We start from the raw sequence: 60,948 nt of genomic DNA on the forward strand, positions 1-60,948 counted from the left end.
ATACTACCTGTGTGGTTTTTCTCTCATCTAAATCCTGATTGATGCAACACACTTCATCAAATTGGGGAATTTTTCCTTGCTTCCTAGTTTTATGAGAATTTTACTTAGAATAGGTGTTGATTTTGCCAACTGCTTTTTTTTTTTTTTCATTTATTGAAAGCAATCATATGGCTTTTCTCCTTTTTTGGTGAATTATATTGTTTGATTTTAGAACGTTAAGCCAATCTTGCATTCATGAGATACTACTTCATGATGATATATTAATTCTTTTACACACTGCTGAATAAATTTGCTAATATTTGCTTAGGAATTTTGTCTACATTTACGAAATGTCTTTCAGACACCTATGAAAGTGATCAGTGTTATTAGCTTTAAAAATTAAAAGAGACTTGAGCAAAAGTAATAAAATATTAAAATTTGATAAGCCTGGATGGTGGGTAAATAGTAATTTGTTATTTTATTCTCTATACTTTCTGCTTTCTTTTCATTCTTTTAATTAAACTATCCTTGGTTGCAGTTTAGAAAACAGATTCAGAGGACAGATTGAGGACATAAAAACTGGGTTCTGTATGCTATTAGGATTACAGAGGTAGGATAGCTTTGTGTAACCTCTTCACATAGCCTAACACAGCTGTGCTGTGCTGTGCTAAGTCGCTTCAGTCGTTTCCAACTTCCAACTCTTTGCAACCCAGACCCAAGCCCACAGGCTTCTCTGTCCATCAGATTCTCCAGGCAAGAGTACTGGAGTGGGTTGCCATTCCCTTCTCCAGGGGATCTTCCTGACCCAGGGATCAAACCTGCATCTCTAAAATTTCCTGCTTTGGCAAGCAGGCTCTTTACCACTACCACCAGCTGGGTACTCAGTAAAAATTTATTGAGGGGTTTCCCAGGTGGCCTGAGTGACAAAAACCCGACAGCCATTGTAAGAGACAAAAGAGACTCAGGTTCGATCCCTGGATTGGGAAGATGCCCTAGACGCGGGCATGGCAACCCATTCCAGTATTCTTGCCTGGAGAATCCCATGGACAGAGGAGCCTGGTGAGCTATAGTTCATAGGGTCACAAAGAGTTGGACATGTGAAGCAACTTAACACACATACACACACACACTCACACACGTTTATTGAATGAACTTAGATTTGTTTAAATCACACTTCAATACAACATAATGGATACTGTGATCCAGATCCACCCTCAGGATCTTGTCAGTCATCCCCCCAGTTTCTGGGGGTAGTTGCTCATAAATCCTAATTCCTCCCAAGGAATTGCCCTCTTTGAAAGGAAAGAGTCTTGCCAAAAGTCACAGTACCTCTCCAGATACAGCCTCTATCACTGATCAATGCAAGGATATAAATTTCTCATTCCCTTCCTTAATTTGGAATAATTCTGAAAGGTCATCCCAGGCTCAGAGCATTCTTCGGGATTGGCAGAGGCTTCTGATGAGCTAATTTCACAACTCAACCTCTCTTTCTGGCCAATCCTGCTTCCATCACTCCATTACAAGCTTGGTATTGACAGTAACTTCTCCCCAGCCCACCCTAACTAACCTCTTGAATGTTAATCTCACTCTTCCTCAGGGAACTCCACTCAGGATACACATTATCCTATTTTACTTTTCTTTTCATAGCAGTTATCAACATGTGCAATAACCTTATTTATTTAATACTTTAATATTTGCTTATTGCTTGCTGTAAGAATGTAAGAGCTAAAGGGCAGATTTTTTGTTTTCCATACACGGTGCACTAGGGCCTAGGTTTGATCCCTGGGTCAGGAAGATATATCAAGCACCTAGGGCAGGGCCCGCAGAACATCAGTAGGCCCTAAACACTGGTTGTTGGACTGAATTAAATGAGACACACCTTGCATTGCATTCAATATCACAGGAACCCAAGTCTATGCCCCAACCAGTAATACTGAAGAAGCTGAATGGTTCTATGAAGACCCACAAGACCTTCTACAACTAACACTCAAAACAGATGTCCTTTTCATTATAAGACACTGGAATGCAAACGTAGGAAGTCAAGAAATACCTGGAGTAACAGGCAAACTTGGCCTTGGAGTACAAAATGAAGCAGGGCAAAGGCTAATAAAGTTTTGCCAAGAGAATGCACTGGTCATAGCAAACACCCTCTTCCAATAACACAAGAGACAACTCTACACATGGACATCGCCAGATTGTCAATACTGAAATCAGATTGATCATATTTTTGCAGCCAAAGATGAAGCAGCTCTATATAGCCAGCAAAAACAAGACCAGGAGCTGACTGTGGCTCAGATTATGAATTCCTTATTGCCAACTTCAGACTTAAATTGAAGAAAGTAGGGAAAAGCATTAGACCATTCAGGTATGACCAAAATCAAATCCCCTATGATTATACAGTGGAAGTGCGAAATAGATTCAAGGGATTAGACCTGATAGAGTGCCTGAAGAACTATGGACAGAGGTTCGCGACATTGTACAGGAGGCAGTGATTAAGACCATCCCCAAGAAAAAGAAATCCAAAAAGGCAAAATGGTTGTCTGAGGAGGCCTTACAAATAGCTGAGAAAAGAAGAGAAGAGAAAGGCAAAGGAGAAAAGGAAAGATATACCCATTTGAAAGCAGACTTCAAAAGAAAAGCAAAGAGCGATAAGAAAGCCTTCTTCAGCAATCAATGCAAAGAAATAGAGGAATACAATAAAATGGGAAAGACTAGAGATCCCTTCAAGAAAATGAGAGATACTAAGGGAACATTTCATGCAAAGATGGGGACAATAAAGGACAGAAATGGTATGGACCTAACAGAAGCAGAAGATATTAAGAAGAGGTGGAAAGAACACATAGAACTGTACAAAAAAGATCTTCATGACTCAGATAATCAGGATGGTGTGATCACTCACCTAGAGCCAGACATCCTGGAATGTGAAGTCAAGGGGGCCTTAGGAAGCATCACTATGAACAAAGCTAGTGGAGGTGATAGAATTCCAGCTGAGCTGTTTCAAATCCTAAAAGATGATGCTGTTAAAGTGCTTCACTCAATATGCCAGCAATGTTGGAAAATTCAGCGTGGCCATAGGACGGGAAAAGATCAGTTTTCATTCCAATCCCAAAGAAATGCAATGCCAAAGAATGTTCAAACTACCGCACAATTGCATTCATCTCATACACTAGCAACGTAATGCTCAAAATTCTCCAAGCCAGGCTTCAACAGTACATGACCCGTGAACTTCCAGATGTTCAAGCTTGTTTTAGAAAAGGCAAAGGAACCAGATTTCAAATTGCCAACATCTGCTGGATCATCAAAAAAGCAAGAGAGTTGCATAAAAACATCTACTTCTGCTTCATTGACTATGCTAAAGCCTTCGACTGTGTGGATCACCACAAACTGTAGAAAATTCTTAAAAAGCCGGAATACCAGACCACCGTACCTGCCTCCTGAGAAATCTGTATGCAGGTCAAGAAGCAACAGTCAGAACCAGACATGGAACAACAGTTTGGTTCCAAATTGGGAAGGTAGTAGTCAAGGCTGTATATCATCACATTGCTTATTTAACTTCTATGCAGAGGACATAATGTGAAATGCTGGGCTGGATGAAGCACAAGCTGGAATCAGGATTGCTGGGAGAAATATCAATATATGCATCTCAGATATGCAGATGACATCACCCTTATGGCAGAAAGTGAAGAGGAACTAAAGAGCTTCTTAATGAAAGTGAAAGAGGAGAGTGAAAAAGTTGGCTTAAAACTCAGCATTCAGAAAACTAAGATCAAGGTATCCTGTCCCATCACTTCCTGGCAAATAGATGGGGAAACAATGGAAACAGCCAGAGACTTTGTTTTTCAGGGCTCCAAAATCACTGCAGATGGTGACTGCAGCCATGAAATTAAAAGAAGCTTGCTCCTTGGAAGAAAAGCTATGACCAATCTAGACAGCATATTAAAAAGCAGAGACATTACTTTGCCAACAAAGGTCTGTCTAGTCAAAGCTATGGTATTTCCAGTAGTCATGTATGGATGTGAGAGTTGGACTATAATGAAAGCTGAGTGCTGAAAAATTGATGCTTTTGAACTGTGGTGTTGGAGAAGACTCTTGAGAGCCCCTTGGACTGCAAGGAGAGCCAACCAGTCCATCCTAAAGGAAATCAGTCCTAAATATTCATTCGAAGGACTGATGCTGAAACTGAAACTCCAATACTTTGGCCACCTGATGCGAAGAATTGAGTCATTGGAAAAGACCCTGATGCTGGGAAAGATTGAAGGCAGGAGGAGAAGGGGACAACAGAGGATGAGATGGTTGGATGGCATCACAGACTCGATGGACATGAGTTTGAGCAATTTTCTGAATTTGGTGATGGACAGAGAAGCCTGGTTTGTTGCTGCCCATCGGGTCGCAAAAGGTCGGACACGACTGAGCGACTGAATTGAACTGACCTTACTGCTGCTGCTGCTGCTAAGTCGCTTCAGTCTTGTCCGACTCTGTGCGACCCCATAGATGGCAGCCCACCAGGCTCCCCCGTCCCTGGGATTCTCCAGACAAGAACACTGGAGTGGGTTGCCATTTCCTTCTCCAATGCATGAAAGTGAAAAGTGAAAGTGAAGTCGCTCAGTCGTGTCCGACTCCTAGCGACCCCATGGACTGCATCCATCCATGGGATTTTCCAGGCAAGAGTATTGGAGTGGGGTGCCATTGCCTTCTCCCATGGAGGAGCCTGGCGGGCTACAATCCCTGGGGTCGCAAAGAGTCAAAGAGTCAGTCTAAATTGTTAGACTGAGCGACTAAGAATTCAACACCTGCGTGGCGTGAGGCCAAAAGACTGGACAGAATAAACGCTGGACTGTGGTACAACCCCTGCTCACCGTCCAGAAGGCTTGGAAGCTAGGAACTGACCCTACAGTATCAAAACACTCCCTCAACAGCCAGTAAAAAGCATTTAGGGGCGGAGGCTCCGAGTCCCCGCCCCTCCCGGCCCGCCCCTAGGCCCGAAAAGGAGGCGGGGCTCCGCAGACGCCGCGGCGGGCGAAATGCTGCAGCCGGCGGTACGCCTGGTGTGGCTGAGTCAGGTTCCCTACGCCGAGTTGCTGGCGTTGCAGCAGCGTTGGCTGCGGCGGCTGCAGGCCGAGCCAGGGACCGAGGCGGGTGCCCTCCTGCTCTGCGAGCCCGCAGGGCCTGTGTATACCACCGGGCTGCGCGGCGGTCTGACATCCGAGGAGACTGCGCGACTGCGGGCCCTGGGTGCCGAGGTGCTCCCCCTTGGCCGGGGCGGCCTAGCCACCTTCCACGGCCCGGGCCAGCTGCTGTGCCACCCGATACTCGACTTACGACCCCTCGGCCTGCGCCTGCGCACCCACGTGGCCGCGCTGGAGGCGTGCGCCGTGCGCCTGTGCGAGCTCCAGGGCCTACCGGGCGCCCGCGCGCGGCCCCCACCCTACACTGGAGTTTGGTTCGGCGAGCGCAAGATCTGCGCGATCGGTGAGCGCCTTGGGGCGGGGCCTGGCGGGGCCGGACCAATGGTGGTGAGGGCAGAGCTCCGGGCGGGTGTCACTGGCGCGGGTTTTGAATCATCTGCCCACTGCCTTTATCTAAGGCTCTTCTCACTGATATCTTCAGAACCAGGTCACTTCGGAGGTCACGTGGTTCAACACACTCATATTTAGAAATGGAGAGACAACGAGAAGTGAGTTGCCAGGTTACTTCACAATATCTGGACAATAAGGGTGAAATTTTTTTTTCATAATTTTTTTAAACAGCGGAATCTTTGTTAAAGGACGTTTCTGTAATGTCCATAGTAAGTGCAGCCAGTGTGGAGTCACAGGCGTCTCCTCTCATTTTGTCCCGCTCCCCGATCTGTGTCCAACCTCTTGGGTGCTCTAGAAACAGAATTGGAAAATCGGTGGTCTAGTCCAGTTTCTTCATCTCACTGAGGACCGTCATGAAGCCTGGGGAGGGAGGATGTCTATTCTAAGAGCCGTTGGTTTGCCTTGCAGGTGTCCGCTGTGGAAGGCACGTTACGTCCCACGGCCTGGCGCTGAACTGTTCTACGGACCTCACGTGGTTTGAGCACATTGTGCCCTGTGGGCTGGTTGGGACAGGCGTCACTTCTCTGAGTGAGGAGCTCCAGAGGCATGTCACTGTGGATGAAGTAATACCACGTTTCCTTGAGGCCTTTAAAGAGACCTACAAGTGCACGTTGACCTCAGAGGACAGCTCCAGCTGAAGGGCGTTTATATTATCTCACGCTGGAGGTCTTGTCTTGAAAAGCACCACCAGACTTGGGAGTCACTGAAACCTAGATTCTAGAACTGGCCCTGTCATTCACACATCAGGAGACTGTGGGCAGATCATGAGCTCTGGGCCCTTGGTTCCATATGTATACGGTTTATTTATATCTTCCCAACCTACCTCAGATATGAAAACATTGTGAAAAGCACAAAGATAAGGCATTAGCACTACTGTCGACACCCATTTCTTAGCTCAGAAAAACTCAGGTATCATAGCGTGTCATTTCTCAAATATTTCCTCAATACTGTATTTAATTGGGAAATCTGGGCTCCAGTTCCTTTGATTGTTGTAAGAATCATTTTTCAGGATCATCCAGGTGAAGGTGATGTGATGTGGATTTTTTTTCATTCTCAGGAGACCTGGGAGCTTTCTGCAATGACAGGGAAGTGGAAAGACTTCTTTAAAGAGTAATATGGGATTCTGTCTTCCTGGGTTGGATTCCTCAAGCCTGATGGCTTTTTTAGTTAGGTAACCTGAGCTAGGCCAAAGGCTACGGGAAAGAGAATAATAATTTCTGACCCTGTACAAATGCCAAAAATAGAAGGGTTTTTTTTTTTAATATGAGATCTCTATAAAGGTTGTATGTTAATTATCTATAACATGTCACCCCAAAGCTTAATGACTTAAAAGAATAAACATTTATTATCTCATATACTGTGGTTTGGAAATTTGGGAGAAGCTTAGCTGAGTGGTTCTGGGTCAAGGTCTCTTCTGAGATGCAATCGAGATGTCAGCTGTCGGAGGACTTCCCTGGTTCTCCAGTGGTTAAGACTCTGTGCTGCCAATGCGGGGGCCACAGGTTCAAACCCTGGCTGGGGACCTAAGATCCCATATGCTGCATGGTGCAGCCAAAAGATTTTTAAAAAAAAAAGATGTTAGCCGGGGCAGCTCTCATCTGAAGACTTGACTAAGGCTGTGGAATCAGCTTCCAAGATGACTGACTCATATGCTTGGTTGGTACTGGTTATTAACAGGAGGGCTTAATTCCTCTTCACTCCATGTTGCTCAGTCGCTCAGTAGTATTTGACTCTTTGTGACCCGCCATGGACTGCAGCACACCAGGCTTCCCTGTCCATCACCAACTCCCAGAGCTTGCTCAAACTCACATCCATAGAGTCGATGATGCCATCCAACCATCTTGTCCTCTATTGCCCCCTTCTCCTGCCTTCAGTCTTTCCCAGCATCAGGATCTTTTCCAAGGAGTCAGCTCTTTGCATCAGATGGCCAAAGTATTGGAGCTTTAGTTTTAGCATCAGTCCTTCCAATAAATATTTCAGATTGATTTCCTTTAGGATTGATTGGTTTCATCTCTTTGCAACCCAAGGGACTCTCAAGATTCTCCTCCAACACTACAGTTCAAAAGCATCAATTCTTTGGCACTCAGCTTTCTTCATGGTCCAGCTCTCACATCCATACATGCTACTGGGAAAACCATAGCTTTGACCAGACGGACCTTTGTTGGTAGTGTCTCTGCTTTTTAATAAGCTGTCTAGGTTGGTCATAGCTTTTCTTCCAAGGAACAAGCTTCTTTTAATTTCATGGCTACAGTCCCTCTGCAATGATTTTGGAGTCCTAAAAAATAAAGTCTCTCACTGTTTCCATTGTTTCACCATCTGTTTGCCATGAAGTGATAAAACCAGATGCCATGATCTTCATTTTTTTAATGTTGAGCTTTAAGACTCTTTAGTTCCTCTTCACTTTCTGCCATGGGTGGGGGGTGGGGGTGTCATATGCATATCTCAAGTTTTTTATATTTCTCCTGGCTATCTTGATTCCATTTTGTGCTTCATCCAGCCTGGCATTTCGCATAATGTCCTCTGCATAGAAGTTAAATAAGCAGGGTGACTATATACAGCTTTGATGTACTCCTTTCCGAATTTGGAACCAGTTTGTTGTTCCATGTCTGGTTCTAACTGTTGCTTCTTGACCTACATACAGGTTTCTTAGGAGGCAGGTAAGGTGGTCTGGTATTCCCGGCTCTTTAAGAATTTTCCACAGTTTGTGGTGATCCACACAGTCAAAGGCTTTAGCAGAGTCAGTGAAGCAGATGTAGATATTTTTCTGGAATTTTCTTGCTTTTTCTGTGATCCAACAGATGTTGGCAATTTGAAATCTGGTTCCTCTGCCTTTTCTAAATCCAGCTTGAATATCTGGAAGTTCACAGTTCACATACTGCTGAAGCCTGGCTTGGAGAATTTTGTGCATTACTTTGTTAGTGTGTGAGATGAATGCAATTGTGTGATAGTTTGAACATTCTTTGGCATTGGCTTTCTTTGGGATTGGAATGAAAACTGACCTTTTCCAGTCCTATGGCCACTGCTGAGTTTTCCAAATTTGCTGGCATATTGAGTGAAGCACTTTAACAGCATCATCTTTTAGGATTTGAAACAGCTCAGCTGGAATTTCATTGCCTCCACTATCTTTGTTCTTAGTGATACTTCCTAAGGCCCACTTGACTTTGCACTCCAAGGTGTCTGGCTCTAGGTGAGTGATCACACCATCGTCGTTAACTGGGTCATTAAGATCTCTTTTGTATAGTTTTTCTGTGTATTTTTGCCACCTTTTCTTAATATCTTCTGCTTCTGTTAGGTCCGTACCATTTCTGTCCTTTATTGTGCCCATCTTTGCATGAAATGTTCCCTTGGTATCTAATTTTCTTGAAGAGATCTCTAGTCTTTCCCATTCTATTGTTTTCCTATATTTCTTTGCATTGGTCACTGAGGAAGGCTTTCTTATCTCTCCTTGATAATCTTTGAAACTCTGCATTTAGATGGGTATATCTTTCCTTTTCTCCTTTGCCTTTCTCTTCTTTTCTCAGCTATTTCTAAGCCCCCCTCAGACAACCATTTTGCCTTTTTGCATTTCTTTTTCACGGGGATGGTTGCACTTTATAGGGCTGCTTGCATATTCTCATTGCCTGGCAACTGGCTTTCCCCAGAGCAAGCGATGCCAGAAAGAGACAAGGTAGAAGCCACAGTGTCTTCTGTGACCCAGCACTGGAAGTCACACAGGCATTTCTGCAGTCTCCTAAGATGTGAGCCCTATTTATTCAGTATAGAAGGGACTACGCAAGGGTGATAAGAGGTGCAGGTCATTAAGGGCCGTCTTGGAGACTGGCTACCACAGGCAGTTAGGGTAGAAGGAGCCTTGAATAAGAAGTCAGGCAACCTCAGTTCCAGTCCTGGCTCTGTAAAACAGTAACCAACAACATTCTAGATGGCAGCTGCTTCCTGAGGGACTGCAGAGAACAGAGCTCCCTGCTGTTGATTGGCGTGTACTGGAGGTAAGCCACCAAAGTGTTCATTTGTGCCACAACTAGTGAAGCCCTCACCCTTTAGAGCCCGTACTCCACAAGAGAAGCCACCACCGTGAGAATCCTGCTCGCTGCAACTAGAGAAAGCCCTCACACAGCAATGAAGACCCAGAGCAATCATAAATAAATGAATAAATAGTTAAGATGGTAAATTTTAAAAATCCAAGATTGGAGTTGTGGCTGGCTCCTGAACAAAACCAGAACTTGTAGTCCTTAGGAACCCACATGGTCTCTTCTGTTCTCTGCCGTGCTTCCTGGTGTGTTTGCTTCATTCTGTCTTACTCCAGTCCAGCTTTCTCTGTTTCCCAGGCCATGTGGTAGAAGATGGCTTCTGCTGCTGTTACCCATGTATGTTGGAGTAAAGTCAAGGAAAATCCCCAGGTTTCTGGATGCGAGGTATTGCTGGAACAGAGAACACTGGATGATGACCAAGTTTGGAGAGGATGATAATGAGTTTGCTGCTGCTGTTGCTGCTGCTGCTAAGTCGCTTCAGTCATGTCCGACTCTGTGCGACCCCATAGACGGCAGCCCGCCAGGCTACCCCTTTCCTGGGATTCTCCAGGCAAGAATACTGGAGTGGCTTGCCGTTTCCTTCTCCAATGCATGAAAGTGAAAAGTCAAAGTGAAGTCGCTCAGTCGTGTCCGACTCTTAGCAACCTCATGGACGGCAGCCTACCAGGCTCCTCCATCCATGGGATTTTCCAAGCAAGAGTACTGGAGTGGGGTGCCATTGTCTTCTCTGGATAATGAGTTTAGTTTTTGATGAGTCAAGGTTGAGATACTTGTGGAAGATGCATGTGGAGAGGCCCAGTTGGGTCTGTGGATCTGGAGCACAGCTGTCTTGAGTGACAGTTTATGTCTGGAAGCCCAAAGAGAGAAGCTGAGGGCAGAGGGCTGATAAGTGTGAGGTGCAGGCCAAGGAGACCGAGAAGCAGTCTAGGCAGAGATGTAGCACAGGACCCAGAATGAGACAATATGCTGATCTCATTCACTCTTCTGGCTGCATAGCAAGATGGGGAGGTTTATTTCACAGATGACAAAACTGGCTTGGGAGGCGGAGTGACTTCTATGAGGTCATGCACTTAGGGGCAGAGTCAGTCCCTGGCTCCTAAGCTGGGTCTTTCCGCTCTTGCACAGCTGTCTCTGAAGGGAGAGCAGGGAGAGCCAAGGAGGTCGCTGAGCCTGTGGAACTGGGTCAGGCCACTGCTGCGGGTTCCCGACTCCTTCCTTCCTGGTCAGAGCCCACCTCCGGTTTCCCACCGGGGCCCTTCCTCAAGGAAGGAAGCTAGGCATACGAAGGAGGGTAGTTAACACCCTGGCTTTCCCACCTCCAAAAAGTCTCTTCTTGTTTATGCAGAGTCTTTTCCTCCTAAATAAACAAACTGTCCAGGGTCTGGTAAATGAGTGCTAAGTGCGAGGACGTGACCGACTGCAGTGACTTTCCCAGCATCTTATTCCTCAGCAAGGCTGGCAGGAAACCAGACAGGACCTGCTCTGGCAGTATGACCAGGTGCGCCTCGCTTCATGGCAAGAGCCTCTTTCTGAAAACCTTTATGGAAATCAGATGTTTGCAATCAAAATGTGATTTTTTTTTTCACTAAATTGTAATTTACATATTATCACACCATGTTACAATAACTATACAGTTTTAAAAAACAAGAAAAATTTCACTCCCACCTAAAAAACATCCTTTCCATTTGTGTGTGTTTCCAGTACTTGATCATAAGCCGACATCTTTTATTATTCTAACCCATTATTCTGTCTTATAATTCTATTATTATAAAGTATTACATGGAAAAAATTTTGTATACTCTTTTAAACCAAACATAATATTACAAACATTTTCCCACATTGCCAGATAGTCTTTAAATTTTTAATGTCTTAATCTTATTTTTATTTCTTTTAAAACAAATCTTCTAAAAAATATATCGGTAATACATGCACATGGAATTAAGTTTAAAAGGTACAAGCAGGCTTTCCTGGTGGTTCAGTGGTTAAGGCTCCAAACTCTCAATGTAGGGGGCACGGATTTGATCCCTGGTCAGGGAACTGAGATTCCCACGTGCTGCATGGGCAGCCAGATAAATAAAAGGTACAAAATGCTACTACTGAATTGTAAGTCTTACTGCTATCCCTTTTTCTCTGTAAACCCAGGCCCTTTCCTAGAGGCTTAAATGAAGGTAAATGTCTCATTTATATTCTTCACGTGTATTTTATACATATCTAGGCATACATGCATTTTCATGTGGTAGCATACTATACACACATCCCTGTACTTTGGAGATTGCATCAGGTCAGTATATAAAGATCATCCTCATTTTAAAAATGACTATGGAGTATTCCATGACTATGGAATATTCTGAATACTATGGAGTATTCAGTGAATTTATCATGACTTATTTATCTGCTGCTGCTAAGTCACTTCAGTTGTGTCCGACTCTGTGCGACCTCATAGATGGCAGCCTACCAGGCTCTGCTGTCCCTAGGATTCTCCAGGCAAGAACACTGGAGTGGGTTGCCATTTCCTTCTTCAATGCATGAAAGTGAAAAGTAAAAGTGAAGTCGCTCAGTCGTGTCTGACTCTTCGAGACTGCATGGACTGAAGCCTACCAGGCTCCTCCGTCCATGGGATTTCTCCAGGCAAGAGTATTGGAGTGGGGTGCCATTATCTAATCCCCCATAATGATGTTTAGATTATCACTAATTCTTTGTTTTACAACTAAAGCTACAGTGAGAATCTAGGACTTCCTTGGTGGTCCAGTGGCTAAGACTCTGAGCTCCCAATGCAGGGGGCCTGGGTTTGATCCCTAGTTAGGGAACTAGCTCCCACATGCCACTGCATTGTGTAATGCGTGTGGTGAGCACAGAGTTTGCATTTCTGGAAGTGATTTTCTGAGTCAAAGGATATGTGCATTTTTATTAGATGTTGTCATATTGCCTTCCATAAAACTTGCTAATTTATGTTTCCATCAGCAATGTACAATGCCTGTTGTATTGGAATTTTAACAGTTTTAGCATCTTAGAGTTTTTCATCATTAAAGTTTTTTAGCATAAACTCTTTCTAATGTACAGCAGTGAATCCCATGTACCCGTCATTCAGGTAAAACAATTAACTCATGACCAGTCTTAGCTTATCTAAACCTGGGCCCATTTCCCGCCTCCTCCCTGGATTATTGTGAAGCAAGTCACAGATACTGTATTATTTCATGAATAAATATTTCAGTATGTATTCTCAAAATATAAGGACTCAAAATGTAACCACAATATACTAACACATGAAAAATACATCTTCAGTATCAACAAATATTCAGTTAATACTCAGATCTCTCTCTCTTCACCTTTCCCTCTCCCTATAGGTGATTTGTTCAAACCAGAATTGAAACAAAGTCTACACACTGAATTTGGTTAAGGCTCATAAATGTCTCTGAAGTCTTTTTTCACCTATAGGTTCCTCCTCCCTCTTTTGAAGATCTTTTCCTCCTGTATTTCCTGAAGATTAAAACGTAGATCCTGATATTTGGTCTGATTCAGATTTGATTTTTTTTTTTTCTTTTTTTAGCAAGCCTCCTTCATAGGTGATGGTGTGTTTTTACATCAAGTGGCACACAGTATCTGTTTTGGGGTTTAATTTTTTTTTCCCTTTTTCTTGTGTCAGACCCTAGATCTATTATTTCATTGAAAGTGAAAGTGAAATTCACTCAGTTGTGTCTGACACTTTGAGACCCCAAGGACTATACAGTCCATGGAATTCTCCAGGCCAGAATACTGAAGTGGGTAGTCTTTCCCTCCTCCAGGAGATCTTCCCAACCCCTGATACTATCATTCCTTCTTCATTTACCAGTAGGAATATGTCTATAGAACTGACAGCTTGAAAAGAACTCAATATGACCTGTAGCATTAGTGTTATCAATATTAGCATTTTATTAGCTTATTGTTTTGTCCATTTTCATTAAAATGGGTACTTAAACTCTGTATAAAAGAGTAGCTTTTACAGCTGCCTTGAAGTTTAAACTGAGTTTAAATTTGAATCATATTTAGATTATTAGCACTGAGTACTTCCTTTAAAAAAGGGGGTTCATACATCATTCAAGTCCAAGAGACACTAGCATAAGGCTACAGTGTTACATTTTTTCAATTTACCTAAACTGTGAGCTTTTTAAAGCCAGAGATCTTTTCTTTGTTTTGTTTTGTCTTTGTATCCTAGCATGTGAAAGGAAACAGTGGTTCAATGACTTGTAATTATGAGGAATTCCCTGTAGACTCCCCTTCAGTCCTTCTGTTGACAGACGTCAGTGTCTATTCTATGAAGTGGTCATCCCAGCCCCAGATGTAGAGCATTCTTTATAGTTCCGATTGTTAGAAAGTTTCCTCATCCCAAACTGAAACCTGCCCCCAAGCGTCATAATTCTGTCCTCCTGCAAGTCCTCTTCTGAGAGCCCTTCCCTGGCCACACCCTGCACCCCCGTCACTTGTTTCCAAGTCTGAGCCTGTCCAGAGTGGGAGCTTCCCAGGCAGGGACTATGGCTGTATCACCCATGGCCCCTCAGGACCAGCCCAAGGCCTCACATGCTGATGCCCAGTAATGCCTGTTGAGTCAGTAGATGAGCTCTGTCCTAAGAGCAGTCTCATCTTCTCCTTACACGTTCCTGATTTTTCTGCTCTTCATAAAATGTGGCCTCCAGACTCTACCCCACTTCAACAGGCTCCACTTGGCTAACATGCCCTTAACCTGTGTTGCTTGAAGATAACACGCCTGGTGTGGTCTGGCCAGTGCGTGGTGTGTTACTGGGGACACAGAGTTATATCAGACTTGGTTCCTGTCTTCAAGCAGTATCACTGGGGACTGGGGACTTGGAGACACATCAGACTTGACTCCTGTCTTCAAGGAGCTCACAGCTTTGTGGAAGAGACACACCAGTAAAGAATGTTCACAGCAACCAATTATAAGGACCATGAGAGAAGTTTGCATGGGTACTGTGGAACACAGAAGTGAGTAATCTTAACAGGGAACAGGGGAAGAAAAGGCTCAAGTGACTCCTAGCTTGTAAGTAAGAGAAAAATCTAGCTCTAACTCAATGAAAAACAGTATCTTAGATCTGGTAACTAAAAGGTCTGGGGATAGACATTAGCACAGATTCATCTCATCCCTGGAGTAGGAAATAGCAACCCACTCCAGTATTCTTGCCTGGGAAATCCCATGGACGGGGGAAGGAGCCAGTCAGGATTTCTTCACCTCTTTCTTCTCTTTCTTCACCTTCTCTTTCACCCATTGCCCAGAGGAGACTGGAAAGGAATGGGAGGATCCCATCCATCTGACTGTTGCCACCGCCTCTGCTTGCTCCTCCCACTTGCCCCGCCAAATGCTCACACACTTTTTCACCTAACAAGGGCCTTACCTCCTTGCTCTTGAGTTTCCATCTGGGTTGGTGAATAAAGAGGCACCATAGGGTGGGAAGAGACTGAATGGGGGGAAAAGAGGAGGGGTTCCTACATGACGTCACAGTCCCAGCCTGGCTACCCTCCTTAGGTTCCAGTAAATACACCCCACCCTGGCCCTCCAAACCTAGCAATGCTTTCCCTCCTCACTGTTGCTACCGGACCTGCTTCTATTCCCTGTCAATTTCCTAAATCCACCTTCATGCTCTCTTCAGAGTATCTAGTTGCAAGGTGCCATCTGACTTCTGCCAGGATACTGACTTAAATACAGCCCTGATTTGCAGTCAGAGGCTGGGCAGGGAACATGCTATGCCCTGTGAGATGGGTGCTGGCAAGGAGTTCCTGTTATTCAGCTCAATTTCACCCCTCTAGCTCAACCCACATGGGCACAGGGCTATACTAAGCATAACTTTATAGTCATTACTTAATCATCACAGCAAATAACAAACCCACAAGTTTGTATTGCTGACTGTGTTCTGAGAAGAAGAAAGTGGCTCAGATGAAGAGTCGCCGAAGTTCATACAGTTAGCTAGAGGCAGGTCCATGATTTGAACTTGGACTCCAAAGACTGTACAATAAACAGCACTCCTATTGTAGGGGAAAGAATCTCTTTCTACTGGCTTTATTCACAGAATATAGTGTATACATGGAACAGCAGGCAGACCATCTTGTTACCACAAAATGGGATCCTGCCTGAACATGGAGCATCGGTGAGAAAAGCAGAGCCCAAAGATGCAAAAAGATAGATTCCTGAAAACATCATCTGAGCTTCTGGATCTAGCTATGGCTGAAGCTACATATGTCAGGATATTGAAATTTTGTGCCACGTGCTCAGTCATGTCCAACTCTTTGCGGTCCCATGGACTGCAGCCTGCCAGTCTCCTCTGTATGTGGGATTTTTCAGGCAAGAATGCTGGAGTGGGTTGCCATTTCCTCCACCAGTGGCTCTTCCTGACTGAGGGATTAAATCAATGCCCCAGTGTCCCCTGATTCTGCATTGGCAGGCAGAGTCTTTACCACTTATGAGGTGATAAATTCCCTTTCCTACTTAAGTCAGTTCGCACTGAGTTTTCTGTCTGTTACAGCTAAAGTTCCTAATTGATACACCTACCTCCTCTATAAACTCTAGTCCTCGCTGAACCCACATTCTTCTGTATTCACATAGCCCTTATTGTTTAAACCATTCAAAAGTCCATATTCATACAACCATGAGCACACGTGCCCTTTTAATTAAAAAAAAATTTTTTTGCCCATGTTGCATGACTTGCAGGATCTTAGTTCCTTGACCAGGGATTGATCCTATGCCCTTGGCAATGAGAGCAAGGATTCCTAACCATTGGACTGCCGGGAAATTCCCAATAGTTATTCTTTATGAAATACTTGCTTCACAGGTACCAAGTGAAGTGCTTTAAATATAATATCTTACTGTAATTCACACAACAATAAGATGCAGTTGTTTTTATACCTATTCTACAGATAGGGAAACTAAGACTCAGAGGGGTTAAGTGCTCCCAGATGATATTAATAATTGGCAGGGCTAGGATTCAAACCCAGCTCCACTGGACCCCAGAAGCTGTGTTCTTCACCACTGTTCTACCTTGCCGGCCAGGACCCAGCTTGTGTGAGGGTGAAGTGGAGAGACGAGGCCACTGAGATGTTCAGTCTCCTGACACTGCACCTTGCTCCACCTCCTCCAGAGCTCTTTTCACTGCTTTTTGCTGCCTGCAGAGGCAGGAGAATGATTAAGCTCAGAAGGAGAAGACAGGGACTTCCCTGGTGGTCTAGTGGCTAAGACTCCATGGTCCCAAAGCAGGGGGCCCAGGTTTGATCCCTGGTCAGGGAACCAGATCCAACACCCTGCAACTAAAGATCCCGCTTGCTGAATCTAAGACCTGGTGCAGCCAAATATATATATATATATATTGAAAAAAAGAAAAGAATGAGAAGACAAGTATTCTGCAGGTTAGACTGACAGGTCAAAATGAGACAAGATTGCGGAAGCACAGACACAGGCTCCTGATGAGTAATGGAATAAAATAACTTGATGTGACGATTAAACTTCCTCTGTGATTCATGCTGTATTTTCCTTGGTAACCTAGGCTTCTGAGACTGTTGACGACGGATATCATTCATGCTCATCCTCCCTCCCAATGCTTGTCCCCCACCTCCTAGATAGACACTGAGTTATATCCTGGGTATTCCATGGTGAAAAAGATACCTCGTCTGTGTTCTTATAGTGCTTACCATCCAGCAGGAAAGACAGACCCCAAATCAGTACACGGAAGTGAAAAAAGTGAAGTCGCTCAGTTGCGTCCGACTCTTTGTGACCCCATGGACTGCAGTACCCCAGGCTCTTCTGTCCATGGGATTCTCAGCAAGAATACTAGAGTGGGTTGCCATTTCCTTCTCCAGGAGATCTTCCCGACCCAGGGGTTGAACCCAGGTCTCCAGCACTGCAGGCAGATTATTTACTATCTATGCCACCAGGGAAGTCAAATCAGTACATAGATAAATAGAAAACTGGGTTGACTCTTATGAAGGAAACAAACAGGGGACTGCATGGATGATGGTTCTGTTGACCAAGAGATAGAAGACTCAAGGGAGCCAAGGAAGAAGTCACGACTTCCAGTCCCAAAACGTTATCCAAACAGAGACTTTAAGTAGGTAGTTACATATAGAGTCTAGCATTCAGAGGAGAGAGTTCTGGCCAAGAGGCTGAAAGAGCATCAACTTCTCTCAGGTTCTATCCCTTCCTGGAAGCTTTCCCTGATAACATAATTCTGAGTGATCTTTCTCTTCATTACTTTTATTCATTCATTTATCAACAAGTTCTCAGTAAGGTCTACTCTGTGTAGACTCTGTGTTAGCTTAGTGCCCTTAAGGAGCTTATATTCTAAGTGTGGAGTCAACAAATAAAGTAGGCAATTAAAAGTACTGTGTTCAAGGGAAGTGCAGGGGGCTGTAGGAGAATGGCCTTCTGCATCAGCCAGGTCTGACAGGAAGCAGGTGGCCTTCTCCCGTCAATAATTTGAGGAGGTCCTATTCAAATAGGTGGGCAGGGAGTAGGGAAACCACAGGTGTTGTGAAGTACCCTGGATCTCACCCAAGGCCTGAAGGGGAGCAGGAAGGAGGTGGTAACAGAAATTCAGAGAAGAAAAGAGGACTAAGATAGGACTGACTGACAGGAGCTGTGACCTTCACTTGAGGGATGCAGCAAGAACAGTAGACATATATATCCCATCACTTCATGCCAAATAGATAGAAAAAAAGTGGAAACAGTGATAGACTTTATTTTCTGGGGCTCCAAAGTCACTGTAGTCAGTGACTGTAGCCATAAAATTAAGACGCTTGCTCCTTGAAAGAAAAGCTATGACAAACCTAGACAGCATGTTAAATTAAAGAAGAGACACCACTTTGCCAACAGAGGTCTGTATAGTCAAAGCTGTAGTTTTTCCAGTAGTCATGTATGGATGTGAGAGCTGGACAATAAAGAAGGCTGAGTGCCAATGAACTGATGCATTTCAAATTATGGTGTTGGAGAAGACTCTTGAGAGTCTCTTGAACTGTCAGGAGATCAAACCAGTCAATCCTAAAGGAAATCAACCCTGAATATTCATTGGAAGGACCAATGCTAAAGCTGAAGGTCCAGTATTTTGGCCGCCTGATTCAAAGACCTGACTCACTGAAAAAGACCCTGATGCTGGGAAAGATTGAGGACAGAAGGAGAGGAGGATGACAGAGGATAAGATGGTTGGATGGCATCACCAAGTCTATAGATGTGAGTTTTAGCAGATTCCAGGAGACAGTGAAGGACAGGGGAGCCTGGTGTGCTGCAATCCATGGGGTTGCAAAGCACTGGACATGACTTAGTGACTGAACAACCACAACATATATATAAATATATATATGTGTGTGTGCGTGTGTGTATATATATATATATATATGAATTTTTTATTTAAAAAATTTTTATTTTTGACCACATTCAGGATCTGTTACCCAACCAAGGATCAAACCTGTGCCCCCTGCAGTGAAAGCATGGAATCTTAACCACTGGACCATCAGGAAAATCCCTATTTTTTAAAGTTAAGTGTTGATAGATTAGATGATGTTAGATGTTATTGGAAAGCAAGGCAGGGAAAGGCTTTGGGGAGGGCAGGAAAAGGAAGGGATTAGAATTTGTAAATAGATGGTCAGGGAAGGCCTCACTAAGAAGTGGCATTTAAACAAAGACTTGAAGGAGGTGTATCTCGAGATGAGCCTTCAGTTGGCCCACTCCACTCCCTCACCCTCCCTGTTTCAAGGTCCAGGCCTTGTCCCCAACCTCTCTGAATTAGAGAGTTCCCTGAAGGTCCTTCTCAGGTTTGTCCAGAATAGGAGTTCTGTTTCATTCTTGCTTTTCTTAACTAATAATAATGGAAGCTGCCATTTATTAAGTATGGGCATCATACTCTTATCATGTTACACATCCGGTCATCTAAGCCTCATAGTGAGACTGAAAGTCACAGATGGGGAGATAAGGCAGTCTAGCCTACTTTCCATTGACTCTTTGGCCAGCTGCCTTCCCTGACAGGGTTCCTGCCCCATCTTCACTCCAAAGGAAGTGGAAGATAGACCTAAAGGTTTTGAAGAACTGAAAAAAGGAACAAAGCATGTACTTAATGTCTCCATTGGGCACAAGGACTAAAGTGTCCTTAGAAGGCAGTATTTGTTAAAATGTGAGAACATCCTAACAATCAGAGCTTCAGATCCCTTGGAGGCAATGAGCTCCTAGTCACTAGAGGTGTGAAAGAGAAGCTGATCAATCTGTTGTCAAAAATTAAGTCTAGCCCATTCCCCAGCCACAAGTTTCACACGCCCCGAAGGCTGAGGGCCTGTGCGTGACTCTCCTCTGCCCTGTGAAGGGTGTGTGCCGCCTGCAGCTAAGAGCCTTGGAGCCACTGCCCTCATTTTCTCTTGTTGTCTTGAATGTAGTCCAAGGGAGGTACCCTGCAACCAGCATGTTGAGTGCCAGCAAAGACCAGGAAATGGAATTGGAGGCACCATGTGCTATATACGAAGGAGATGAAAAGTTTCCAGGAATTAAGTCCAGTTTCATTTCATTATAGGATAGTAGAAAATGGTGACCCCAAAGCCTTTTTTATAGAAGTTTCCTGGACAAAACAAATCCTCAAACACCTCCAATCATGTCTATGAACGCATCTTTTAACACCATATCATCAGGTATAAGGCAGAACTTATCAGCCAAGTTACAGGAAGCAGTGAAAGTTAATCTCAAGATGGCCATGTTGCTTGAATACACCAAGGATAATAAACAGCAGTTTATGGAGAATCACCATCCCCATTAATTCTACCACATCCAAAAGCAATAACATGTTGGCTGAAAATCCTAACACATCCCATCAAATGAGAAAAAAAAGATAAAGAAAACAACTGTCAAAAGCCCAGAGGGAACCACATCCAATCTCTTGGGATAAACTATAATGGAAAAGAATATAAAAAAGAATGTACCTATGTGAATAACTGACTCACTTTGCTATACAGCTGCAATTAGTACAGCATTGTAAGTCAAGTATATCTCAATTTTAAAAAAACAGTGACTAAAAAACAGAAGACCAGAAACATAAATTAACAGATAAAACACACCATAAAGGAGAACTTCCTCAAGGATGGAATTGGATTGATATAGGAAGAAAAGTTATGACCAACCTAGACAGCATATTAAAAAGCAGAGACATTACTTTACCAACAAAGGTCTGTCTAGTCAAAGGTATGGTTTTCCCAGTAGTCATGTATGGATGTGAGAGTTGGACTATAAAGAAAGCTGAGCGCTGAAGAATTGATGTTTTTGAACCGTGGTGCTGGAGAAGACTCTTGAGAGTCCCTTGCACAGCAAGGAGATTCAACCAGTCCATCCTAAGGGAAATCAGTCCTGAATATTCATTGGAAGAGATGCTGAAGCTGAAACTCCCAATACTTTGGCCACCTGAGGGGAAGAACTGACTCCTTGGAAAAGACCCTTATGCTAGGAAAGATTGAAGGCGGGAGGAGAAGGGGACGATAGAGGATGAGATGGACATGAGTTTGAGTAAACTCTGGGAGTTTGTGATGGACAGGGAGGCCGGGTGTGCTGCAGTTCATGGAGTTGCAAAGAGCTGAACACGACTGAGTGACTGAAATGAACTGAACTGAGTCAAACAAAACTGGCTCTACAGATGATGAATGGCACTTGGAATTTGAGACATGGGAAGAGTATCCTTTAAAAACTAAACTGCGTTCAAAATCTTTTATTATTCTTTTTTAGGACTGAAGTGGCTTTTTATAAAACAGATTTTGTTGGTCCATTTGTTACATTAAAAATATTTTAAGCTGAAAGTCATGAGGATATCTGGTTGTATTAAATTATTTTCACAAACTTGCCTTAGTAAAAGGTAAAAGTGTTACTGATTGATATACTTTATGAAGCCATTTGAGCTTTTTAAATGACAAATATAGGGAATCATAATCATTGTTAACTTATGTGATCTTAGTCTAGTGGATGTAATTTTTTCTAGAGAAATATAACGCTGTTTCCAAACTCTCATTCCAGTGGAACAGAATAATGAGTGAACAATTAGCCCACAGCATGATGCATATTAATAGGCTCCTCATCTTACGGGGGAGCCTGGTGGGCTGCCGTCTATGGGGTCGCACAGAGTTGGACACAACTGAAGTGACTTAGCAGCAGCAGCATCTTAATAAAGTCTTCATCACTTCTTTCTCTTAATTACTGAAGCATAAATTGCTTCAGAGAAACTTAAATACTAGTATTTGTACTTTATACATAATATTCTTTGTAGTTCCTTTTTCTTTTCAAGGGCAAACTGCTTCTTTATAATAAATGAGAAACTGTTTATATTGATACTTTTCTCTTGGTTTGGGTCACAATGTTCAATTATGAGAGCTTTCCATGGAATTTTGAACAGGAGAATATAAAAACAAATCTGCCAAATGCATCAGAAAGTATTTGAATAGAAGTGCTGGTTCCTATTTAAAATATTTCTCTTTGCTGCAGATAGATGGGAGTAAAAGATGCCTTATATCTAATTTTTGTATTATTAGAGACCATGGTTTTAAGAAATTCCTATTTATCTGTTGTATGTTTTTAGTTGTTTGGTAACTGAGGTCTTCTAAATTTTTTAACACAAAACCACATTTGCAGTCTTGCTTCTTTTCAAGTATCCAAATGTATTCTCAGGGATTTCCCTGGTGGTCCAGTGGTTCAGAATCCACCATCAAGGCAGGGGAAGTGGGTCTGATCCCCGGTCTGGGAAGATTCCCACATACCTCCAAGCAACAAAGCCCATTCACATATCTACAGGGCCCACACAAGGCAACTACTGAAGCCCAGGCGCCTAGAGTCCATGCTCTGCAACAAGAGTTCAGTTCAGTTCAGCTCAGTTCAGTCGCTCAGTCGTGTCCGACTCTTTGCAACCTCGTGAACTGCAGCACGCCAGGCCTCCCTGTCCATCACCAACTCCCAGAGTCCACCCAAACCCACATCCGTTGAGTCGGTGATGCCATCCAACCATCTCATCCTCTGTCGTGCCCTTCTCCTCCTGCCCTCAATCTTTCCCAGCATCAGGGTCTTTTCAAATGAGTCAGCTCTTCGCATCAGGTGGCTAAAATATTGGAGTTTCAGCTTCAACATCATTCCTTCCAGTGTAGCCACCACAATGAGAAGCCCTCACACCGCAACTAGAGAAAGCCTGTGCACATCAACAAGACCCAGTGCAGCCAAAATAAATAAACAAATACATTAAAAGTTTTAAAGAACCAAAAGAAAAAAACAAGTGTATTTCTTAGTACCTTTGTCAGAGAAGGCAATGGCACCCCACTCCAGTACTCTTGCCTGGAGAATCCCATGGACAGAGGAGCCTGGTAGGCTGCAGTTCATGGGGTCGCTAAGAGTCGAACACAACTGAGTGCCTTCACTTTCACTTTTCACTTCCATGCGTTGGAGAAGGAAATGGCAACCCACTCCAGTATTCTTGCCTGGAGAATCCCAGGGCAGGGGAGCCTGGTGGGCTGCTGTCTATGGGGTTGCACAGAGTCCGACATGACTGAAGTGACTTAGCAGCAGCAATAGCAGTACCTTTGTAATAAAAGACACAGAAGTCTCTCAAATGCTGAACTGTAGTATATACTTACTTTAAAAAAAAAATCATTCATAGGGGAAACTATTGGTGTAGTTTTACCAGGAAGTTTTTAATATATACGTGTGATTCACAGGGATTCTGTATGCGCTCCCCAGCTAAAAAAAACACATAGGACTACTGCGGTGGTATCTGGGAGAGTTGCTTGTTGGTTCATCAAGTCACAGCTGTGCAGCTTGGGTCTGAGTTTTTAAAGAATAGCTGTTATTAAAAAGTTTCCTTAGCAAAAGAGCAATTGAGCTGTGTCCATGAATTTTACTGGGCTAATGTTGGCATCAGTTAAATCGTTTGAATTATGAAGTATAATTACAATAAAGATCAGCTTCATGTTTGAAAACTGAGTCACATTTCTTAAATTAGTATGATAGAAACATTAAAATTCAGGACCATTGGGATATTTTGATTTGTTTGCTGTGTTTTTTTTTTTCTTTTTAAAGAAATTGAAACTAATACATTTGCTAGTGGAAGAAAATGGTTTGTTTTGCTTTGAAGATTCTGAAATTGTTCAGGCTTATTATGGTTCATAGATTACAAAAAATAATGCTAGTGAAATGCAAATCTACTATTTTTACTCATTTTTTTTTACATGAAATGTACAAGTTTCAGCAGGGTGGTGATGGTGGCAGTGGTGCCTCTTTACTATCTTATGTAAAACAGTTGAACAATCTCATCAATAGTGCCATCATCTATTTAACACTCCCAGTACATTTTCTAAGTTTGTTTAATTAAAATTGTATGAAATGACACAATTAACAAGCAATAAAATCTCTATTACATACACACAGATACATACAACACAACTTAACACATACACACAGATACAAAGAAATGTAGGGAATTCTTCAATTCAGTTCAGTTCAGTCACTCAGTCATGTCTGACTCTTTACAACCCCATCGACTATAGCACGCCAGGCTTCCCTGTCCATCACCAGCTCCCAGAGCTTCCTCAGACTCATGTCCATCATATCAGTAATGCCATCCAACCATCTTATTCTCTGTCATTCCCCTCCTCCTCCTCCTGCTTTCAATCTTTCCCAGTGTCAGGGTCTTTTCCAATCAGGGGGCCAAAGTATTAGAGTTTCAGCTTCAGCATCAGTCCTTCCAATGAATATTTTGGGGGAATTCTTGGGTAAGAGATTTGACTAGATAACTCTGAGTCCTTTCAACTTAGGTTCTATTACTAAATGATTCTAGAACTCTAACATGGTATGATTCTAAGGCTGTGACTCCAGAATTTTATTAGGACAAGAAACAGTCCCTATTTTCAAAGAACTCACAACCTAGTAGATGAGGAAGACAAATAGTTACTTTTGATAACTGTAATAAATAGTCCTATAGATTAGATGCAAGGCCTTGGCAGGATGTGGGAAGGAAGGCTTACTGAGGCAGGGCTTGTTTCCTCAAGGCTGGTCTCAAGAACCATTTACATCACAATCTTTCCGGAAGCTTTCTTTAAAAAAAAAAGAACAACAACTAACTTCTGGGCTCTATTCCAGATCTCCTGAATCAGAAACTCTGAAGTGGAACCCAAAAGTCTACTTCACTTAAAATAAGGGCTGAGGGGATTCTTAAGTAGACTGAAATCTGAGACTGCCTGCTAAGGGATTTCTCTGAGAGATGATATACAGTCTGAGAAAAAGAAGTAGCTGGGTCAAAATATGAAACTACAGAAGTCACACAGAAGTAGTGTTTTGATGAAGATTTTGTACAATTTTGTACAACATTCCCTCCATGGGATAGGCCTTTTTTGAATGATAGCACTTCTTAGGTAAAATCTGAGGTTCTGTGATTGAGGGTATATGCTTCAGATGTCCCAGGACAGAGTTTTCTTTGCACAGGAGTCAGAGCTGACCTCAGTTTGTTAATAACTATTCCAAGGCGGTAGGCTGGCAAAGAGGTCCCTGATGCGGACTTCCCACAGAGTCCCTGAGAGTCTACTCCCTGCCACCGTCTGCTCCATTGCCAGGCCTCCTGGCCCTCATTTCCCAATTGTCCCTGGCATCTTCTTTTCTTTGGAACCTGCAGTGTCTGCAGTAAGGAAGCAACAGCTTGAGTGAGGGCCTGATGGCCAGAAAGCACACAGTGTGCGGGATAGGGAGCATTGAGATGTGTCTGGACACCAGTTGTCTGCGTAAGTGAGGGACTGCTGAGACTTGGAGGAGACAGTGGTTAAGGGGAGAGAGTGGCCTAGCGGATTTTGAGTCTGAGCTCTGCCAGCAACTTCCTTGGTGAGCCGGGACAGTCCCCTTTCGCAAACTGGGCCCCTTACCCAAACTGTATCCTGTCTGGAAAAGAGGGTTTGTGTTAAAATCAGATGATTCTCCAGTGGCCATCTGGGTTTAGCATTTTGGATTCTAAGATCTCGGATCCTAACCATCGTCCTGTGAAGAACGCATGCAAGAATTGTACCCATTTTACTGCGAGGAAGCCGCGGCTCAGTGAGGAGCAGTGACTTGTCCACCACCACACAATCACGGAGGAGTAAAGGTCGGATTCCACCAGCACCCGGCTCTCTGCCTCCTCAGACCCGGCAAGCCGTGGTGAAGCAAGAAAACAGTCGGTCTCTGGTCCAGGAAGCAGGCGCTGCAGGGGACGGAAGGGTCGGAACCCATAGAGCTGTGGGGCCAAGCAGCTGGGCGGAGGTGCCCAAAGCCAGCTCGGGGAGGAGAAGTGGGTGGGTTAGGGGCCGGGCGGGGCCGGGGGTGGGGACGCCCGGGGGGAGGGAAAAGAGCTTAGAGCGCGGGTCGGAGCGCAAAGCAGAGGGGGAGCAGGCAGTGCTGGGCGCCGACTGCGAGCCGAGGGGCTGGCGGAGCGCCTTGGGGCGCAGTGAGGGCACCCGCGAGCCCAGGGCGAAGAGTCCAACAGACTGCGCTCTGGGAGCCTTACAGATGGGCAGGTAAGACGCACTCGGAAGGCCGAGCTGGAGCCGGGGATAGAAATGAGCGATCCGACCGTCTTCCTGGAGGCCGGCGACCCGACCTTGGGGGCAGCTCGGTACAGACCCCACCTCTCCAGGAACCCAGCCACAGGGATCCCGGGGCGCACGTGGCGAGGCTGGGCCCCTGGCACTCCTTGGCCGGAAATCTGGGGGTTTGGATCGGCACTCACAGGCCCCGGGAGGGCGGCACCAAAGCTCCTTCTACATCCACAGATGTGCGAGGGAGCACCTGCGGCTCAGCCGCGAGCGCACACGCGCGTCTTCTCGCTGGGCGGGAGCCGCTTGCTCTGCGAGTGGACTTGCCAGTTCGCCACTGCGTTGTGTTTCTCGTCCTAGGCGCACCAGTCCCGGGAAAAGCCTTGGGGCCCCCTTAGCCATATTCCAGCGCTAATAACATAGATCTAGGCTGGGGGTCAGGAGACTTGCGTTCTAGTTTACAGCTTGTGTAAAGCTGTGCCAATCGCCCACCTACCTGCTCTGTGCCTTGTGCCTTCTCCTCTTGGGTTACCACCTGTAAGATGAGCCTCCCGGTCCTGCTGCCCATGTACTCCGCATGGCCTGTGGGGAAGGGGGACTGGACCCGAGAGTCTCTGCTGTAGAAAGTACAGGAGTTCAGTCCCTTTTGTGAGGGCTCGTGGAGCAGTATCTCCTCCTATCCCCTCTTCCCACTTATCAACAGTTTGCCTATGAGGAAGCAGGTCCAGAGAGGAGATGGCTTGCCCAGGGTCACAGACAGAAGTAGAACTCAATTCTCCTCACTCCTATCTCAGGGCTGACTCCACTTCAACAAGTTGCTGTTGTTCAGTCACTATGCCCAACTCTTTTGCAACCTCCTGGACTGGAGCCTGCCAGGCTCCTCTGTCTGTGGGATTTTCCAGGCAAGAATACTGGAGTGAAGAATACCCCATATCCTTCTCCAGGGGGATCTTCCCTAACCAGGGATTGAACCTGTGTCTCCTGCAGTACCAGGCAGACTCTTCACCACTGAGTCACCAGGGAAGCCCCTTCAGCCACAAGAGTGCATTGAAGATGTGTTAGCTGCTCCTTATCTTCTGGTATCCAACCAGTTGTTGGCTCTAAGTGGGGGAGAGCCATACTGGAGGCAAGGAAACTGCTTTCAGATTTTCTTGATTCCTTGAGATGATAGCAAACAAACTTCTTCATTCCTTTCTCAGTCCACGCTTTGCAAAGCACGTTTCTACCTATAAATTGAATAGGTGAATGCTCCAAATTACGACTAAGAGGGTAGCAAGACAAGAAAGCCCATCTTACTGATGGGGAGAATGAGGTCCAAAGTGAAGAAATGACTTAACCAAGACACACGGCTAGACACACCTACAAAACAGGACAGGTCTCTTGACTCCAGTTCCATTGTGTTCTCTATCACCAGCAGGACTACAGAATAGTACCCCTAAATGGAGAGAGATTACAGGGCTGATCAGAAAGGATGAGAAACAAGAAAGATACTCTTTATTTCTGAAAGAGGTAAGTGTATCTGAGAATCAAGAATAAAGAACCTCCTGGCTTCCTCTGAGGCTAAGAGAAGGAAGGGAGGGGAGAGGAGACATAGAGTTGGCTGTTCTTGGTAAAACTGGGAGGCAGGGTAGGGGAGGTAGATAGGCAAACAGAAAAGAAAACAAAGTGACCGGCTGCCCAGTAATTCTCTCTAATGTTTATAGGATATTTTGCAATTTCTTTTTTTCTTGTTTTCTAACTATTTATTTATTTGACTGTACCAGGTCTTAGTTGCAGCAAGTGGGAACTCTTAGTTTCAACATGTGGGATCTTGTTCCCCTATCAGGTATCCATCTGGGGCCATCTGCATTGAAAGTGTTTAGTCTTAGCCACTGGACCACCAGGGAAGTCCCTTGCAATTTCTAAAACACTTTTCCCCCATGGTCTCTCTCCAAATTGCGATGTGAGGCAAGTTGGGGGGGTGGATAATTATCCCCATCTCATAGATGAGATCCAGAGGAAATAAATGCAGTGCTCAAGGTCACACAGCCAAGCAGACAGCCGAGATTGGAACCATGAAAGGCGCACTTGAAAGGCAAGATTAGAGGCTGGGAGACTGGGATTTGGACTGTGTGTGTGCAGCAGGTGGGTGTGTGTAGCCACACCCTGGGTAGGTACACAGGGAAGAGGGTTGCAAAGCCACTGCTGGTGTTCCAGGCCAAGAATGTTTGCCCTTTGGATTGAATGGGGTTCAGGTGCAGGGAAATCTGTGCTTCTAAAGGCGGCTTAGAATGCCTTCTCTCCGACCTCACTTCGTCACCTGACCAAGATGGTGTCTTTTCTTTGAGCTTTCCCTTCCCATGACCAAAAGGAATCTATTTCGGCCTGCCCTTGAACTTGCTTTGTAAGTGCTTTCATGAATGTGTATTTGTGTGTGCAGGAGGGACTAGTCTAATAAGAAGAGGTATTTATCCATGTGTTCTTGAGTGCCTACTATAAAGAAACGTATGAGGCACAGGTCCCTCCCCTCACCCCTCCCAGCTCACAGTTTAGCATATACATCTATATCTATTTATATTTCTACAGATATACACCCCCAATATCAGTATAGTATAGTGCTCTAATAGGATTTTATGCAAAGCCCTTCAGGAACAGACAAGAGGAAGAGACTTAACTGGCTAGGGAGTGGAGAAGAGGATGTCTCAGGAGAGGGTCTACCCAGGTGACCTTGGAGTGGGTCTTGAAGGATGTGTGGGAGTTTGCCAGGCAGATAAAAAGAGGATGGGCATTTCTGCCTTAGCAAACAGCATGAGCAAAAGCAAGAGGGGGCAAAATGCAAGGAATGTTTGGAGAATGGCCTATAGCTCAGTATCATGGGGCATGGGCAATGGGGAGAGCTGCAGTGAGATGAGGCTGGAGTCAGGGTCATATCTAAAGGAGCTTGAATGATAATCAGCAGAGGTTAGACTATCTTATAGAGAACAGAGAACTTACAGTGAAAAGATTCGGAGATAACTGTTTTTCATCCCAGTTCCCAGGCTATGAGACCTTGAACAAGTGACTTCCTCTTGGTGGTGGCGGGGGGGGGGAGGGGAAAGTGTATGGTTTTTCCCACTGGTTGAATGAGGGGTTACACCAATGACATGATTGTTAAGATCCCTTCCAGCTCAGATTCTATTTCTTTGTCTCCTTCTAACTGTATGTTAAGCTTCCTTTCACACCAGCCCGTGGTGGTGATAAGACCACCAGGCAGGCCAGAGGCAAAATTCGCAGTCCCAGGAGTTATCGTTAAATTCCCTACCTGCTTTATGTGACCGCTTTCCCGTGCCTTTCTACCACACTTCCAAGCACTTCAGACACTCTTTCTTGAAGAATAGCTGAAACAGAGCAGTAGGGAAACCAAAAGAACCAATAGTGGAGTTTTGCTTTTCCCCAGAGAAACCTGAAAGAAAACCTCACTAAGACACCCAGTTCATCCTTCAGGTCACAGCTTTATGCTTCCACTCCCAAGAAACAGGTCAGGCAAACTGAAGTCAAGAACACGTTGGGTGAATCTGTTAATGTGCAGGGAAGAGTAGCACCAGGGTGTGGAGGAAGAGGGTGCACTTGGTTTGTATGGGGGCAGAAGTACATCTGGAGCAGAAAGGACCGTGGGAGACAAGACTGTAAAGGAAGGTGAAGTGTTGGTCACTCAGTCGTGTCTGACTCTTTGTGACCTCATGGGCTGTAGCCCTCCAGGCTCCTCTGTCCATGGAATTCTCCAGGCAAGAATACTGGAGTGGGTAGTTATTCCCTTCTCCAGGGGATCTTTCCGACCCAGAGATTGAACCTTGGTCTCTTCCACTGCAGACAGATTCTTTACCATCTGAGCCACCAGGGAAGGTTAACTCCTCCCAAAGTCACCAACTTCTGCCTTTATTGGATCCTCAGTTATGACTGCTGAGGGGGACTTCTCTTGTGGTCCAAGAGAAACCAAGAGCTTGGTCCATAGAGAACCAAGCTGTCCCTTTAAGAGCTCTCTGCCTCTCCTGAAGCCACAGGATGCCCTTGCACACAGGCCCTCCCTCCCACCTCAACCCAGCTTCTAAAGACATGCATCTATGGCTCTTTTGCGCCCTCCATCAGAACCACAAATATCCAACCAGTTTGTCCAGAGAGGAGCTGGAAGAAAGTCTGAGGAATGAATGGTTTTGTGAACCTTTACTTTCCTCATTGAACCCTACCTCAGAGCCCACCCTGTCCTCCATGCTTTCCCCCTAACCCCACTTTCTAACACAGAGTCTGTCTCTCCCAGGCTAGATCTCACTGGCAGGTGAGCTATAAAGAGGAAAAATGAACAAGTCAACAGATTTGGCCTTCAGTTTATCTGGGCTGGAATATTAAATGTAACAGTCCTGGGACTCTGAAGAGTCTTAACCTTGGAGGAAAAAGTCTGCAGTCTTCTCTATCTTGTCATCTGTGGGACTCTAGAGAGCCCCCCAAATCCTCTCCCACCAGCCTACCCAGTCTCCCAAATCTCACAGTGTGGTTTTGTGGTATCTTCATGGGATGTTAGATCGGGACCTTACAGGATCACACAGTAAAACCCCTTCATTTTACAGATACACACAGGAGCTGGGGCCCAGAAAAGGGAAGTCACATACCCAAAGTCACACAAGTAGCAACTGAATCAAGACAGCTCTTTGGTTTTCATTTCTTTCACTGTAAAATGAGGGAGGTTAGACTAGATGGACTCCGAAGCCCCTGCCAGCCTCTGCTCTGCACAAATAAAACCACCACATCTGTGGCGTGTCACATCTCCCGCATTTTCTTCTTTAATTTTCACAACAAAGCTATGCTACAGCGTTGATGTCATGCCTGTGTTTATACCCAGTCTATCCAAATAGGCAGATTGGTAACATGGTTTTTTCCTATGTAAAACAGCAACCCAATTCTGGCTGCCATTCTGCCACTCACCTCATTTCCTTGGATCTCAGGTCCTTTCAGCCTTTTAGAGACTCGTAATGAGATGTCAGTACTCGGGGAAAGGGAATATTTTAATTTTACTTATTTATTAGACTGCATCAGGTCTTCGTGTGGCACTAGGGGTCTCCATGGAGCACAATTGCATGGAGCAGTTTCTCTTTCATTGCGGCACATGGACTCTCTAGTTGAGGCACACAGGCTCAGTTGTCGCATCAAGTGGGCTTAGTTGCTCTGAGGCATGTGGGATCTTAGTTCCCCAACCAGGGATAGAACCCACATCCCTTGCATTGCAGGGTGGATTCTTAAACACTGGACCAGTGTTTCTTAAACCCAAAAGGGGATGTTTTAGACTGTACTGTTAGCTGATCCCTGAGCAGCAGCTCATGTGTTGAACTGAGGTTTCTCATGAAGTCACCCAGTTGAGACATTGTGAACCTGGTGTTGGGGGACAGCAATCAGGGGTCCCTTGGTCATGGCACAGTTCCCTTAACTACAACCCTAGGCTGGCCTGATCCCGCTGCTGCAGGAAGAGGAGGGGAAGTGGGAGGGAGTGATCACCCACAGTAAAGTTATTGCACAATTCTTGGGGCTTGGCCTTAGGCGATCCACCGTGGTTCTGAGGGGTTTTTTCCTGCGTGTCTGGTTCCTTCCTTTTCTGTCCCCCAGCCGCCCCCGCCCCCAGGTCTGGGCCTTCCCAGCTTCCAAAGTCCATGTGTTGCAGGAAAGGGGACCCCTTCCAGGGCCGCCTGAAACTGGACTCTTGTCTAACACTCGGAAATGAATTGTCCGAGGAGATACATCTGCTGACAAAGCAAGAGATTTTACTGGGAAAGGGCACCCAGGTGGAGAGCAGAAGGGTAAGGGAACCCAGGAGAACAGCTCTGTCACGTGGCTTGCAGTCTCGGCTTATGGTGATGGGATTAGTTTCCGGGTTGTCTTTAGCCAATCATTCTGACTCAGAGTCCTTCCAGGTGGTGCACACCTTGTTCAGCCAATGTGGATACCAGAGAGAAGGATTCTGGGAGGTGGTCAGACATGTGGTGTCTCCTTTGGACCTTTCCCGAACTCTTCCTGTTGGTGGAGGCTTATTAGTTCCATGTTCGTTACCAGGATCTCCTATCCTAAAACAACTCATGCAAATAGTTACTATGGCGCCTGGCCGGGGTGGGCGGTTCCAGTCAGTGTGCTTCCCCTAAAACATGCTGAGACCTCAGATGTGTCCAGGGACATCCTGAAGAGGCTGCAGAGCCGAGGAGCCTTGGGGCACCCACAGGGAGATTCCTGGAGCTGACGAGGAGCCAGTGAATTTGCCCGCTGTTCCATGAGCCTTCCCGGGGGAGGTGGCCCTCCACCTGCCCTGTCCATTCAAGCCCCCTCACAAGGATATCGAAGGGAAGTGGTGACACTATCTGCCCTGGGAAGGAAACCTGGGCCACTGGAAACAGAGAGACTGCATTTTCATCGTGCATACTGCTTCCGTTTTTCATTGTGTATATGTATTTACTTCACAAAAGCAACAAGTAGATTTTCATTTTAATGAAAGCCGTGGTCTTTTTTTTTAAATTAAAATGTGTTTTAAAACTCCTCTTCACCATAATAAATGTATATGCTCAAGCAAGCCTGAAGAGGGGGCAGAGCAGAGATAATAATCTTCTTCTTTCTAATTAACGGGATATTTAATGTAGTTAAAAAAAAAAGCAATGTAAATGTTATCATCTCAGCCATCTCAGTAGTGTTCATTGTTATGAAACAGACCTCTAGATCTTTTTCATCTTGCAAAACTGAAACTCTACCCATTGAACCACAATTCCTGGTGATAATCTTTTTTGATAGATGAGGAAACTGAAGCGCAAACAGGGCAAGAAACTTATTTTACTCAAAGTGAGTTCTTCTAGCATTTATGCTATCTGTCTGTTGTCTGCCTGTAAAACTATCTGAGGCCCCTTCTTCCTGCAACCATTACACTAGTCATCCCCTCCCTCAAGTGCCCCTCACATCTTCCATCTATCCCTGCCCCCACCTTGTCATCCCCTCCAGCTCAGCTCACGTCTCAGCATCTTAAACCTAGACTATTTCACCTGTCACATGCCTCCATTCTTGCTCCTTTCACTCCGCACGCCACATGGCAGCCAGAGAGTCCTTTCCAAGTACAGATCTGATCATTTAACCCCACCTTTAAAATGTCATTCTGTGGTTCTTCTCCACCTACATGATAAAGTTCCAACTCTGCAGTCTGGTACTCCAGGCCCTCCCTGATCTGGTTTGGACCAGCATCTCCACCCCACATCTTATCCTTCCAGACATATTATACTCTTTTTGCTACTTTTCATTCTTCAAAACATGCTTTCTTGTTATGCCTCTATCCATCTGTTTCCTCCCCTTGCCTCCTCTACTTCCAAAAGATTCCTCAAGGTCCAGGTCAAATTCTTCCATTGCTGTGAACACTTTCCAAGCACCGATCAGAATTCATCCCTTCTTGCTTTAGGCCCCAGTACCTCCTAGGTTGTCTCCTACATTAAGAACTGGCGATGTGCCCTGTGTGTAGGGACTGGTCTCCTGGAACTCCCAGGATGAGCCTCCCAAGAGTGAGCCCCATTAGTGATGACTGGCCAGATGATTCATTGAGCCATTCGTTTCATTGTGCTGCTCCTGCTTCCCATTAGCCCATATGAGGAAACATGAAGGCACAAATTTCTTGCCTGGTACGTGGGATAGTACAGGAGAACTTATGCCTCCCGGATCTTAACTCTTCCCCTCCTCCATCCAGACAAGGTTGTCCAAGTTCTAGATGGCAGAGGGCCCCAAATGCCTTGCACCAAATGTGAGCCAGTCCTGGGTTATTGCTGTATTACTTAGATTCTTCCCCCCAACATCTACATTCATAGCATTATTCATGAATATTTTTTATGAACATAACTAACTGTCAGCTTTTCTGGGGAAAAGACCTTATGGTTAACAGTCAAGTGTGTTAACTTTGGTTGACAGCACTACCTTAGAAAAAAGAGTCGGAACCAATGTTCAGTGAACACTGAGTGCTTGGCCCGTGAAAAATCCAAAGTGGCCATTTTTACTGGAGACCACCAAGCGAAGGAGAGCTAAGGTAGTCCTCTCACCGTGGGAGAGAGCATAGCCTTGCCAACCAGGAGCATGTGGCTGCTGATAACCCTTATCAGTAACAAGAGGACAGCCTCACATTGCCTCATATGTAAGTGCTGGGGCAAAGGGAAGGCTGTGATGATAAAGCTTGTGGATTGTGGTGGGAGTGCACAAATGCTTCCTGAAGGAAGTGAGTGTGGAGCCTAGTTTAAAAGGAATGACATGTGTTTTTTCAGAGACTAGGATGCAAGGTTGTCTTTGGCAGTTTTTCTAAGCCATAGACTAAGGATATCTGAGCCACGTACACACACAGTGATGTTGTTTTGGAAGGCAGAGTAGAGGAGGTGGCCAGGGTCTTTTTTCTCTGCGGTAGGTAAAACCCCAAACCAGACTGAGTGCTCCTTTCACTCCACTCCCCTCAGGCCCAGTGCCTGCAATGGTTTCAGCCCCTCCCTGCTTCCCCAGCCACCTGTTTTCTGACAGAATTTCCTCTTAATAGCTATGAATACCTAGAGTGGGACCTAGGATGCTTTAGCGGTCAAAAGACCCAGTGTCTGCTTTTCGAGGCAGGGGGAAATCTAAGCCATCCCCAGACATCTTCTACATGGTGTCTGTGAAGCATAGAAAAGAACTGAGCTGTGGTAGAGCTCTGAGGCCTGCCTTCTCACTGTGCTACGTGGTCCTGCCCATAGCTGGCATGGAGGCTGCAGGAGCTCTGAGCTAGTCATCAAAGAGCAGGGCTCTGTCTCGGCTCTACCACCAATATTCTCTGTGATCATGGACAAGCCACCTGGTCTCTCTGGGCCTCAGATTCCCTGTGTGTAAAATGGAAAGAATTATAGCATTAAATAATTCCTAAGGTCCTTCTAGCATAAAGCTCAGTGACTTACAGAGTCCCCAGAAGAGGATAGATCAGCATGGTTATAGTGCTTAAGGAAGACTTCCTTCCACAGGCATTTATTGAGCACCTACTGAGTGCCGTCATGAGTGCTTATATATAGCAGTGAATAAAACAGACATAGCAGGATTTCCCTGGTGGTCCAGTGGCTAAGAGCCCATGCTCCCAATGCAAGCGGTGTGGGTTCAATCTAGGGAACTAGATCCCACAAGCTGAAAGAATGAGTTCACATGCCACAGCTAAAGATCCCACATGCCACAATAAAGGCCCAGCAGAATCAAATAAATAATATTTTTTTAAACAACAACAAAAAACCAAAACAGACATAGTCCCTAACTTCCTCGGGCTTGCAGTCTAGTGGAGAAGGTAGGTAAACAAGTAGTTAGAATAAACTGTGAGGCTGGGATTTTAGCTGGGGTCTGAAGAAATGGTAGGGTCATTCAAGCTTTAAGTAACAGAAACCATCTTTTCTCTTTTCTGTCACTGCCAGGACGTCCTCCAATTCTTCCCTCACCTTCCCTGTTGCTATGGAGACCACCAATGGGGCTGAGACCTGGCATGAGAGCCTGCACGCTGTGCTGAAGGCTTTAAATGCCACTCTTCACAGCAACTTGCTCTGCCGGCCGGGGCCAGACAACCTGACTGAGGAGAAGCGGGCCAGCCTGCCTGGCCGCAATGATAACTCCTACATGTACATCCTCTTCGTCATGTTCCTCTTTGCTGCCACTGTGGGCAGTCTCATCCTCGGATACACCCGCTCTCGCAAAGTGGACAAGCGCAGCGACCCCTATCACGTGTACATCAAGAACCGTGTGTCTATGCTCTGATGCTAAGAGGCCGGGAATAGCAGAAGATCAAGACACCTGAGGATTATCTTCTGGGGCCTCCAGGACTCAGCTAGGGGCCATATCCAGCCTCTGTGTCCTTATCTGTAAGACTAACAAGAAACAGTGCTAAGGGAGGTCATTGTCAGGGTGGGAAGAGAAGATCTGATGGACCTGGGCCTTGTGGATAAGGATTTTTTCCAGCAAAGATAGACTTTCTAGCCTGTGGGAGCCCTCTGAACAAATACATAGACACAGCAACATATAATAAAAAGTGAGTGGCCTAGTTGCCAGAGTGTTGGGGGCTAGGAGTTCAAGGAAGGAGAAGAGGAAGTCATAGCAAAGGGAAATGAGATAGGAAAATACCCTGAGGACACAGTTTTTTGATGTGTTATGGTGATGATTATCCCATATCACAGATAGGAAATCTAAATTATAAGCTTTATCACAGTTGTTCACATTTTATGTTTTTCAGCCCATTCAACATTTGTGATGTTACCACCCCATGAGGGAAGCAGAGCAAATGCTCTTCTGCCCATTTGGGCCAGAGTGGTGCCATGACTGGAACCCAAGATCTCTGGTCTCTTTGCCTAATGCTTTGCAAAACTCTGTGCTACCTAAGAGTGGATCTAGGCCTAAAATTTACATAATTCTAGGGAGTCCTCCTTAAGAAGAGTAATTTTCAAATATCTTATTTTTGCAAATATTCCGAAAACATATCAGCATATTAATACATTGTTAGGTCCCCTCCTAAGACCTTAAGAAGGAGCCATGTGAGTACAGAACCCTAAATGTCAAGCCTCATTAGGTCCATGGTTCCTGTGCCCTTCCAGCCATGTCCCCCTGCCCTTCCCAGTCCCATCGCCAGTCCTGGGAACTTCACTACCTCTAAGGCAGCTTCTAACATTCTGATTGAATTCTGTGAGAAATCTTCTGATACCAAGTTGAAATCTTGCTTCTAGAAAGTTATTATTACACCTAGAAGATATCATATTAAAAGAAGCAGGTACCTGATTCAGTGGAAAGAGAACCAGCTCTGATTCTACTACCAGTGTGGTGTATGATCTGGCTAGACACTTTTCTGACTCTTGTTCTTCAGAACCTTGAAATAGAAGGAAAATTGAAATAGTTGAAAGTCTCTAAGTGCTCGATCAGATCTGACATTCTAGGTTTCATGTACATTGATTTGAACCATATAAAACTGCTGTGCTTGTAGATTAAAAAAACAGCTGAATATCAGTAGTCTCCCATGGTTCAGCTGAATTCCTCAAATGTGGCAAGCTACAAATCCCAGACTAGAACCTTCCACTCTTCTGTTTCATTTCTGTTTTTAAGGGATCTCCATGGGGTCTCCAGAAAGCCCTGTCAAAACATACATATTTGTGTACAGCAAACACTTTGAAAGAATATTTTGATAGCACTTACCACTGAAGAGGAGGATTATGGGTGATTTTCCCTTTCTACTTTAAAATTTTATGTAATATTTGATTTATTTGACCATAAGTATGTTTCTTATATGATACGGTCAGGGGTGGGGGAGGGAGCTACTTCCGCTTCGAAAAATAAATGCCTGTGTGTTCCTTGAATGGAGGATCACAGAACAACTTTGCTCCCCTGAGCAGTTAGTTATGTTGATTCCATGCAAATTCATGTGCTCAAGCCTTTCCTCATATCTTCTCGAGGGAGAAGCTGGAGACCTGATTAAGAATATGTGATGTAAGAGTGTACAATGGACTTGGAAGTCTGCAACTGGATGGGACTTTGGCGACCACCCAGTCCAAACGCCCAAATAACATACAGAATCCCGTGAAGTATGAGAATGAATGTCAAGTGACGGGTGCTATCAGGATTTGGGGAGATGAGACTGAGGAGATGTAGAGGAGCCACAGAAAGGTAGGGTTTGAACTGGGCTTTGAAACAGGACAGATCCCAGTGGACAGAGTGAATGAAGGGAATGAAACAAGGAAGCTTGGAGGCAGAAATGTGGCGAGACCACCCCCCTGAAGAGAGCAAGGTCAGGTGGATGTTGGATGGAGCAAGAAGCAGCCCAGAGTGGCTGCATTGGGAGTTCAGTGTCCCCATCGATATACACCTGGAGAAGAAATGGCAACCCACTCTGGTACTCTTGGCTGGAAAATCCTGTGGACAGAGGAGCTTGGCAGGCTGGGTCCATCAGATCACAAAGAGTTGGACACAACGGAGCACACACACATGCCCCTTCACACAGTCCTTATAACTCACAGGGCTTAATAATAAAGTAATACAAATGCTTTGGAACACGAGTTCCAGAAATCCAATGTGCATTAGCGTACTCACAATAGAGGATTTACTGAGGAATATGAGGTAGTCACCAGTCCAAAAGAGGAGCTATAGACACTAGGGCAATTCCAGGGATCCGGGGCCTGGAACTACTTAATTGTATGGATTTACAAAGTCGGGGCTCAATAAACTTCATTGTGCACACCCACAGTTGGGTTAAATAGAAATCTAGGCTTTTGAGGTATAATTTAAACATTCTAATATTTTATGATGTAGGTACATCCCGGCCCACCCCTCAGCTCTAGCTAACTAGCTATCCCACTACCTCCTTCAGCCCACGTGCTCTTTTTGGCTGCACTGGTTCTGCCCCCTGCTGGCCAGATCGCAGCACGTCACCTCGAGCCTTCAAAACAAAACTTTGATAATCACATCAGTTCAGTTCAGTTCAGTCGCTCAGTCGTGTCCGACTCTGCGACCCCATGAATCGCAGCACGCCAGGCCTCCCTGTCCATCACCATCCCCCGGAGTTCACTCAGACTCATGTCCATCGAGTCCGTGATGCCATCCAGCCATCTCATCCTCTGTCATCCCCTTCTCCTCCTGCCCCCAATCCCTCCCAGCATCAGAGTCTTTTCCAATGAGTCAACTCTTTGCAAGAGGTGGCCAAAGTACTGGAGCTTCAGCTTTAGCATCATTCCTTCCAAAGAAATCCCAGGGTTGATCTCCTTCAGAATGGACTGGTTGGATCTCCTTGCAGTCCAAGGGACTCTCAAGAGTCTTCTCCAACACCACAGTTCAAAAGCATCAATTTTTCGGCACTCAGCCTTCTTCACAGTCCAACTCTCACATCCATACATGACCACAGGAAAAACCATAGCCTTGACTAGACGGACCTTAGTCGGCAAAGTAATGTCTCTGCTTTTAAATATACTATCTAGGTTGGTCATAACTTTCCTTCCAAGGAGTAAGCGTCTTTTAATTTCATGGCTGCAGTCACCATCTGCAGTGATTTTGGAGCCCCAAAAAATAAAGTCTGACACTGTTTCTACTGTTTCCCCATCTATTTCCCATGTAGTGATGGGACCAGATGCCATGATCTTCGTTTTCTGAATGTTGAGCTTTAAGGCAACTTTTTCGCTCTCCTCTTTCACTTTCATCAAGAGGCTTTTTAGTTCCTCTTCACTTTCTGCTATGAGGGTGGTATCATCTGCATATCTGAGGTTATTGATATTTCTCCCGGTAATCTTGATTCCAGCTTGTGTTTCTTCCAGTCCAGTGTTTTTCATGATGTACTCTGCATAGAAGTTAAATAAGCAGGGTGACAATATACAGCCTTGACGTGCTTCTTTTCCTATTTGGAACCAGTCTGATGGTCCATATCCAGTTCTAACTGTTGCTTCCTGACCTGCATACAGATTTCTCAAGAGGCAGGTTAGGTGGTCTGGTACTCCCATCTCTTTCAGAATTTTCCACAGTTTATTGTGATCCATGCTGGCGACAGAATGAAACCAACATTGCAGAATGGTTTGAATCTTTATATTTTAACACTTGCTTCTTACAGCTGCTTTATTTTATATCCCTTGCACAACAACCTACAGGGCAAGCTGCCAAGCACTATGATTCAGAGACTATACAGTGCGCAGGCGCAGGGCGAGATAATCTTTACCTTGACTTATTTACTGCAGCTAAGACTTTGTTTTGGGGAACTTCTTTATCAACTTAGAATCCGTTTTGTCCCTGGGTCTGTTCCTTTTGAGGAATCAGAGAAACATCCTTGTGTGCAAGAAATGTTCTTTTCCCACGGGAACAAACAGGATTCTTAGCTGAACATCTCATTTGCAAGAGTGTTCAGCCCTGGTTGAGAGTCTCGTTTGCAAGCACTTCTCAACCTTCCTTATACCTACTTCCCTACAGATCCACACAGTCAAAGGCTTTGGCATAGTCAATAAAGCAGAAATAGATGTTTTTCTGGAACTCTCTTGCTTTTTCCATGATCCAGCGGATGTTAGCAATTTGATCTCTGGTTCCTCTGCCTTTTCTAAAGCCAGCTTGAACATCAGGGAGTTCACGGTTCATGTATTGCTGAAGCCTGGCTTGGAGAATTTTGAGCATTACTTTACTAGCGTGTGAGATGAGTGCAATTGTGCGGTAGTTTGAGCATTCTTCGGCATTGCCTTTCTTTGGAATTGGAATGAAAAGTGACCTTTTCCAGTCCTGTGGCCACTGCTGAGTTTTCCAAATTTGCTGGCCTATTGAGTGCAGCACTTTCACAGCATCGTCTTTCAGGATTTGAAACTACTCATCTGGAATTCCATCACCTCCACTAGCTTTGTTCGTAGTGACGCTTAATCACATAGTGGCTACTATGTGTCATCGACTCATCTAGGCACACTTGAAATACATATGCAAACGAAGATCAAAGAAATCCCTGCCCTAATACTTAAGAGAATGTAGGATACTGACTGTGGCCTAAACATTTTAAGGACATTAACTCATTTAGCTGTTAAAACCTTCATGATAACCCTTTGTGGGGCTTCCCAGGTGGCACAGTGGTGAAGAGTCTGCCTGCCAATGCAGGAGATGCAAGAAATGCGGGTTCAATCCCTGGGTCAGGAAGATCCCCTGGAGGAGGGGAAATGGCAACCCATTCCAGTATTCTTGCCAGGAGAATCTCATGTTCAGAGGAGCCTGGTGGGCTACAGTCTATGGGATCACAAAGATTTGGTCACGATTTAGCAACTGAGCATGCACAACATCCCTATGTAGTAGGTATTACAGCTACTTCAATAGAGCCCATTTGTTCAGTCAGCCCCTCAGCCCACTTTCAGCACCATAGCACACCCAGCCCAGAGCATGGGTCTGAACAGTCCCCAGAGATGGATGGGAAAATGATTTTGGAAGATGATGGCAGAGTATTAACACCAGTAGACTGAAGTTGGGTTCCCTAGAAGCAGAGTCTGAGATAGGCATTTACTGAGGGAGCATTTCTGGGGGGAAACAGGCAATGGAAAGAGTGAAGTAGAAAAGAAAGGAAACAAGACAAACGAGGAATGTGTCAGGTCACATCTAGCCTGGGGGCCTGACCTGCTGGGAACTGGAGCATAAACCACACGGCAGAATCACACCCACTTGAGGGTCAGACACGACTGAAGCGACTTAGCAGCAGCAGCAGCAGAGGCAAGAGGGGGCGGGGTTTTATGCCTCATATCCGTCAGTCATTGGTTGTGGGCCACCCTGATGGGGCGGGAGATGAGAGGAGGGTTACAAGGAGGTTCCATCATCTGAGAGCAGGTCTATGGAGAAGAGTGGCATCTGTGAGCAGTTGCAGCCTAGAGCAGTTGGCTTGGGTGGAGATTTGCAACAGCCTAGTTCCTCAGGAAGGTTCAAAGCTTAATTTTCATCACAGGATCAGTCTCATCTTTTGTGACTGTTTCTACTGCATGTCACTCATCACTGACTGCTGGATGCTAGAGGGGGCCCATAAACTCCCACAGATGCTTACATCTGTCTGAGACCAAAACTCTGGAGAAGGGGCAGGTCTGAGCTGATGACAGCCAACACTCATGGCAGCTGGAGAAGGGGGCTGCATGGGGGCTCCATCAGCATCCACAGCAGCTGCGTTGGTGGGGAAATGGGAGCAGAAGAAGACCGTCACATCTTGGGATCTTCTGGCTTAACAGCCAAGAAGCATGCACTGAATAAAAACAAAAACAAGATAACACCAAAAAGAACCAAGTAGGAAACAATACAGTTAAGTATCAGAAAATGTAGGAAACGATATTAAATGTGATGATCAAGAAGAGGGAGAGAGACATATTCATAAAGTTTCCTGGAAACGGGATTTAATTAGAAGCTCTAGTGTGTATGGTCCAAGGCAGCATTCCAAGTAGGTGGATGGCTGTCCTCTATGCGGCCATTTAGGGACTTGGGATGGTGAATGCCGTTCTCAGCATGTAGCTTCCAAGTTTACTCTGTAGAAGCACTTACAGTTAGTGGGGAGAGAGAAAGAACAGAATTCAAGGGCCAGAGATTTACTCTTAAGCCAGCAAGGCAAAAGCTGCCTGTGTCCCATCTGCTCACATCTCTTGACAAGGGTTTGGTAGCATAGGCACAACTGGCTGCAAGGGGAGCTGGCAAATGAAGTTCCTATCTGGGCAGTCACGTCTCAGTCAAGCCTCAATTACTAGGGGAGAAAGAATGGATTTTGTAGACAGCTGGTGTTCTTCACTCCATCCTCCTCACTTTCCCCAGGACAGATCATGATCAAAAAAAGTATAGTCCTGGACTTCCCCGATAGTTGAGGAGTTGAGACTATGCTTCCACGGCAAGGGGCAGGGGTTCAATTCGTGGCCCAGGAAATTCCACATGCCAAGTAGAAGGAAAAGAGAAAGAAAAGAAAGAAAACGTTCAGTCCTGCCAAGAAGGAAGAAGTGTTGTTTACTCTGATTCTATCATGTTTTCTGAGGGGTGCAGGTGGGAGCCTTGTAGGTCTAACTAAGCACGTCCTGGGAGTGTGACTTGCACTGGTGAGTCTGGTCTCTTCTGGCATTGGAGTGGTAATATCCACGATATTTGTTTAGGCAAAGAGGAAATAGACAAAGGCTTTCAGCCAGCTTTGTGTAGGATAAAGAATCCTCTTTCAGGTGCCGCTAAGAAACCAAGAACATGATCTGCCTGGATGAAACCAGAGAACCTATCTGAGATTAAACTGTGACAGAGAATCAGGTCTGGGAGCAGGAGAGAAAGAAATTTAGTGAACAGGAAAGAAAATGGGAAGAAACACTAATATTTGATGAGCAGCCTATCTCTGCCAGGCACTGTGCTGGGAAACTCTTGAGGTGATTATTTTTTTAACCTCATTTTATAGACAAAGTAACAGAAGTTCAGAGGTGAAATAGCTTAACATTCACTTAATTATTATGGAGTGCTGTCTAGATTTTAACACAGACCTGTCTAAATTCAAAGCCCATGTTTTCCCCCCTATAGCTGGTCCCTTTGAAAGTCACATTAGATCTTTTCTTGAGACTCATGGTGATGATTTAGCTGCTTAGTCGTGTCTGACTCTTGCGACCCCGTGGACTGTAGCCTTCCAGGCTCCTCTGCCCATAGGATTTTTAGAATAAACATTCCTAATCTCCCAGCAGATTCTGTGGCTGGCCTCTCGGCTCCCCTTCCTGGCTCTAATAGAGAGCAGCCAGGATCCTGTCCTCACCTAACTCCTTCTACACCCAGGCAAGACGATTCAAAGAACAAAGAGGGAATTGTCATAGTTCTTCGGGGGAATAGTAAGCCAACGGGGACAGCTTTTGGGTGAGAGTCCTTAAGTCCCTACTGTGCTAACTCAACACTGGGACAAGAGAAGAGACCAGCCACAGAAACTGCTTGGAGATTAGAAACGTTAAATCTCAAGAAAAGGTCTAACGTGAATCGTTGGTGACTCTCCCTCAGTTAGAGAGAGGATGAGATTATTTAAATACATTTCAAAAGATCTCTCTTGGACAGCTACAGGCTTACCTCTGCTCTTGGTTTATCATTCATTCATTCAAGAAATATATTAAGTACCAAGATGTTAGGCAATGTGTTTGGCAAAAGAATACAGCAAATGTGAAAGGCACAGACTCTGTGGGCAAGGATTAGCTTACTCACTTCAGGTTTTTTACCTATAAAACTCTTCTGTTTCTATGAAGCTCTACTTCGAACTCCCTTCCTCTGCACAGATCAAGGCTTCTTTCATTCATGTTATGGCCCTGCTTACAATTCTTTGATAATTTTTACCACATTATACTCTCTACGCATGTCTTTTCCCCACCTAGAAACACTGCAAAGGTGCAAGCAGGGACCATGTCTAATGCATCTCTCTGCCCTCATCAACTAGGCTGAGGCTTGGCACAAAGTGTCTGCTCCATAAACACTGGTGAAAAGAATCAGCATGATTATGAGTATTGTGCTACATAATCTCGCCCATGTGTATGTGTACGTTGCATCCAACCTTTCAAGACATCTCCATCTCCATTCTTTCATTTGGTTTAGAGAGTTTGGTCTGGTGGATTCCGTGGATGCGAGAACACTTTGTAAAATATGAATGGTAAGGATTGTTATGAACCATATTGAATATGACCAGCCCTGAGGCCAGGATACTTTAGGTAACATACTTAAGGTCATGCAGCAGGAGTCTGTGCTAGAATCTGTGTCTCGTGACATCTGTTTCTGGACTTCTCCTCCCTGCATCAGGGACCATTGACAAAAGAAAGGAACAGACACAGTACTCAGGAACCCCCTAAACTGCAAACTCCCAGGAGTGGAGATAGTGGTGCTCTGCCCAGATCTTTGGGGCCAATACACCCATCATCCAGCTGCTGAGAACATGGGCTACTGACAGCTCACAGCTGCAGCCCTCGCTGTGCATTTTCCTAGGCACAGGGTCATAGCTTTCATCCAAGGCTATGACCCCTTCTGGGGAGCAACTCATGGCCAGTGACACTGATGCAAGGATACAAAGATCTGGTTCCATCGTATCAACTTGGGACAGCTCTGAGGAGCCATCTCAGCTTCAGAACTCCCAGGAGGATCAGCTGAGGTTTCAGTTGCAACCACAATGTGGGTTAGCTTCTCCCTTTGCCCACTCTGCCTTCCTCACTTCCTTATTGATGTGTCTCCCAAGAGCGCTCTCCAAAAGACCTGCAAGCCACTCTCCACCTTAGTCTATTTCCCAGGGAATCGATCTCTCCCTCAAGAACTCTTCCCTGGCACTGAGCCTGTTCCAAAGTAGTTGTCAGTAATAATAGAGAACTGGGGTGATAGAATATAGATAGAGACAGTTAGTGGTTCTGCTGCTGCTAAGTCGCTTCAGTCGTGTCCGACTCTGTGCAACCCCATAGACTGCAGCCCACCAGGCTACACCGTCCCTGGGATTCTCCAGGCAAGAACACTGGAGTGGGTTGCCATTTCCTTCTCCAATGCATGAAAGTGAAAAGTGAAAGGGAAGTCGCTCAGTCATGTCCAACTCTTCGCAACCCCGTGGACTGCAGCCTACCAGGCTCCTCCGTCCATGGGATTTTCCAGGCAAGAGTACTGGAGTGGGGGTGCCATTGCCTTCTCCAGTTAGTGGTTCTAGCAAATCCAAATTGAAGACAAGGCAGTTTAAGAAACTGGCAGTGTAGGAAAAGGCAAGTTATGGTCACTGAGTAAGAACTGGCCACTAGAGGGCCCAGCACTACACTTCTATAGCTCTGCGGCTACCATAGAGCAAAATTCTAATTTTGCCCTTGACTTGGCAGACACCACCTAACTGTCTACACTAGGGGGGAAACTGCTCGTCCAATGCCTCCTTCTCTTTTATCTATGCTATGCACATCAGTGTCCTAGCCTGTTCCAATACCCTGTCACCATCTATACCATTACATATAAATATGTTCCCATAAATCAAAGCTTCCAAAACCTGTGTTTTTCCCACCCACTGCTCTCATTGTTCCCACGGGGTTCCAAAGATCAGAAATGTGAAATTCCAAACAGTTGACTGCTGCAGTTCTTACCCAGAAATGGAGAGAATCAGCAGCATAACCTGTCTAGTCCTGTCATACCTCCTTCCCCACCCTGCTTCCCCAGTTTATGGTAAAGACACATAGGATTGCAGGTGAATTATAGTGGCCAAGGGAGAAAGGGGTCATGGGAGTCTACACAGAACATGAAAAAGTTTGAGAACCTCGTGTATGAATTAATGATTACTTAATTAAATCAATGATTTTTTTTTCCTGTGTGGACTTAGTGAAAAGATTTATAGAAAATTTTTCTCCATATCCTTTATGGAAGGACAGTTAGTCCTTTGTAGGCTGGGAAGCTTTCTTTGAGGAATTGGGAGGGAGGGTCTGGACCATTTAGAGGTCTCTGTTTCCAATATATACATCCTTTTTTTAAAAAAATGTATTCTTTTTTTAATTGAATAAAAATGATTTAAAGTCTGTAGCTGCTTTTTATGATTTCTAAAAGTTCCACACACAGAATTTCATGTAATCCCATAAAAACTTTTTCCCCCTTACTCCTATATTACCCTTCCCCCTTCCTTCTCCCCACTGGTAGCCACTAGTTTGTTCTCTAAATCTGCGAGTCTGCTTCTTTTTTGCTTTATTCACTGGTTTCCGACATACACATTCTTAAAAGGACAGAGCTGGGTTGTTTGGGTGGAGGAAAGCTCTGAAGATTAAAGAGGAGCAGACTTGGAGTCTACATAGGCAGAAGGATGGAGGGGAGATGTGGACCTGAACTTGGCTCTCTCCCAGTGTCTCTGGCAGCAGTGACTATAAGCACACCTGAGGAATGAACACCAAGCCATGGCTTTGGGAGCGTGCAAGAGTTCTTGGGGACTTGCTTTAGAACAGAATGATCAGATGCTTTGAGCGACTGGCTGAGATACATCTGACTTGGAAAAATGAGCTGCAACTTCAATGGACCAAAGATATTTCCCCAGGTTTTCTAGACTGGGTAAGCTCTGAAGGTGTTTGTTTTGTTTTGTTTAGTTTTTAAATCCCCATAAAAGTTCTGATACTGAATGTCCCACCAACCTGATAGGTGAGGCTGAAGATAAATTTGATTTGAATTAGAAAAAATAAAATTTAATTTGATTCAGAAAAAAGTAACTACATCTAATGTCTTTGCACTTGCTACTGAACATGTTAAATGGGTTCCAATAGTTGGAGCTCTGATGTGTGCTGGTCGCACAGTCATGTCCAACTCTTTGTGACCCCATGGACTGTAGCCCACCAGGTTCCTCTGTCCATGGGATTCTCCAGGTAAGAGTACTGGAGTGGGTTGCCATTTCCTTCTGCAGGGGATCTTCCCAACCCAAGGATCAAACCCTGATCTCCCACATATCATGGAGCGCTGATATCACGATAGTAACTCTAGCCTGGGTAGGTTAATAAAAGAATAGGAATAAAGTTTTGAGAGACTATCATGTGCTAGGCAATGCACTATTGCACAGCAGTCCCCAACCTTTTGGCACCAGGGACTGGTTTCATGGAAGACAATTTTTTAACAGACCAAGGTGGCGGGGATGGTTTCAGGATGATTCAACTGCATTACATTTATTATGCACTTTATTTCTATTATTATTATATCACCTCCACCTCAGCTTATCAGGCATTAGATCCTAGATATTACATCAGATCCCTGATATTACATTTAACCCTCACATTCTACCGATGAGGTAGGCCGAGACCAAGAAAACTTAACTGGGTCAACCCCAGGTCACGTGCTTAGTAAATGACAGAATCAGGTTTGCTGGACTCCACTTCTATCTAGCTTCTATAGTCACACATTCCCCGTCATCTAGCCAAGCACTCACAGACATCTAGTCCATTGCTCACTAATTCGTTTAGTCAGATATTCACTTAGACAGTGAGTGGTATCAATATAGTTATTCTGTTATTTGAATAGTAAGATAGATCGAGTAGTAGCTTGAAGAACAAAAGAATCTTAGAATTATAGAATGTTTGCCCTGATATCTGTATATTACAAGTACTAATACACATATATTAGACTGATGTAAAGATGAGAGATATAATCTCTGTCTCATACACATATATACACGCACACAGAAAAAGCTACAAAATTTGCTACATTATTTTATGAGATCCCGTGCAAAATGAAAATGCAAAACCCCGTGTTTAAAAATTATTAAGAATTTCAAAGGACTTCCTGGTGGTCCAGTGGTTAAGAGTCTGCCTTGCAATGCAGGGGAGGCAGCTTTGATCCCTGGTCGGGGAACTGGGATCCCACATGCCGAGAAGCAGCTGAATCTACATGCTGCAACTCCTGAAACCCATGTGATCTGGAGCTTGTGCGCTGCAACTGCTGAGCCCACGTGGCACCACCAGAAAGCCTGAACCACAGCAAAAGCTCTCACATAATTTAATGAAGATCCCACATGCCACAACTAAGACCTGATGTAGCCAAATAAATGGATGAATGAATGAAGAAAGAATTTCAAGATGATGATAGCAGATTATACTAAACATGAAGTGAAGTGAAGTCGCCCAGTCATGTCTGACTCTTTGCTACCCCGTGGACTGTAGCCCGCCAGGCTCCTCTGTCCATGAGGTTCTCCAGGCAAGAATACTGGAGTGGGTTCCCATTTCCATCTCCAGGGGATCTTTCCAACCCAGGGATCAAACCCGGGTCTCTTGCATTGCAGGCAGAAGCTTTATCCTCTGAGCCACCAGGGAAGCCCCTAATACCAAGCATGGGGCCCCTCTAAGGACCCTGATGGCATGTCAGTGCCTGGCACAGAGTACATGTGCAATAATGGTAGTCCTTTTTACTCTCTAGATTATTGATTGTAACCCTCTCCCTTTGCATCTGAGGAAACTAAAGTCCGAAGAAGATGAAAAATGCAAGTTAACAGTGGAGCCAGGACCACAACCCAGACCTCCTCTCTTCCCAGTCAGTAGTCTTCCCTCTGCATTTCCCAAGTGTTCTCTGTACAGAAATAATAGCTATTCCATGAATAAAAGTTTCCATCAATAAGCAAGTTTGAAAAACACTGGGTTAAGGGTAAGGACACATCTTTTTAAGAGCTCTTCAAGACTTTTCTATGAATGAAATGAATCTCCATGACAAAGATATAAAGTGGAACATCCCCCCACTGCCCATCCCACTGTATGAGTATGGAATCCTTTCTCAGGAGCGTGTTAAATATCTCTTAGAACGCTTTCTTATACATTGCTGCAGGGCAGTGGAAGTTTCCATGGATTTTGATCTTGGGGGTGTGGTTGTTCTTATTCTAAATTAGAAGTAAACATATTCCTTCCATTAGGCCTTTCTGTCCACATCTCTGCCTCAGCTGACTTGTGAGCCTGGGGATATAAAAATAATGAAAACCAGACTCTAGAAAGAACATATTCATTTAGAGTCACCTAATTGCATCCAAAAAGCAGATCCATTCTGCCTCTCTCCCAGGAGTAGGAATATAGAGAAAAAACATACACCATGACCCCTGAATTCTTTCCATTCTTGGTAATTTGCTCACAGCTTCCACATCACAAAAGTATCAGTTATAGTCCCTTATGAAAGCACACGGGAGGCCAGGAATGCATGATTCTCATGTTAGCTCTTCCTCTATTAGCTGCTGGACCTAGACTCATTCATACATCTGCAGATTGAAGGACAGGGAAGCCTGGAGTGCTATAGTTCATGGGGTCACAGAGTCGGACACGACTTGGCTACTGAACAACAACAATCCTCTTATTCTTATTGAAAACACTCTTACATCAAATTAACCTCTAAAGGGCTACCATACACTTATATTTTGTCTGTAGCACTCCTCCCCCTGGGCCCTTGAGTATGTCTTTGGGGCACAGTTGGAGAACCAGCAGACTAAATGATATCCACAGTCCCTTTCAGTTCAGATAATCTGTAATTCAAGTTTGTATGTAGTTTTGCAAGCTATTGCCTCCACCTGTTAATAAAGGACCCTAGCTCCTTGAGAAATGCATCTTGTAATTTCTTAGAGGCCTGAATTTCTTAGATTCTCACTCACTGGGTTGTGAGATGCCAGGTGATGCTAACTAACCCTTCCTGAGTCCCCAGTCTACAGAATCCATTATATGAATTGTGCAGAGGAGAGAAGAACACTTTTCTCCCACCATTGTGCTATATGAGCTCTCAGTATGTTCTCTTTATGCCTTTTGCAGAGGCTTCCCTGGTGGCTCAGCTGGTAAAGAGTCTGCTTGCAATACAGGAGACTCAGGTTTGATCCCTGGGTTGGGAAGATCCCCTGGAGAAGGGAATGGGTTGCCTGGAAAATCCCACAGACAGAGGAGCCTGGTGGGCTACAATCCATGGGTCACAAAGTGTCAGACATGACTGAGCAACTAAGCATGCATGCATGCATGCCTTTTTGACTTGCAGAGTTTTTAGCAAAGCAGCTCTTCTATATTTTGCTGATTACTCCTCACCCCCACCCCCCTCCATAAATTACTAAGCATGAACCAATGGTGGGGTAGGGACAGGGCTGCAGTGAGGCCAGGAAGCAAATGTGAGTGATAAACCTAGCACTGATTGAACTTTGACTCACTTCTGTTTGACTCTGACGATTCTGTTGCTGGACATAATTGCCTAACTTCTTGCTTTTTTTAGGATGAGTTCCTGCCCGAAGAGACCTAAGGTCTTCATGAAAAATAGACTTTGTGAGTTGAGCCCACTAAGGTGGAAGTGCCTGTTTGGGTCCTCTGGGAAGCAGATGTCAAGATGAAGCAAGAGGTGCAAGAGACTTACTAGGAGAAAATATCTAGGAAAAATACAGAGGAGAAGGAGGAGTAGGCGGGAGAGCCATAAATTGCAATGCAAGAGTGATGCCTTTGAAAGGAAAGGGAGAAGGAAGGAGGCTTGGGCAGGAAAGTCTCAGACTGATGCAGCTCTGAGACTGTCTGAGCCAGGCCAATCAAATGCCACAGAACAAGACTGACCATTGGAGGATCCCCATGTTAGGCAGCAATGGCTTGGTTCTAGCATGTCTGCAGAACTCATTGACAGAGAGAAAGCGAAGGAGAGTGCGCCTGTGGTGTAAACACAGCAATACACTGTGAAGGTGTTACAGCTAGAGGCTGTCAGTTAACAACACTCTTCCCAGCAGGCTCTCTGTGTGGAAGATCTGAGCAGAGTACTCTCCATTCCTGCCACACTAGGCATGTACACACCTGTGTGAACTCAAAAAGTGAATACAATTTAAGCTCAAGCTTAGGCACATTTGATATATTTATTACAAATATTTATTGAGCCTATAAAAAGTATTACACTAGGCACTATAGCAGCCCTACCCTCTCCAGTGGAATGACTGAGTCTGAGAAGGTTTCAGATATCCTGGTAAGTTTTTTACTACCATTATTGTCAACACAAGGCATGTTTTATTTTCCTGGGCTCCAAAATCACTGTGGACAGTGACTGCAGCCATGAAATTAAGAGATGCTTGCTCCTTGAAAGAAAAGCAGTGACCAACCTAGATAATGTATTAAAAAGCAGAGATATCACATTGCCAACAAAGGTCTGTATAGTCAAAGCTATGCTTTTTCCAGTAGTCATGTATGGATTTGAGAGCTGGACCATAAAGAAGGCTGAGTGCCAAAGAATTGATGCTTTTGAACTGTGGTGCTGGAGAAGACTGGAAGTCCCTTGGACAGCAAGGAGATCAAACTAGTCAATCTTAAAGGAAATCAATCCTGAATATTCATTGGAAGAACTCATGCTGAAGCTTACGCTGAAGCTCCAATACTTTGGCCACCTGATGCAAAGAGACAACTCATTGGAAAAGACTCTGATGCTGGGGAAGATTGAAGGCAGGAGGAGAAAGGGACAACAGAGGATGAGATGGTTGGACGGCATCAAGAATTGAATGGACATGAGTTGAGTCAACTCAGGGAGACAGTGAAGGACAGAGAAACCTGGCGTGCTGCAATCCATGTGGTTGCAAAGAGCTGGACATGGATTAGCAACTGAACAACAACAAGGCATGTTTTACTAGCCTCCATTGTAAGTGGTGCTAGTGGTAAAGAACCCGCCTGCTAATGCAAGAGACATGAGAGACATGGGTTTGATCCCTGGGTCATGAAGATCCTCTGAAGGAGGAAAGGGCAACCCACTCCAGTGTTCTTGCCTGGAGAATCCCATGGACAGAGGAGCCTGGTGGGCTACAATCTATAGTGTCTCAAAGAGTCAGACACAACTGAAGCGACTTAGCACACATTGTCTACTAACACTGGGTCAAGCTTAATGCAACAAAGAAAAATCCTTAGGAAGCTCAAGATAAGGTTCCAGTATAATATCCCTCCCCCTTAGGGAGCTCAGAGGAGATTTTTGAAGATTTCTTTCATGCCAATCACCAAATGTACCAAGGAGGAAGGAAACTTTTAGTAGAATTGACCTTGGAGTTTACCAGAGAGACCTTGAAACTCATCTGGCAGCCATCCGGGTGGCACAAGGGCTTGCTCCACCCCCAGGACCATGCCAGCCAAGAGTCAGGATTTGCTGAGAGGCAGGCCCAACACCTGTTGTAGCTCCTGGATCACGGTCAATTTTGGGAGGGAAATGGGGGAAAAGAGGAAGGAACTGGGAAAGAGGGATTTGTAGTGGGAAGAGATAAGACAGCAGGCTTTTCAGAAGCATGCCAGAATTCATCTCAACCTCACCACTTGGCAAAAGAGATAGTGTCTGTGGCAGAAAGAATACTGAGCATGACACCCAAGCTCTGCCTCTAACTCCCTGGCTGACCTTTGTCACTCAATGCCCCTGTGGGCCTGCGCTCCTTGGCTATAATCTGCAGAGCTAGGCCAGACACTCCTTAAAGTTCTTCCCATTTGAACACCCTAACATTCTTTTCTCTCCCCCCTCCCAAATGGATTTTTACTGTATCTACCAACAAAATGAACCAAATACTATTTTTCCTTTTAATCTCATAGTTTTTTGATACTTAAAAAATTTTAATTAGAGGATAATTACTATAAAATATTGTGATGGTTTCTGCCATACATTAACATGAATCTGCCATAGGTATACATATGTCCCCTCCCACTTTAACCCCCCTCCCACCTCTCTCCCACCTAAACAGACATTTCTCCAGAGAAGACATACAGATGGCTAATAAACACATGAAAAGATGAACAGCCTAACCTTATAACGGCTTCCAGAAAACAATCCTGGAAGAGCCTGCAGAGAGGCATGAACAACTGGGGGTAGAGGATGAAAAGAATTTCCAGTGAACTCAGGAATAATACAACATAATATAACATAAGGAAACACAAAGCAAGCATTGTGATAGGTAGCAGAATGCAGGAATAGGGGCCAGTAAAAAGCTCTAAAGTTGGGTTCATTTCATGATCAAGACATTCAGGACATCCAAATATGACTTTATATACAGGTACAGTTGATCCAGGGAGGAAAGTATTTCCCCCTGTCAGCTGGTTCTAAAAGATCTGAGTTCATAAACATTCCATCAATACATGAACCTTCACTACTATCAAAACGAAGAGAAACCACTGTCCCTGTTCTTTGCTGAACACTTCTCCAGTTTTCTCTTATAAAAACAAACCATTTCTACCCTCCTTTCAGCCTACATTTTCTGTCTGTTTTCTTACCGATAAGAACGCTGGGAAAGGAGAGCATACTGTGAGGGTTTCCCCCAGGCCTAACATTTTAGGATTCTAAGAACAGGATTGCATCCTCCCTTCTCATCTATCTCTCTTATTGAGCTAAGAAAACATCACAGTTAAAAAACAAAAACAAAAAACCTGCAGTCCAAGGAATGGCATAATTAGCAGCCAATCAGGAGAAGGCTCCAGGCCCTCAGACACCACATCTTCCAGGCTAGCCCCTCCCAGAGAGGATCAGGTTTTCTCTTGGGGTTTCTTCCCTTTTGAATTAAGCACGACTGACGGCTGCAGTCCGAAACACAAACCCTAAACCTACTCTCCGGTAGACAAACAGGTCTGGGAAGATTGTATGACCCACAGGGATAGAGTGCTCTGGGCTCCCCGGGAGACCAGGCTGGGGTGAAGGGAAAAGGTGTCCATGGGGACGCAACAGCAGCCATGGGAGGACTGAGTTACCTAAATAAATAATGGCCTGTTTGGCAGCAGACCCAGTTTATGTCTGGGCCTCCAGGTAGGGAGTCTGCTGACTCACTCTCAGCCTGTGGGTCTCAGCTTAAGTCGGATCTCCTCGGGAAGCAGGTGCCTCACAAGGCTGCCCAGGTTGCACACTGCACATACCTAGGATGTGTCGCAGTATAGATATTACAGATTTACATGTTTTTACGACAATTTTCCAGCAGTTGGTCATCAAGGATTTTGAGGAAAGGCATCTTGCTTTGCTGATTCATAAAATGGTGCCACATGGGCTGGCAGTGATCCTGCTGAGAAGCCTCTCCTAACTCAGTTCAGGTTCAATGCCCCTCTCATCAGCTGCAGAAGGACCCTGTACTTCCCCTACCATCACATTGACCACACTTTATTCTAAATGCCTGTTTACTGGTCTTATCCATTCTGGATCATCAGCTTTGTGCAGGCGGAGTCTGTGTCTTGTCCAACAGCGTACCCTGCGCTGAGAAGGGTACTTGGCCTAGTGCAGGCTCCACAGTATTTGGTGAATGAATGAGCAACATATTCTGAGCCAGCCCAATGCTCTTGCCCAAGTGGACAGAGAGCCTAGCATAGTAGAAAGAGTCCTAACCACATCTTGGGTTCAAGACCTTGCTCTTCCTGTCCCACACTATGTGATTTTGGGTAAGTCATGCTGTGATTTTACCCCAGTGTTCTTGATGCAGAATAGGGATAACCCTGCCTTGCCCTGTCCACCTCAAAGTGTCATTGTGAAGGACAATTTAAACTTCCACTTGGCAAACTATAAAAACAGACGAAATGTGTGAAGTAAACAGCTGTTCCAGGGAAGCTGGATCTTTGAGAAGCCCAGGACCAAGAGTAGCCTTGTATCTGGACACAGTGGCCTCCAAGAGAAAACTCAAGACTTCTGGGTCAGGACAGTACTTTTTCAGTTGCTAGGAACAGAAACCCAAAAATGCTAAAAAGCAAAATGTATTACTTCATATAACAAGGGGAAAGGTGTAGCTGGGCCTCCAGGACAATGGAAATAGACACAAGGATGCAGCGAGGTAGACATCCTTCTTGTTCTCCCCTTTATCCTTTCCCTCGATGCCCCCACCCCCAGCCCCTGCATCTGTCTCCATCTCGTTTCCGCCTGCCTACTACAAATGGGCTCACTCAACATAGCAAGGGACACGGCTACCTGTAGTTTCTGGCTCCATCTCACAGTTTTGCCATCTGAGAGGGTTGTTACTATTTAGTTGCAAGTCAAATCCAATTTTTTGTGACCCCGCGGACTGTAGCCTGCCAGGTTCCTCTGTCCGTGGGATTTCCTAGGCAAGAATACTGGAGTGGGTTGCCATTTCCTTCTCCAGGGGAACTTCCTGGCCCAGGGATTGAACCCACATCTCCTACTTGGCAGGTGGATTCTTTACCACTGAGCCACCAGAGAAGACCAACTGAGGGAAGTCTCTCTGAGAGGGACTGAGCCCCTTCTCTTAATTCCAATTTGCAGAATCTCCCTTTGCCCTGGCTTGAGTGATGTATCCAACTCTACACGGATGGTGAGGGACACAACCTCTGGCCCACATTGGAACCACATGACTAGAGTGGGGCAATCAATGTGCCAACAGAAGGGAGGTTACTGTTCCAAGAAGAATGGGTGGGTGCCAGGCAGACAAAATAATAAATGTGGTCCATCTCCCTTTTCTAAATTCTTTTTCTAAAAGAATTCCCACACTGAGACACGAAATGCTACCATTTGCAATCAATTAGCTTTGGTTTAGGTTCTGCTCCTCTAGACTCATTTTGTCATATGAGTTCCCTATAACACAAGGAGGTGAGCAGAAGGATGAGCAACAAAGTAAAATCAGAGTGTGATTTCCTCTGCAAACCTTCAGTGAATAACGAAAGACCAACCACAGATCTAGAAAGGTTTACATCTTTTTTAGAAATGGTATCTACTGACCTCACCTGCTCAACATGAGACGCTAAAATCCTCTGTACTTTGACCAGGTTGTGGATTGAGAGATGATTTTACTGAAACAGAATACTATTCATCCATTCTGACCTCTTTCACTTTCGGTCCTACAGCAGAACAGGGACAAGACCACCCTCTTTCTCATTGTAAATAGTCCAAACTACACACCTCACAGATAGAGAAACCAGTCTCTGAGCGGGAATATCTCTTATCCAACCTCACATATATTAAAAGGGGGTTAATGGCCACATCAAGAGCAGATGCCATGTCATCTGACACTTGTTTTTCCCATGGGGCCACCCTTTGTTTTTCTGCACACTTACGTCCCGGAAAATGAGCTACCCTTTCATCTCACCTTCTTCCCAATCTTTTGTCTCTCTGGATCACCTACTGGGCTACTTTCTCTAGGTCAGTTTTACTGTATTACTGTTTAGTCACTTCTAGGTCCCAGTAAATTGGCTATTGCCTTATTCTCAGCTGTCAGAAATGAGAGATTTCCCCATCAAATACAAAATATTCTCTTCACTACTCTACAACATAAATCCACTATTTAAGCAAACCAGTCTTGACTCATGGCGGAATTTCAGGCATCAACTTGTTCACTCATGTTTATCTCTCAGATATCCATTTAGATTACGTTATTTTGGAAGTGAAATATTTTTTATTTGGTCTGTCTCTCATGGCTGAGTCAGGAGCACCTCCTACAAGCACCATTAGTGCCCCATACTTCCTCCAACAAAACATTTACAATATCACCCTGGATAGTAATTGCCTGCTTATTTTATCTCTGTTTTCTACTGTAATTTCTATGAGCACAGAGACTATTCATTCCTGTTTCCCAGGACCATTATTTCCCCCAAGACCTAAGAGTGCAGCACATGACAAATGCTGCAGAAATATTTATTGAATGGATGACCGAACTCTGACTCAGTGGTTCCTAATTTATTTTCACAGTAGTGATCAAATGACAAAAAGATGTGAATATTAATACTTTAAAGTTGAACACGTTATATGAAGGACTTATGTCAAAGAACTCATTAAGCTGGCTATCACTACAATAAAAACCTTCTTTGCTTCTGGTACAGAGATGCAAAAAAAAAAAAAAAAATCAACATTTCATCCACAAAAGACTCTTAAATATTTAAAAGGGCCCTGCTACTGCCATAGGTAAACATCATCACCAGAGTCAAATGCTGCCTTTGTGACATTATCCTGACCTCAAGGGCAGGCTGGACTCCCTGCCTCTGGTCTCTTCCTCAGTCTACTTGGTATTCGTGTACTGAGTCTTCACTGTGAGTCAGTTCCTAAATTTTCACATGCTTTATCTCATTTAGTTCTTACAACAGCCCTAGGAAGAAAGTTCTACTTTTATTTCCTTTTAATGATGGGAATACCAAGACACAGGGAGGTTATAAAACTTATGCAAAGACACAGAGCTATCACCTGGAGTATTCAAACCCAGCTCTTGCTCTTAATTGCTATAAGACCCTTCTTTCTAATAGTTCATGGACAACAATCTTCCATCTTTCTTAGAATGGCCTCCTCCTGTTATCTAAACACACCTAAGGCCAACCAGCTAGGAATTGAGGTAGATTAAGTATGGCCACAAGTTCTTTTCAGTTCCTTTTCCAATTCCATGAATCTAGAACACAATTTTATTAAGAATTTGAAGAAGCGTGCTAGACTATCTTAGTGAATAATCCTGTGGTTCAGACAATAAAGAATCTGCCTGCAATGCAGGAGACTCAGGTTTGATCCCTGAGTCAGGAAGATCCCCTGGAGAAGGAAATGGCAACCCACTCCAGGATTCTTGCCTGGAGAATTCCATGGACAGAAAAGACTGGAGGGCTACAGTCCCTGGGTTGCAAAGAGTCGGACATGACTGTGCTACTAACACTATGCTATGCTACGGTATCTCTGACAAACAGTAGTATGTATCATGGAAACAGTACTACCTTTGGAACAAGGAAGGCATAAAGTCAAAACTTGACTGTTTTTGTTACCTATGGTTCTGTAACAAACCACTCCATAACTTAACATTTAGAAAAACAGCAATTTTTTTTCTTTTTTTTTTTTTTTTTTGAGATGAACCACAATGTGACTTTATTTCATTTTTGTGTCTCCTCTATGTATTCCATTTCATCTTCAGCCAAGGAATTATGTGAATCAGCTGGGCAATTCCTCCGAGGGTTTCACTTGAACTCATTCATGGATTAGCAATTAGCGGGATAGAATGTTCATCATGGCCTCATGTCTGGCTTTGTTGGGGTGCCTGCCACATGGCTATTCATCTTCCAGAAGGCTAGACCAGTTTCCATAAATGGTGGTGTTGGTGAGAGGAACTGAAAAGATTTGTGGCCATACTTGATCTACCTCAATTCCTAGCTCTTTGGCCTTAGGCAATTTATTTCTCCTGAGATCAGTTTCCTTATCTGGGAAATTGTGAAAGTAATCCCAGTTGTCTCGAGTTCTTATAAATATATAAGATAATATATGTCAAGTACCTAGGAAACTCCCTGCCATTAAACAACTATTTATCTACTGTTATTTTCATTTGCTCCAAGTCTTACAGTTACTCAACATTCCTAGGGTCTGGAGTGAATGCTTCCTCCCACTCCCCATCATCTCTGCAGTCTGCTTAAATCCTATACTTCACAAAAATTTCCAAAGTCAGTAGGCTTCAATAATTGTCCATATTAGGAAATTCCAAAGTTCTATTTATAAATTAAAAGTTCCCAGCCTTTCCTCATCCCTGAAGAAAAAAAATAGTTAAATTACATGTGAAAGAATTTACTGTTGTGCACAATTTGTAACTTCTGGATGCTGCTGCTGCTAAGTCGCATCAGTCATGTCCCACTCTGTGCGACCCCATAGACGGCAGCCCACACGCTCCCCCGTCCCTGGGAGTCTCCAGGCAAGAACACTGGAGTGGGGTGCCATTTCCTTCTCCAATGCATGAAAGTGAAAAGTGAAAGTGAAGTTGCTCAGCCATGTCTGACTCTTAGAGACCCCATGGACTGCAACCTACCAGGCTCCTCCATCCATGGGATTTTCCAGGCAAGAGTATTGCAGTGGGGTGCCGTGGCCTTCTCCGGAACTTCTGGCTAGTTGGATATAACTCTACCCCGTTTCCCCCAATTGAAGAAAGTGTACTGAAATGTGGATAGAAATGTCTTTATTATCCTAATTTATTTTATAAAGGCAAATTGTTTGCAAAATTTGCTCCGTTATTAGCAACAACTTACTAAATCACTCATTTGGCACTAAGCATATGCCCCTTTATTTTTTTAATCTTTTTAAAGATACGTCCTGTCTTCTAACAAGGTTAAAAACACTAATAAAAGCAAAGACCCTGATACATACACATATACCTATATAAATATGTGCATATATATATATTTAACTTATCTTGTGGTTCTATCAAAGTGAACTGAGTGTACTAGAAAGGCAATACATATATCCCAAACCCTTTCTGTTGAGATTTGTGTCGCGAATGAGCATGAAGCCGCTTGGACAGTGAGAAAGAAAATTGGATTTAGAAGCACAGGTTCCAGGCTTATATGCTGGATTCTGGATCAAGAAGTACCTATTTATTCCTAAAACTTCTATGTTAAAATACAAGAAAAATTGGATGAATAGAGTGTGGGCCCTTGGGCACTCAAAACTCACTGTCTTAGGCCAATAATTCCCAAAGATTGGAGGGGAGCCCTTTTTTATCAAAATACACAGGCTTGATCCTTCCCTCCTCTTGCTCATGATGTACTCTTGGATGGGAATGCAACAGAGAAAGATATATTTGGGAAATGGTGTCCTGCTGAGAACCACTATAGTATTAGAATCAGATTAATTGGTGTAGTTAGCTCCAACAGCTTTGTGCAACGGCAGGGAGAAATCATCTTTCTCCATCAATTCAGTTCAGTTCCGTCACTCAGTCGTGTCCAACTCTCTGAGACCCCATGGACTGCAGCACACCAGGCCTCCCTGTCCATTACCAACTCCCAGAGTTTACCCAAACTCATCGCCATTGAGTCAGTGATGCCATCCAACCATCTCATCCTCTGGCGTCCCCTTCTCCTCCTGCCTTCAATCTTTCCCAGCATCAGGGTTGTTGCAAATGAGGCAGCTCTTCACATCCGGTGGCCAAAGTATTGGAGTTTCAGCTTCAACATCAGTCCTTCCATGGACACTCAGGACTATTCTCCTTTAGGATGGACTGGTTGAATCTCCTTGCAGTCCAAGGGACTCTCAAGAGTCTTCTCCAACACCACAGTTCAAAAGCATCAATTCTTTGGCATTCAGCTTTCTTCACAGTGCAACTCTGACATCCATACATGACTACAGGAGAAACCATAGCCTTGACTAGATGGACCTTTGTTGGCAAAGTAATGTCTCTGCTTTTGAATATGCTATCTAGGTTGGTCATAACTTTCCTTCCAAGGAGTAAGCGTCTTTTAATTTCATGGCTGCAGTCACCATCTGCAGTGAGTTTGGAGCCCCCCAAAATAAAGTCAGCCACTGTTTCCATTGTTTCCCCATCTATTTGCCATGAAGTGATGGGACCAGATGCTATGATCTTAGTTTTCTGAATGTTGAGTTTTAAGCCAACCTTTTCACTCTCCTCTTTCACTTTCATCAAGAGGCTCTTTAGTTCTTCTTCACTTTCTGTCATAAGGGTGGTGTCATCTGCATATCTGAGGTTGATATTCCTCCTGGAAATCTTGATTCCAGCTTGTGCTTCATCCAGCCCAATGTTTCTCATGATGTACTCTGCATATAAGATAAATAAACAGGGTGACAATATACAGCCTTGACATCCTCCTTTTCCTATTTATAACCAGTCTGTTGTTCCATGTCCAATTCTAACTGTTGCTTCTTGACCTGCATACAGATTTCTCAAGAGGAAGGTCAGGTGGTCTGGTATTGCCATCTCTTGAAGAATTTTCCACAGTTTGTTGTTGATCCACACAGTCAAAGGCTTTGGCATAGTCGATAAAGCAGAAATAGGTGTTTTTCTGGAACCCTCTTGCTTTTTTGATGATTCAGTAGGTGTTGGCAATTTGATCCCTGGTTCCTCTGCCTTTTCTGAAATCAGCTTGAACATCTGGAATTTCATGGTTCACATATCATTGAAGCTTGGCTTGGAGAATTTTGAACATTACTTTACTAGGGTGTGAATGTAATTGTGCGGTAGTTTGAGCATTCTTTGGCATTGCCTTTCTTAGGGACTGGAATGAAAACTGACCTTTTCC

General features: G+C 44.6%; 2 protein-coding genes and 1 pseudogene across 6 annotated transcripts; all 3 read left to right on the forward strand.

Moving 5' to 3' along the window:
- LIPT2 (lipoyl(octanoyl) transferase 2 (putative)) lies at positions 4,982–6,910 on the forward strand. Its single transcript, XM_013969771.2, has 2 exons — positions 4,982–5,448; positions 5,964–6,910. Exons 1-2 carry the CDS (start codon positions 5,001–5,003, stop codon positions 6,191–6,193), a joined length of 678 nt encoding a protein of 225 aa, XP_013825225.2. The 5' UTR covers positions 4,982–5,000; the 3' UTR covers positions 6,194–6,910.
- On the forward strand, positions 20,005–23,726 carry LOC102169318 (annotated as a pseudogene).
- Positions 25,937–38,157, forward strand: KCNE3 (potassium voltage-gated channel subfamily E regulatory subunit 3). 5 transcript variants are annotated; one of them, XM_018059350.1, is made up of 4 exons: positions 25,937–26,095; positions 27,528–27,622; positions 34,043–34,262; positions 35,542–38,157. In XM_018059350.1, coding segments are annotated over exons 3-4 (339 nt in total). In that variant the 5' UTR covers positions 25,937–26,095; positions 27,528–27,622; positions 34,043–34,260; the 3' UTR covers positions 35,879–38,157. The 5 variants fall into 5 exon arrangements, with proteins under 5 accessions (XP_017914839.1, XP_017914840.1, XP_017914841.1 ...); XM_018059351.1 differs by having other exon boundaries at positions 27,531–27,622; XM_018059352.1 differs by lacking the exon at positions 34,043–34,262.

The sequence above is a fragment of the Capra hircus genome, chromosome 15, assembly GCF_001704415.2.
Source record: "Capra hircus breed San Clemente chromosome 15, ASM170441v1, whole genome shotgun sequence".
NCBI classification, from domain to species: Eukaryota; Metazoa; Chordata; class Mammalia; order Artiodactyla; family Bovidae; genus Capra; species Capra hircus.

What these genes read in the sequence shown, in the direction of transcription:
- LIPT2 (XM_013969771.2), top strand. Translation starts at nt 5,001, where the DNA reads ATGCTGCAGCCGGCGGTACGCCTGGTGTGGCTGAGTCAGGTTCCCTAC. An exon ending in GCGCAAGATCTGCGCGATCG is followed by an intron (nt 5,449 to 5,963) that starts GTGAGCGCCTTG and finishes TTTGCCTTGCAG; the next exon opens with GTGTCCGCTGTGGAAGGCAC.